Genomic DNA, 52,990 nt, shown 5'->3' with positions numbered 1-52,990 from the left:
GGTAAGGAAGGAGGAGGAGGAGGTAAAGAAAGGAGGAGGAGGAGGGAAAGGAGGAGGGTAAAGAAAGGAGGAGGAGGTAGAAGGAGGAGGAGGAGGGTAAAGAAAGGAGGAGGAGGAGGAGGAGGAGGGAAAGAAAGGGGAGGAGGAGGAGGAGGGGGGTAAAGAAAGGAGGAGGAGGAGGAGGAGGGTAAAGAAAGGAGGAGGAGGAGGGTAAAGAAAGGAGGAGGAGGAGGAGGGGGTAAAGAAAGAGGAGGGTAAAGAAAAGGAGGAGGAGGGTAAAGAAAGGAGGAGGAGGAGGGTAAAGAAAGGAGGAGGAGGAGGGTAAAGAAAGGAGGAGGAGGAGGGTAAAGAAAGGAGGGGGGAGGGTAAAGAAAGGAGGAGGAGGAGGGTAAAGAAAGGAGGGGAGGAGGGTAAAGAAAGGAGGGGGAGGGTAAAGAAAGGAGGGGAGGGTAAAGAAAGGAGGGGGAGGGTAAAGAAAGGAGGAGGAGGAGGAGGAGGGTAAAGAAAGGAGGAGGAGGAGGAGGAGGGTAAAGAAAGGAGGAGGAGGGTAAAGAAAGGAGGAGGGAGGAGGGTAAAGAAAGGAGGAGGAGGAGGGTAAAGAAGGAGGAGGAGGAGGGTAAAGAAAGGAGGAGGAGGTAAAGAAAGGAGGAGGAGGAGGAGGGTAAAGAAAGGAGGGAGGAGGAGGGAGGGTAAAGAAGGAGGAGGAGGAGGAGGAGGGAAAGAAAGGAGGGGGAGGGTAAAGAAAGGAGGAGGAGGAGGAGGGTTAAGAAAGGAGGAGGAGGAGGAGGGTAAAGAAAGGAGGAGGAGGAGGAGGGTAAAGAAAGGAGGAGGAGGGGAGGGGGTAAAGAAAAGGAGGAGGAGGAGGAGGGTAAAGAAAGGAGGAGGAGGAGGAGGGTAAAGAAAGGAGGAGGAGGAGGAGGGTAAAGAAAGGAGGAGGAGGAGGGAGGGTAAAGAAAGGAGGAGGAGGAGGAGGGTAAAGAAAGGAGGAGGAGGAGGAGGGTAAAGAAAGGAGGAGGAGGAGGGTAAAGAAAGGAGGAGGAGGAGGAGGGTAAAGAAAGGAGGAGGAGGAGGAGGGTAAAGAAAGGAGGAGGAGGAGGAGGGTAAAGAAAGGAGGAGGAGGAGGAGGGTAAAGAAAGGAGGAGGAGGAGGAGGGTAAAGAAAGGAGGAGGAGGAGGGTAAAGAAAGGAGGAGGAGGAGGGTAAAGAAAGGAGGAGGAGGAGGGTAAAGAAAGGAGGAGGAGGGTAAAGAAAGGAGGAGGAGGAGGGTAAGAAAGGAGGAGGAGGAGGGTAAAGAAAGGAGGAGGAGGAGGGTAAAGAAAGGAGGAGGGGAGGTAAAGAAAGGAGGAGGAGGAGGGTAAAGAAAGGAGGAGGAGGAGGGTAAAGAAAGGAGGAGGAGGAGGAGAGGAGGGTAAAGAAAGGAGGAGGAGGAGGGTAAAGAAAGGAGGAGGAGGAGGGTAAAGAAAGGAGGAGGAGGAGGGAAAGAAAGGAGGAGGAGGGAGGGTAAAGAAAGGAGGAGGAGGAGGGTAAAGAAAGGAGGAGGGAGGGAGGGTAAAGAAAGGAGGAGGGTAAAGAAAGGAGGAGGAGGGTAAAGAAAGGAGGAGGAGGGTAAAGAAAGGAGGAGGAGGGTAAAGAAAGGAGGAGGAGGGTAAAGAAAGGAGGAGGGTACAGCAACAGAAGAGGAAGATTCTTTACCTGAAACTCTGTGGATCCGCCGCTGATCTGATTGACATTTGGGAGGGAGCCTCCATAGTAAGACCCCCGCATGTGGCCAATCCTCAGCTTCTGAACCTGCAGCTGACAAACACATGACATGTGATCTATGCCACCCCCTCACACCAGTCAGTCCCACGGCTTACACCCGTCACATCCCCCCTCCCTAAGGCCCTGTGCCCACGATCAGGAGCCGCTGTGGATTTGACGCTGTGTGTTTATGCAGCGTCCAGATGTTACAGCAGTGGATGGATTTCTAGACATCCCAGGTCCACTATGTGTCTCTGTGCACCCGCAGACACAGACATCTTATCACACCCGCAGCATGTCAATGTCTCCTGTGGGTCCCCCTCTCGCCAGTCTGACGCCCGTCCATCCCTCTCTCTCCTCTCACCCGTCTGAGGCCAGTCCATCCCTCTCTCTCCTCTCGCCCGTCTGAGGCCCGTCCATCCCTCTCTCTCCTCTCGCCCGTCTGACGCCCGTCCCCCTCTCTCTCCTCTCGCCCGTCTGAGGCCCGTCCATCCCTCTCTCTCCTCTCGCCCGTCTGACGCCCGTCCCCCCTCTCTCTCCCTCTCGCCCGTCAGACGCCCGTCCCCCTCTCTCTCCTCTCGCCCGTCAGACGCCCGTCCCTCTCTCTCCTCTCGCCCGTCAGACGCCCGTCCCTCTCTCTCCTCTCGCCCGTCAGACGCCCGTCCCTCTCTCTCCTCTCGCCCGTCAGACGCCCGTCCCTCTCTCTCCTCTCGCCCGTCAGACGCCCGTCCCTCTCTCTCCTCTCGCCCGTCAGACGCCCGTCCCTCTCTCTCCTCTCGCCCGTCAGACGCCCGTCCCTCTCTCTCCTCTCGCCCGTCAGACGCCCGTCCCTCTCTCTCCTCTCGCCGTCAGACGCCCGTCCCTCTCTCTCCTCTCGCCCGTCAGACGCCCGTCCCTCTCTCTCCTCTCGCCCGTCAGACGCCCGTCCCTCTCTCTCCTCTCGCCCGTCAGACGCCCGTCCCTCTCTCTCCTCTCGCCCGTCAGACGCCCGTCCCTCTCTCTCCTCTCGCCCGTCAGACGCCCGTCCCTCTCTCTCCTCTCGCCCGTCAGACGCCCGTCCCTCTCTCTCCTCTCGCCCGTCAGACGCCCGTCCCTCTCTCTCCTCTCGCCCGTCAGACGCCCGTCCCTCTCTCTCCTCTCGCCCGTCAGACGCCCGTCCCTCTCTCTCCTCTCGCCCGTCAGACGCCCGTCCCTCTCTCTCCTCTCGCCCGTCAGACGCCCGTCCCTCTCTCTCCTCTCGCCCGTCAGACGCCCGTCCCTCTCTCTCCTCTCGCCCGTCAGACGCCCGTCCCTCTCTCTCCTCTCGCCCGTCAGACGCCCGTCCCTCTCTCTCCTCTCGCCCGTCAGACGCCCGTCCCTCTCTCTCCTCTCGCCCGTCAGACGCCCGTCCCTCTCTCTCCTCTCGCCCGTCAGACGCCCGTCCCTCTCTCTCCTCTCGCCCGTCAGACGCCCGTCCCTCTCTCTCCTCTCGCCCGTCAGACGCCCGTCCCTCTCTCTCCTCTCGCCCGTCAGACGCCCGTCCCTCTCTCTCCTCTCGCCCGTCAGACGCCCGTCCCTCTCTCTCCTCTCGCCCGTCAGACGCCCGTCCCTCTCTCTCCTCTCGCCCGTCAGACGCCCGTCCCTCTCTCTCCTCTCGCCCGTCAGACGCCCGTCCCTCTCTCTCCTCTCGCCCGTCAGACGCCCGTCCCTCTCTCTCCTCTCGCCCGTCAGACGCCCGTCCCTCTCTCTCCTCTCGCCCGTCAGACGCCCGTCCCTCTCTCTCCTCTCGCCCGTCAGACGCCCGTCCCTCTCTCTCCTCTCGCCCGTCAGACGCCCGTCCCTCTCTCTCCTCTCGCCCGTCAGACGCCCGTCCCTCTCTCTCCTCTCGCCCGTCAGACGCCCGTCCCTCTCTCTCCTCTCGCCCGTCAGACGCCCGTCCCTCTCTCTCCTCTCGCCCGTCAGACGCCCGTCCCTCTCTCTCCTCTCGCCCGTCAGACGCCCGTCCCTCTCTCTCCTCTCGCCCGTCAGACGCCCGTCCCTCTCTCTCCTGACGCCAGTCCCTCTCTCTCCTCTCGCCCGTCAGACGCCAGTCCCTCTCTCTCCTCTCGCCCGTCAGACGCCAGTCCCTCTCTCTCCTCTCGCCCGTCAGACGCCAGTCCCTCTCTCTCCTCTCGCCCGTCAGACGCCAGTCCCTCTCTCTCCTCTCGCCCGTCAGACGCCAGTCCCTCTCTCTCCTCTCGCCCGTCAGACGCCAGTCCCTCTCTCTCCTCTCGCCCGTCAGACGCCAGTCCCTCTCTCTCCTCTCGCCCGTCAGACGCCAGTCCCTCTCTCTCCTCTCGCCCGTCAGACGCCAGTCCCTCTCTCTCCTCTCGCCCGTCAGACGCCAGTCCCTCTCTCTCCTCTCGCCCGTCAGACGCCAGTCCCTCTCTCTCCTCTCGCCCGTCAGACGCCAGTCCCTCTCTCTCCTCTCGCCCGTCAGACGCCAGTCCCTCTCTCTCCTCTCGCCCGTCAGACGCCAGTCCCTCTCTCTCCTCTCGCCCGTCAGACGCCAGTCCCTCTCTCTCCTCTCGCCCGTCAGACGCCAGTCCCTCTCTCTCCTCTCGCCCGTCAGACGCCAGTCCCTCTCTCTCCTCTCGCCCGTCAGACGCCAGTCCCTCTCTCTCCTCTCGCCCGTCAGACGCCAGTCCCCTCTCTCTCCTCTCGCCCGTCAGACGCCAGTCCCTCTCTCTCCTCTCGCCCGTCAGACGCCAGTCCCTCTCTCTCCTCTCGCCCGTCAGACGCCAGTCCCTCTCTCTCCTCTCGCCCGTCAGACGCCAGTCCCTCTCTCTCCTCTCGCCCGTCAGACGCCAGTCCCTCTCTCTCCTCTCGCCCGTCAGACGCCAGTCCCTCTCTCTCCTCTCGCCCGTCTGAGGCCCGTCCATCCCTCTCTCTCCTCTCGCCCGTCAGACGCCAGTCCATCCCTCTCTCTCCTCTCGCCCGTCTGAGGCCCGTCCATTCCTCTCTCTCCTCTCGCCCGTCTGAGGCCCGTCCATCCCTCTCTCTCCTCTCGCCCGTCTGAGGCCCGTCCATCCCTCTCTCTCCTCTCGCCCGTCTGAGGCCCATCCATCCCTCTCTCTCCTCTCGCCCGTCTGAGGCCCATCCATCCCTCTCTCTCCTCTCGCCCGTCTGAGGCCCGTCCATCCCTCTCTCTCCTCTCGCCCGTCTGAGGCCCGTCCATCCCTCTCTCTCCTCTCGCCCGTCTGACGCCCGTCCCCCTCTCTCTCCTCTCGCCCGTCCCCCTCTCTCTCCTCTCGCCCGTCCCCCCCTCTCTCCTCTCGCCCGTCCCCCCCTCTCTCCTCTCGCCCGTCCCCCTCTCTCTCCTCTCGCCCGTCCCCCTCTCTCTCCTCTCGCCCGTCCCTCTCTCTCCTCTCGCCCGTCAGACGCCCGTCCCTCTCTCTCCTCTCGCCCGTCAGACGCCAGTCCCTCTCTCTCCTCTCGCCCGTCAGACGCCCCTCCCTCTCTCTCTCCTCTCGCCCGTCAGACGCCCCTCCCTCTCTCTCTCCTCTCGCCCGTCAGACGCCCCTCCCTCTCTCTCTCCTCTCGCCCGTCAGACGCCCCTCCCTCTCTCTCTCCTCTCGCCCGTCAGACGCCCCTCCCTCTCTCTCTCCTCTCGCCCGTCAGACGCCCCTCCCTCTCTCTCTCCTCTCGCCCGTCAGACGCCCCTCCCTCTCTCTCTCCTCTCGCCCGTCAGACGCCCCTCCCTCTCTCTCTCCTCTCGCCCGTCAGACGCCCCTCCCTCTCTCTCCTCTCGCCCGTCTGACGCCCGTCCCCCTCTCTCTCCTCTCGCCCGTCTGACGCCCGTCCCCCTCTCTCCTCTCGCCCGTCCCCCTCTCTCTCCTCTCGCCCGTCCCCCTCTCTCTCTTCTCGCCCGTCAGACGCCCGTCCCTCTCTCTCCTCTCGCCCGTCAGACGCCCGTCCCTCTCTCTCCTCTCGCCCGTCAGACGCCCGTCCCTCTCTCTCCTCTCGCCCGTCAGACGCCCGTCCCTCTCTCTCCTCTCGCCCGTCAGACGCCCGTCCCTCTCTCTCCTCTCGCCCGTCAGACGCCCGTCCCTCTCTCTCCTCTCGCCCGTCAGACGCCCGTCCCTCTCTCTCCTCTCGCCCGTCAGACGCCCGTCCCTCTCTCTCCTCTCGCCCGTCAGACGCCCGTCCCTCTCTCTCCTCTCGCCCGTCAGACGCCCGTCCCTCTCTCTCCTCTCGCCCGTCAGACGACCGTCCCTCTCTCTCCTCTCGCCCGTCAGACGCCCGTCCCTCTCTCTCCTCTCGCCCGTCAGACGCCCGTCCCTCTCTCTCCTCTCGCCCGTCCCTCTCTCTCCTCTCGCCCGTCAGACGCCCGTCCCTCTCTCTCCTCTCGACCGTCAGACGCCCGTCCCTCTCTCTCCTCTCGACCGTCAGACGCCAGTCCCTCTCTCTCCTCTCGCCCGTCAGACGCCAGTCCATCCCTCTCCTCTCGCCCGTCAGACGCCAGTCCATCCCTCTCTCTCCTCTCGCCCGTCAGACGCCAGTCCATCCCTCTCCTCTCGCCCGTCTGAGGCCCGTCCATCCCTCTCTCTCCTCTCGCCCGTCTGAGGCCCGTCCATCCCTCTCTCTCCTCTCGCCCGTCTGAGGCCCGTCCATCCCTCTCCTCTCGCCCGTCAGACGCCCCTCCCTCTCTCTCTCCTCTCGCCCGTCAGACGCCCCTCCCTCTCTCTCTCCTCTCGCCCGTCAGACGCCCCTCCCTCTCTCTCTCCTCTCGCCCGTCAGACGCCCCTCCCTCTCTCTCTCCTCTCGCCCGTCAGACGCCCCTCCCTCTCTCTCTCCTCTCGCCCGTCAGACGCCCCTCCCTCTCTCTCTCCTCTCGCCCGTCAGACGCCCCTCCCTCTCTCTCTCCTCTCGCCCGTCAGACGCCCCTCCCTCTCTCTCTCCTCTCGCCCGTCAGACGCCCCTCCCTCTCTCTCTCCTCTCGCCCGTCAGACGCCCCTCCCTCTCTCTCTCCTCTCGCCCGTCTGACGCCCGTCCCCCTCTCTCTCCTCTCGCCCGTCTGACGCCCGTCCCCCTCTCTCTCCTCTCGCCCGTCCCTCTCTCTCCTCTCGCCCGTCCCCCTCTCTCTCCTCTCGCCCGTCTGACGCCCGTCCCTCTCTCTCCTCTCGCCCGTCCCTCTCTCTCCTCTCGCCCGTCATACGCCAGTCCCTCTCTCTCCTCTCGCCCGTCAGACGCCAGTCCCTCTCTCTCCTCTCGCCCGTCAGACGCCAGTCCCTCTCTCTCCTCTCGCCCGTCAGACGCCAGTCCCTCTCTCTCCTCTCGCCCGTCAGACGCCAGTCCATCCCTCTCCTCTCGCCCGTCTGAGGCCCATCCATCCCTCTCTCTCTCCTCTCGCCCGTCTGAGGCCCGTCCCCCTCTCTCTCCTCTCGCCCGTCTGAGGCCCGTCCCCCTCTCTCTCCTCTCGCCCGTCAGACGCCAGTCCCTCTCTCTCCTCTCGCCCGTCTGACGCCAGTCCCTCTCTCTCCTCTCGCCCGTCTGACGCCAGTCCCTCTCTCTCCTCTCGCCCGTCTGACGCCAGTCCCTCTCTCTCCTCTCGCCCGTCTGACGCCAGTCCCTCTCTCTCCTCTCGCCCGTCTGACGCCAGTCCCTCTCTCTCCTCTCGCCCGTCTGACGCCAGTCTCTCTCTCCTCTCGCCCATCAGACGCCAGTCCCTCTCTCCTCTCGCCCATCAGACGCCAGTCTTTCTCTCTCCTCTCGCCCGTCTGAGGCCAGTCCCTCTCTCTCCTCTCGCCCGTCTGACGCCAGTCCCTCTCTCTCCTCTCGCCCGTCTGACGCCAGTCTCTCTCTCCTCTCGCCCATCAGACGCCAGTCCCTCTCTCCTCTCGCCCATCAGACGCCAGTCTTTCTCTCTCCTCTCACCCGTCTGAGGCCAGTCCCTCTCTCCCGTCCCTCTCTCTCCTCTCACCCATCAGACGCCAGTCTTTCTCTCTCCTCTCCTCTCACCCGTCTGAGGCCAGTCCCTCTCTCTCCTCTCGCCCGTCTCTGTCTCTCCTCTCTGACAGCAGTCAGTTATCGCGATATGTGGAGGGTCGTACCCGGGTGGAGCCGATGTCCATCATGACCTCCTCGAAGGCCGCCGTCTCCTCCGCTTGTCTCTGACGCTGCAGTGCGATCTTCTCGCTGAACTTGCGCGGGTTGGAGGCCGAGCCCGGCCCGCTGGACCCCGGAGCAGCCATTTTTCCAGCCCTTCCGTAGGCGCCGATGGGATATAGGGGGAGTGAAGCCGCGGTGCCGGGCACGCCGGGAACCGTAGTCCTGTTCCGCCCTAACTCCGCTCTACAGGCGGCATCGGAAGCGACGGCGGACTACAAACCCCGCTCACCACTACGGGGCGCGGGCGGCGCCGGACCGCTGCATGCCGGGAAATAAAGTTCAAGGCGGCGTCAATATAGTAATTGCAACCGTGTCCAAAACTACATCTCCCAGCCTCCTGTGCGCAGTCAATCCGCTGTAACCATTAAAGGGAACCTGTCACATCCTAGCGACTATCTACACTGCCCCCATAGCGTGTGCAGTGATGCCGTGTGCAGTGAGCGTCACTAACAAGCTGTTTTCATTAAAATTGTTGGTAGAATAAGGATTCTATAACCTTTGATAGGACAAAGTCTATCTGCTCCTATTCAGCCATAGGGGTGCAATCCTCACATTCAGCCATAGGGGTGCAATCCTCACATTCAGCCATAGGGGTGCAATCCTCACATTCAGCCATAGGGGTGCAATCCTCACATTCAGCCATAGGGGTGCAATCCTCACATTCAGCCGTGGGGGTGCGACCCCCTATGGCCGGATGCCGAGATCGCAGCCCTATGGCCGCATGCCGGGATCGCAGCCCTATGGCCGCATGCCGGGATCGCAGCCCTATGGCCGCATGCCGGGATCGCAGCCCTATGGCCGCATGCCGGGATCGCAGCCCTATGGCCGCATGCCGGGATCGCAGCCCTATGGCCGCATGCCGGGATCGCAGCCCTATGGCCGCATGCCGGGATCGCAGCCCTATGGCCGCATGCCGGGATCGCAGCCCTATGGCCGCATGCCGGGATCGCAGCCCTATGGCCGCATGCCGGGATCGCACCCCTATGGCTGAATGTCGGGATCGCACCCCTATGGCCGAATGTCGGGATCGCACCCCCACGGCTGAATGTGAGGATTGCACCCCTATGGCTGAATAGGAGCAGATAGACTTTGTCCTATCAAAGGTTATAGAATAATTATTCTACCAACAATTTTAATGAAAACAGCTTGTTAGTGACGCTCACTGCACACGGCAAAAACAGCTTGTTAGTGACGCTCACTGCACACGGCATCACTGCACACGCTATGGGGGCAGTGTAGATAGTCGCTAGGATGTGACAGGTTCCCTTTAACAGTCCGCTAAATCCTCAAGTTTTGTTATGACACAAAATAACGTGAGCAACTGTCTTAGCCCCGGCCCCACTATCAGTATCTGGTCAGTATTTCTCTCAGGAGTGGGTGATAAATACAGAATTGGTGACTTGTTTCTATTATACCTTTTCTCTGATTGTTCTTTACCTGGTTTTGGTTCCCACTCCTGAGAAAAAACACTGACCAAATACTGACCACCATGAAGTCCAGCATAAAGCGCAGTGGTCAGCAGGATTGTGCTCAGTAACTACATACACTGTCAGGAGGGTGACATTACACTGATTAATATGATACCTTGGTTGATGAAATCCATCCTGCGGTTCTTGTGTAATCTATACTCAGTTTGGAGATAATGATATGCTCGTGCTCCGGGGCGGCCTGTGGGGAGCGCTCTATCTGGTGCTCCGGGGCGGCCTGTGGGGAGCGCTCTATCTGGTGCTCCGGGGCGGCCTGTGGGGAGCGCTCTATCTGGTGCTCCGGGGCGGCCTGTGGGGAGCGCTCTATCTGGTGCTCCGGGGCGGCCTGTGGGGAGCGCTCTATCTGGTGCTCTGCTTACATATTCATCTGTATGCTCTTATGACAGCTCACTGATCAGTCACTGACCGGCCTCCTATTACGTCGCCCCGCACTGCTAGATGCATTATATAACATAGGAGGCCGATCAGTGAGCTGTCATAAGAGCATACAGATGAATATGTAAGCAGAGCACCAGATAGAGCGCCCCCCACAGGCCGCCCCGGAGCACAAGATAGAGCGCCCGTCCCAAAGCACGAGCATATCATTATCTCCAGACTGAAAGTAAAGATTACACAAGAACCACAGGACGGATTTCATCAACCAAGGTGTCATATTAATCAGTGTAATGTCACCCACAATCCTGCTATATAATCACCTCACACACGCTGCGACCTGATAATACCTCCCCGCTATATAATCACCTCACACACGCTGCGACCTGATAATACCTCCCTGCTATATAATCACCTCACACACGCTGCGACCTGATAATACCTCCCTGCTATATAATCACCTCACACACGCTGCAGCCTGATAATACCTCCCCGCTATATAATCACCTCACACACGCTGCGACCTGATAATACCTCCCCGCTATATAATCACCTCACACACGCTGCGACCTGATAATACCTCCCCGCTATATAATCACCTCACACACGCTGCAGCCTGATAATACCTCCCCGCTATATAATCACCTCACACACGCTGCGACCTGATAATACCTCCCCGCTATATAATCACCTCACACACGCTGCAGCCTGATAATACCTCCCCGCTATATAATCACCTCACACACGCTGCAGCCTGATAATACCTCCCCGCTATATAATCACCTCACACACGCTGCAGCCTGATAATACCTCCCCGCTATATAATCACCTCACACACGCTGCAGCCTGATAATACCTCCCCGCTATATAATCACCTCACACACGCTGCAGCCTGATAATACCTCCCCGCTATATAATCACCTCACACACGCTGCAGCCTGATAATACCTCCCCGCTATATAATCACCTCACACACGCTGCAGCCTGATAATACCTCCCCGCTATATAATCACCTCACACACGCTGCAGCCTGATAATACCTCCCCGCTATATAATCACCTCACACACGCTGCAGCCTGATAATACCTCCCCGCTATATAATCACCTCACACACGCTGCGACCTGATAATACCTCCCCGCTATATAATCACCTCACACACGCTGCAGCCTGATAATACCTCCCCGCTATATAATCACCTCACACACGCTGCAGCCTGATAATACCTCCCCGCTATATAATCACCTCACACACGCTGCAGCCTGATAATACCTCCCCGCTATATAATCACCTCACACACGCTGCAGCCTGATAATACCTCCCCGCTATATAATCACCTCACACACGGCGCGACCTGATAATACCTCCCCGCTATATAATCACCTCACACACGCTGCAGCCTGATAATACCTCCCCGCTATATAATCACCTCACACACGCTGCGACCTGATAATACCTCCCCGCTATATAATCACCTCACACACGCTGCAGCCTGATAATACCTCCCCGCTATATAATCACCTCACACACGCTGCGACCTGATAATACCTCCCCGCTATATAATCACCTCACACACGCTGCGACCTGATAATACCTCCCCGCTATATAATCACCTCACACACGCTGCAGCCTGATAATACCTCCCCGCTATATAATCACCTCACACACGCTGCGACCTGATAATACCTCCCCGCTATATAATCACCTCACACACGCTGCAGCCTGATAATACCTCCCCGCTATATAATCACCTCACACACGCTGCGACCTGATAATACCTCCCCGCTATATAATCACCTCACACACGCTGCAGCCTGATAATACCTCCCCGCTATATAATCACCTCACACACGCTGCAGCCTGATAATACCTCCCCGCTATATAATCACCTCACACACGCTGCGACCTGATAATACCTCCCTGCTATATAATCACCTCACACACGCTGCAGCCTGATAATACCTCCCCGCTATATAATCACCTCACACACGCTGCAGCCTGATAATACCTCCCCGCTATATAATCACCTCACACACGCTGCAGCCTGATAATACCTCCCCGCTATATAATCACCTCACACACGCTGCAGCCTGATAATACCTCCCCGCTATATAATCACCTCACACACGCTGCAGCCTGATAATACCTCCCCGCTATATAATCACCTCACACACGGTGCAGCCTGATAATACCTCCCCGCTATATAATCACCTCACACACGCTGCAGCCTGATAATACCTCCCCGCTATATAATCACCTCACACACGGTGCAGCCTGATAATACCTCCCCGCTATATAATCACCTCACACACGGCGCGACCTGATAATACCTCCCCGCTATATAATCACCTCACACACGCTGCAGCCTGATAATACCTCCCCGCTATATAATCACCTCACACACGCTGCAGCCTGATAATACCTCCCCGCTATATAATCACCTCACACACGCTGCAGCCTGATAATACCTCCCCGCTATATAATCACCTCACACACGGCGCGACCTGATAATACCTCCCCGCTATATAATCACCTCACACACGCTGCGACCTGATAATACCTCCCCGCTATATAATCACCTCACACACGCTGCAGCCTGATAATACCTCCCCGCTATATAATCACCTCACACACGCTGCGACCTGATAATACCTCCCCGCTATATAATCACCTCACACACGCTGCGACCTGATAATACCTCCCCGCTATATAATCACCTCACACACGCTGCAGCCTGATAATACCTCCCCGCTATATAATCACCTCACACACGCTGCGACCTGATAATACCTCCCCGCTATATAATCACCTCACACACGCTGCAGCCTGATAATACCTCCCCGCTATATAATCACCTCACACACGCTGCGACCTGATAATACCTCCCCGCTATATAATCACCTCACACACGCTGCGACCTGATAATACCTCCCCGCTATATAATCACCTCACACACGCTGCAGCCTGATAATACCTCCCCGCTATATAATCACCTCACACACGCTGCAGCCTGATAATACCTCCCCGCTATATAATCACCTCACACACGCTGCAGCCTGATAATACCTCCCCGCTATATAATCACCTCACACACGCTGCAGCCTGATAATACCTCCCCGCTATATAATCACCTCACACACGCTGCAGCCTGATAATACCTCCCCGCTATATAATCACCTCACACACGCTGCAGCCTGATAATACCTCCCCGCTATATAATCACCTCACACACGCTGCAGCCTGATAATACCTCCCCGCTATATAATCACCTCACACACGGCGCGACCTGATAATACCTCCCCGCTATATAATCACCTCACACACGCTGCGACCTGATAATACCTCCTCGCTATATAATCACCTCACACACGCTGCAGCCTGATAATACCTCCCCGCTATATAATCACCTCACACACGCTGCAGCCTGATAATACCTCCCCGCTATATAATCACCTCACACACGCTGCAGCCTGATAATACCTCCCCGCTATATAATCACCTCACACACGCTGCAGCCTGATAATACCTCCCCGCTATATAATCACCTCACACACGCTGCGACCTGATAATACCTCCCCGCTATATAATCACCTCACACACGCTGCGACCTGATAATACCTCCCCGCTATATAATCACCTCACACACGCTGCAGCCTGATAATACCTCCCCGCTATATAATCACCTCACACACGCTGCGACCTGATAATACCTCCCCGCTATATAATCACCTCACACACGCTGCAGCCTGATAATACCTCCCCGCTATATAATCACCTCACACACGCTGCGACCTGATAATACCTCCCCGCTATATAATCACCTCACACACGCTGCGACCTGATAATACCTCCCCGCTATATAATCACCTCACACACGCTGCAGCCTGATAATACCTCCCCGCTATATAATCACCTCACACACGCTGCGACCTGATAATACCTCCCCGCTATATAATCACCTCACACACGCTGCAGCCTGATAATACCTCCCCGCTATATAATCACCTCACACACGCTGCGACCTGATAATACCTCCCCGCTATATAATCACCTCACACACGCTGCAGCCTGATAATACCTCCCCGCTATATAATCACCTCACACACGCTGCGACCTGATAATACCTCCCCGCTATATAATCACCTCACACACGCTGCGACCTGATAATACCTCCCCGCTATATAATCACCTCACACACGCTGCAGCCTGATAATACCTCCCCGCTATATAATCACCTCACACACGCTGCAGCCTGATAATACCTCCCCGCTATATAATCACCTCACACACGCTGCAGCCTGATAATACCTCCCCGCTATATAATCACCTCACACACGCTGCGACCTGATAATACCTCCCCGCTATATAATCACCTCACACACGCTGCGACCTGATAATACCTCCCCGCTATATAATCACCTCACACACGCTGCGGCCTGATAATACCTCCCCGCTATATAATCACCTCACACACGCTGCGACCTGATAATACCTCCCCGCTATATAATCACCTCACACACGCTGCAGCCTGATAATACCTCCCCGCTATATAATCACCTCACACACGCTGCGACCTGATAATACCTCCCCGCTATATAATCACCTCACACACGCTGCAGCCTGATAATACCTCCCCGCTATATAATCACCTCACACACGCTGCGACCTGATAATACCTCCCCGCTATATAATCACCTCACACACGCTGCAGCCTGATAATACCTCCCCGCTATATAATCACCTCACACACGCTGCGACCTGATAATACCTCCCCGCTATATAATCACCTCACACACGCTGCAGCCTGATAATACCTCCCCGCTATATAATCACCTCACACACGCTGCAGCCTGATAATACCTCCCCGCTATATAATCACCTCACACACGCTGCAGCCTGATAATACCTCCCCGCTATATAATCACCTCACACACGCTGCAGCCTGATAATACCTCCCCGCTATATAATCACCTCACACACGCTGCAGCCTGATAATACCTCCCCGCTATATAATCACCTCACACACGCTGCGACCTGATAATACCTCCCCGCTATATAATCACCTCACACACGCTGCGACCTGATAATACCTCCCCGCTATATAATCACCTCACACACGCTGCAGCCTGATAATACCTCCCCGCTATATAATCACCTCACACACGCTGCGACCTGATAATACCTCCCCGCTATATAATCACCTCACACACGCTGCGACCTGATAATACCTCCCTGCTATATAATCACCTCACACACGCTGCAGCCTGATAATACCTCCCCGCTATATAATCACCTCACACACGCTGCGACCTGATAATACCTCCCCGCTATATAATCACCTCACACACGCTGCAGCCTGATAATACCTCCCCGCTATATAATCACCTCACACACGCTGCAGCCTGATAATACCTCCCCGCTATATAATCACCTCACACACGCTGCGACCTGATAATACCTCCCCGCTATATAATCACCTCACACACGCTGCAGCCTGATAATACCTCCCCGCTATATAATCACCTCACACACGCTGCAGCCTGATAATACCTCCCCGCTGTATAATCACCTCACACACGCTGCAGCCTGATAATACCTCCCCGCTATATAATCACCTCACACACGCTGCAGCCTGATAATACCTCCCCGCTATATAATCACCTCACACACGCTGCAGCCTGATAATACCTCCCCGCTATATAATCACCTCACACACGCTGCAGCCTGATAATACCTCCCCGCTATATAATCACCTCACACACGCTGCAGCCTGATAATACCTCCCCGCTATATAATCACCTCACACACGCTGCAGCCTGATAATACCTCCCCGCTATATAATCACCTCATACACGCTGCAGCCTGATAATACCTCCCCGCTATATAATCACCTCACACACGCTGCAGCCTGATAATACCTCCCCGCTATATAATCACCTCACACACGGTGCAGCCTGATAATACCTCCCCGCTATATAATCACCTCACACACGCTGCAGCCTGATAATACCTCCCCGCTATATAATCACCTCACACACGGTGCAGCCTGATAATACCTCCCCGCTATATAATCACCTCACACACGCTGCGACCTGATAATACCTCCCCGCTATATAATCACCTCACACACGCTGCAGCCTGATAATACCTCCCCGCTATATAATCACCTCACACACGCTGCAGCCTGATAATACCTCCCCGCTATATAATCACCTCACACACGGCGCGACCTGATAATACCTCCCCCTTAATAGTGTAAATTATATTTATTTGAAGCACACGCGGCCGAGTACAAAACATCCAGGCAATAAAAAACCCACAAATCTCCGGTATGAAACCGACGCCACCAAAACATGTAGAAAATAATCACTACTCCATTATTACCGGCCCAAAAATCCCACACCCTGCCGCACCGTCTGAGCACGCGAGGCCGGGACGCAAAATACCGCCATTAAGAGGCAGAAGGCGGGGCTTACATGCAAATAAGGTGGAGCTAATTAGTGGGTGCAGAAGGCGGGGCTACGAGTGCAGCGGAAGGCGGGGCTACGAGTGCAGCGGAAGGCGGGGCTACGAGTGCAGCGGAAGGCGGGGCTACGAGTGCAGCGGAAGGCGGGGCTACGAGTGCAGCGGAAGGCGGGGCTACGAGTGCAGCGGAAGGCGGGGCTTAGCAGTGTTCATGGCAGTCCACTGGCAAGTGACGCTGGGTGCGGAGAACAGACAGTTGCAGGCAGCTCAGTGCGGCTGCAGATACTTGGGGGCTTCTTCCCCTTTATCAGTTATTTTTAAAGCCAGTTTTGTGCAAAAATAGAATAAATCTTCACTATGAGCAGTTTTTCAGTATGAAAAGGCCACCAGGTGGCGACAGCGCAGGACACAAGAGTCACTTTGAAATACTCTAGTAATAGGAAGCAGGAGCCCTCAATACGTCCTCTATGGCCCCCGAATATCCGTGCTCATCATATCAAAGGGGGCGGTATAGTCACTGCTCTGTATATAGGGGGCGGTATAGTCACTGCTGGTACAGTCATGTTCTGTATATAGGGGCGGTATAGTCACTGCTGGTACTACAGTCATGCTCTGTATATAGGGGCAGTATAGTCACTGCTGGTACAGTCATGTTCTGTATATAGGGGGCGGTATAGCCACTGCTGGTACTACAGTCATGCTCAGTATATAGGGGCGGTATAGTCACTGCTGGTACAGTCACATTCTGTATATAGGGGCAGTATAGTCACTGCTAGTACAGTCACGTTCTGTATATAGGGGCGGTATGGCTACTGCTGATACAGTCATGTTCTGAATATAGGGGCGGTATAGTCACTGCTGGTACAGTCATGTTCTGTATATAGGGTCAGTATAGTAACTGCTGGTACAGTCATGTTCTGTATATAGGGGCAGTGTAGTAACTGCTGGTACAGTCATGTTCTGTATATAGGGGGCGGTATAGTCACTGCTGGTACTACAGTCATGCTCTGTATATAGGGGCGGTATAGTCACTGCTGGTAGTCATGTTCTGTATATAGGGGGCGGTATAGTCACTGCTGGTACTACAGTCATGCTCTGTATATAGGGGGCGGTATAGTCACTGCTGGCACTACAGTCATGCTCTGTATATAGGGGCAGTGTAGTAACTGCTGGTACAGTCACGTTCTGTATATAGGGGGCGGTATAGTCACTGCTGGTACAGTCACGTTCTGTATATAGGGGCGGTATAGTCACTGCTGGTTCAGTCACGTTCTGTATATAGGGGCGGTATAGCCACTGCTGGTACAGTCACGTTCTGTATATAGGGGCGGTATAGTCACTGCTGGTACAGTCACGTTCTGTATATAGGGGCGGTATAGTCACTGCTGGTACAGTCACGTTCTGTATATAGGAGCGGTATAGTCACTGCTTGTACAGTCACGTTCTGTATATAGGGGCGGTATAGTCACTGCTGGTACAGTCACGTTCTGTATATAGGGGCGGTATAGCCACTGCTGGTACAGTCACGTTCTGTATATAGGGGCGGTATAGTCACTGCTTGTACAGTCATGTTCTGTATATAGGGGCGGTATAGTCACTGCTGGTACAGTCACGTTCTGCATATAGGGGCGGTATAGCCACTGCTGGTACAGTCACGTTCTGTATATAGGGGCGGTATAGTCACTGCTTGTACAGTCATGTTCTGTATATAGGGGCGGTATAGTCACTGCTGGTACAGTCATGTTCTGTATATAGAGGGCGGTATAGTCACTGCTGGTACAGTCATGTTCTGTATATAGGGGGCGGTATAGTCACTGCTGGTACTACAGTCATGTTCTGTATATAGGGGCGGTATAGTCACTGCTGGTACTACAGTCATGTTCTGTATATAGGGGCGGTATAGTCACTGCTGGTACTACAGTCATGTTCTGTATATAGGGGCGGTATAGTCACTGCTGGTACTACAGTCATGTCCTGTATATAGGGGGTGGTATAGTCACCGCTGGTACAGTTATGTTCTGTATATAGGGGGCGGTATAATCACTGCTGGTACTACAGTCATGTTCTGAATATAGGGGCGGTATAGTCACTGCTGGTACTACAGGCATGTTCTGTATATAGGGGCGGTATAGTCACTGCTGGTACTACAGTCATGTTCTGTATATAGGGGCGGTATAGTCACTGCTGGTACAGTCATGTTCTGTATATAGGGGGCGGTGTAGTCACTGCTGGTACAGTCATGTTCTGTATATAGGGGGCGGTATAGTCACTGCTGGTACAGTCATGTTCTGTATATAGGGGCAGTATAGTCACTGCTGGTACTACAGTTATGTCCTGTATATAGGGGCAGTACAGTCACCGCTGGTACAGTCATGTTCTGCATATAGCGGGCGGTATTGTCACCGCTGGTACAGTCATGTTCTGCATATAGGGGGCGGTATAGTCACCGCCGGCGCCGTCACATAGGGGCCGTACTACAATAAGGCAGCACTGGCGGGATCATCTCTCTGCAGCAGGTCAAGGACCCCCGGGGTGGGGGTATTACCCATACGAGCCATTCTCAGAGCCCTCAGATCTTGATGAACAGGATGGCGGTGATAACGGAGAAGCCGCACAGGATGGCGATGACCCTGACGATGCGCTGGTCGCCGGCGGTCAGCTCGTGGGGCAGAATCTCCAGGAAGGTGATGTACAGGAAGGTCCCTGTGGCGATTCCCTCCAGGACGCTGCAGCTCAGCTGTTGTATGGGGTCTGCGCTCTCCGTCAGCACAATGCCAAGTCCGATGCCCAGAGGAGTCATGAAGGCGAAGAGGAGGAGGCAGGAGAGGACGAGCCGCGGGCGGAGACGGCCCTGCGCCAGCCTCAGCGTCAGGCTAGAGGAGATGAGGCACTTGTGTAGGAGCAGCGCCAGGCAGGTCTCCAGCACCTTCCCGCTCTCCGGCAGGAGCCCCACGGCCAGACCCTCCAACAGCGAGTGTAAGGAGAGAGACAGCACCAGAACCGCGGCCCGGACCGCCGAGTGGGCACTCACATCCACGTGGACATGTGGCTGGTCCGTGTGCAGGGTCCAGGCGTCAGCGCCCAGGAGGGAGCGCGTCTCCTCAGACCGGCCCGATGGCTCCTTGTAACTCAGCACAATCTGCTCCAATACCAGCACCAGGAAGAAGCCCATGGCCAGGACGAACTCCTGCAGGGGGAACTGGAGCTGGGCAAGCACAGGGAGCAAGAGGTTAAAGCAGGAAGGGTCATAGGACTAGTGTGGCTTGGCCCAGGGGCGGCATCTGCCATACTCACAGTTATATTCAGTCTCATGAGGGCATCGTTCATCCCGGACAGGTAGTCGGGCAGCAGATCTAACAGGCAGGTGGCCAGGAAGACTCCCCCTGAGAAACAGCTGATCAGAGCCAGCGCCCTGCGCCGATCGCCTGCAGCGGGGAGAAAGTGCGGACATTACAGCGACTTCAGCGCAGCCGACAGCGACTACAAGGTGGTCAGCAGAACTTACCCAATAGGTCGGGGGCTGCCTGCCGTCTGAAGAGGAAGAGGGGGGCAAGGCCACTGATGAGGGTCAGGAGGAGTAAAGTCACCAGAGATCCCAGCTTCATCTCCAAACCGGCCACCGAGAGCGAGGCGTCCTCCCGACCCAGGCTCCACACCGCACTGGCGGGGTTCACCTCCATGGTGGGAGGAAGGACGTACCGATCACTACAGGACAGCAGATGCCATGCTAGGGATTATTAACTGATCCAGGCAGAACACAGACCCAGAGGTCCGCACCGACCGCGGGGAGCACACCGGAGGGGAAAAAAGGCAGCACGCCGGAGGGGAAAAAAGGCAGCACGCCGGAGGGGAAAAAAGGCAGCACGCCGGAGGGGAAGCGGGCGCCGACTACGGAGGGCGATGGGGTAAAGGACGTCGACTACGGAGGGCGGTGGGGTAAGGGACGCCGACTGCGGAGGGCGGTGGGGTAAGGGACGCCGACTGCGGAGGACGGTGGGGTAAGGGACGCCGACTGCGGAGGACGGTGGGGTAAGGGACGCCGACTGCGGAGGACGGTGGGGTAAAGGGACGCCGACTGCGGAGGACGGTGGGGTAAAGGGACGCCGACTGCGGAGGACGGTGGGGTAAAGGGACGCCGACTGCGGAGGACGGTGGGGTAAAGGGACGCCGACTGCGGAGGACGGTGGGGTAAAGGGACGCCGACTGCGGAGGACGGTGGGGTAAAGGGACGCCGACTGCGGAGGGCGGTGGGGTAAAGGGACGCCGACTGCGGAGGGCGGTGGGGTAAAGGGACGCCGACTACGGAGGGCGGTGGGGTAAAGGGACGCCGACTACGGAGGGCGGTGGGGTAAAGGGACGCCGACTGCGGAGGGCGGTGGGGTAAAGGGACGCCGACTGCGGAGGACGGTGGGGTAAAGGGACGCCGACTGCGGAGGACGGTGGGGTAAAGGGACGCCGACTGCGGAGGGCGGTGGGGTAAAGGGACGCCGACTGCGGAGGGCGGTGGGGTAAAGGGACGCCGACTGCGGAGGGCGGTGGGGTAAAGGGACGCCGACTGCGGAGGGCGGTGGGGTAAAGGGACGCCGACTGCGGAGGGCGGTGGGGTAAAGGGACGCCGACTGCGGAGGGCGGTGGGGTAAAGGGACGCCGACTGCGGAGGGCGGTGGGGTAAAGGGACGCCGACTACGGAGGGCGGTGGGGTAAAGGGACGCCGACTACGGAGGGCGGTGGGGTAAAGGGACGCCGACTACGGAGGGCGGTGGGGTAAAGGGGCGCCGACTACGGAGGGCGGTGGGGTAAGGGGCGCCGACTACGGAGGGCGGTGGGGTAAGGGGCGCCGACTACGGAGGGCGGTGGGGTAAGGGGCGCCGACTACGGAGGGCGGTGGGGTAAGGGAAGCCGACTACGGAGGGCGGTGGGGTAAGGGAAGCCGACTACGGAGGGCGGTGGGGTAAGGGAAGCCGACTACGGAGGGCGGTGGGGTAAGGGACGTTGACTACGGAGGGCGGTGGGGTAAGGGACGTTGACTACGGAGGGCGGTGGGGTAAGGGACGTTGACTACGGAGGGCGGTGGGGTAAGGGGCGCCGACTACGGAGGGCGGTGGGGTAAGGGGCGCCGACTACGGAGGGCGGTGGGGTAAGGGGCGCCGACTACGGAGGGCGGTGGGGTAAGGGGCGCCGACTACGGAGGGCGGTGGGGTAAGGGGCGCCGACTACGGAGGGCGGTGGGGTAAGGGGCGCCGACTACGGAGGGCGGTGGGGTAAGGGGCGCCGACTACGGAGGGCGGTGGGGTAAGGGGCGCCGACTACGGAGGGCGGTGGGGTAAGGGGCGCCGACTACGGAGGGCGGTGGGGTAAGGGGCGCCGACTACGGAGGGCGGTGGGGTAAGGGGCGCCGACTACGGAGGGCGGTGGGGTAAGGGGCGCCGACTACGGAGGGCGGTGGGGTAAGGGAAGCCGACTACGGAGGGCGGTGGGGTAAGGGACGCCGACTACGGAGGGCGGTGGGGTAAGGGACGCCGACTGCGGAGGGCGGTGGGGTAAGGGACGTTGACTGCGGAGGGCGGTGGGGTAAGGGACGTTGACTACGGAGGGCGGTGGGGTAAGGGACGTTGACTACGGAGGGCGGTGGGGTAAGGGACGTTGACTACGGAGGGCGGTGGGGTAAGGGACGTTGACTACGGAGGGCGGTGGGGTAAGGGGCGCCGACTACGGAGGGCGGTGGGGTAAGGGGCGCCGACTACGGAGGGCGGTGGGGTAAGGGGCGCCGACTACGGAGGGCGGTGGGGTAAGGGAAGCCGACTACGGAGGGCGGTGGGGTAAGGGAAGCCGACTACGGAGGGAGGTGGGGTAAGGGAAGCCGACTACGGAGGGCGGTGGGGTAAGGGAAGCCGACTACGGAGGGCGGTGGGGTAAGGGAAGCCGACTACGGAGGGCGGTGGGGTAAGGGAAGCCGACTACGGAGGGCGGTGGGGTAAGGGACGTTGACTACGGAGGGCGGTGGGGTAAGGGACGTTGACTACGGAGGGCGGTGGGGTAAGGGACGTTGACTACGGAGGGCGGTGGGGTAAGGGACGTTGACTACGGAGGGCGGTGGGGTAAGGGACGCCGACTTCAAGGGGAAAAACCGATTGGGAAGAGAGAGAGAAATAGGCTGAGAGCGCTCCCTGGCAGTGGGGGAGGTGTGAGAGGAGCCGAATGTAAGTTCTTTCTCACCCTCACGTTCGGGGTCCTGTTCCGTCCCGTTTTCCCAGCACGCCACACAGCGCATGCTCTGACGCCATCTTGCTGCACCCGGAAGTCACCGCCCCCTCAGCACCGCTGGCTTCAGTAGCGCAGAGCACCGGCCGTGATGTCCGCAGCTCTGGAGGGTGAGTAGATAATACTGAAGTAGCGGCGCTGGCCGCCCCCCGGGAGCTGCTCGGTAGCGGGAGGGTACTGGCCGGCTGTCAGGAGTGGCTGTACACGTTTCTTCCGTTATTTTAGTTTCTGGGGCGAGTCGGGTATAGTGACGGTGCAGCGAGTGGATGATGGAGCGTTGGAGCGGCCTTACCACCGGGCAAAAGGTTGCCGTGACGATGGGAGTATCAGCCGGAGCGGTCCTTCTGTACACGTGCTACACCCGGTACCGGACAGGTGAGGAGCTGGAGACCTCGGCCCCCTGTCGCCTCCGGCCCCCTGTCGCCTCCGGCCCCCTGTCGCCTCCAGCCCTCTGCTCACTCGTCTATGTTGTCTCCAGCCCCTGAGCACACAGGACGAGCTGCAGGCCTCCAGCCCCTGAGCACACAGGATGAGCTGCAGGCCTCCAGCCCCCTGTCACCTCCGGCCCCCCACTCACTCATCTGTTGTCTCCAGCCACTGAGCACACACCGGAGGAGCTGCAGGTCTCTGTCACCTCCGGCCCCCTCTGCTCACTCGTCTGTGTTGTCTCCAGCCCCTGAGCACACAGGACGAGCTGCAGGCCTCCGGCCCCCTGTCGCCTCTGGCCCCCCACTCACTCGTCTGTTGTCTCCAGCCACTGAGCACACACCGGAGGAGCTGCAGGTCTCTGTCGCCTCCGGCCCCCCTCTGCTTACTCGTTTGTGTTGTCTCCAGCCCCTGAGCACACACCTGACGGGCTGCAGGCCTCCGGCCCCTGAGCACACAGGACGAGCTGCAGGCCTCCGGCCCCTGAGCACACAGGACGAGCTGCAGGCCACCGGCCCCCTGTCGCCTCCGGCCCCTGAGCACACAGGACGAGCTGCAGGCCTCCAGCCCCCTGTCGCCTCCGGCCCCCCACTCACTCGTCTGTTGTCTCCAGCCACTGAGCACACACCGGAGGAGCTGCAGGTCTCTGTCGCTTCCGGCCCCCTCTGCTCACTCTTTGTGTTGTCTCCAGCCCCTGAACACACAGGACGAGCTGCAGGCCTCCGGCCCCCTGTCGCCTCTGGCCCCCCACTCACTCGTCTGTTGTCTCCAGCCCCTGAGCAGACACCGGACGAGCTGCAGGTTACCGTTCCTCTGTTGGCCGCGGAGCTCGTCGTTGATCAGGATGGCGCTGTCTCTGACAAGGTGAGTCCCAGCTGTCGGATCTGCCCATTTGCCAGGTGACGCCATGTTTTCCCATATAATGGTTCCTCTTCTCAGGTGATGAGACACAGGCTCGCTCAGGTTGAAGCGTCTGCGGTGCCGGACAGTGGAAAACACGGGCTGACTGTTATGGGCAGCCCCGCACAGCTGAACGAGATCCTGCAGGACGCTGCTGCGCTGAAGGTTGAGCTGCATTTCCCGGCCAGGTCTATGGGCCGCATCATAGGTAACACGAGGAGCCGATAATGGCGGCCATGTGTAACACAGGGCTTCGGTCAGGCCTGATTTGAGAATTCAGAGGCTTGGGGGCGCTGGGCATGCAGCTCCCTGCAGTCGGTCTTCTGTCGTCTGCAGGACAAGGTGGTGAGCGGATCCGGGAAATAACCAGAATTTCTGGTGCCAAAATCTACTGTGAGCGGCGGACAGAGAACAGCCAGGCTGCCCCGGGTACCCAACGGATCACCCTCACCGGAACTAGGGAGCAAGTGGAGGCAGCCAAGGTGCGATGGCTGAGAGGAGGAGTGAAGTAAGTCTGTGTCACCCCATCATAACCCTCTGCCCCTCCTGTCAGACCCTCCTCCAGAAAGCATCAGAGGAGGACGCCGCTGTCCAGCGCAGAGCCGCAGAGTCTTCCACCTTCCGCTCACGCCGGAAAGAGATCATCGCTGTGAAGAAGAAAGACAGGCAGCACCCCCAAGAGGAAGAGAAGGATGGGCAGCCGTCTCCCAGGGAAGGTCCCCAGACCATGGGCTCTGTAGAGGACCAATCACCGGCCCCAGAAAATATGGCCGACTTCCCCTCCAACATCTGCAAGTTTGAGGGTATCTGCATCTTACTGTAGCATCACATGACCCCTGCTAGCACTCCTGATTGGTTGTGGGAGGGGCGGTGATATCTACAAATTCTCCTTCTATGGAAGTTGTGTGTGATGTCGTGTGTGCCCCGGAGATCGCTCTTCATTTTGTGTTCTTCCAGTCCCGAGCCCGGACTTCAGTTTCCGTGCGGATGAGTATGTGGACGTCTACGTGTCAGCCACGGAGAAACCCGAACACTTCTGGATCCAAATCCTGGGATCCCGCTCCTCACAGCTGGACAAACTGACCACAGAGATGAGTGACCACTACCGGGGGAGGAAGAGGGTGTGTCCTGACAACTCTAGCCACTCCCCCCTCCCCGCCGCCCAGATTTCTATTGGCTGCAGTTCCTGTATGGGGGGGTTCTATTTGATGCACTGATTAGTCACCCTTCCATTATGATGTCACCACCTTGATTAGTTGCTCCTCCCCCTTATGATGTCACTGCTTTGTCAGGGGGCAGTGCCGGAGATCCAGGTGGGTGACATTGTGGCTGCTCCCTTCCACGTTGATGAGTTCTGGTACCGGGCGGAGGTGCTGGGCTTCCTGAAAAACGGAAACGTGGATTTATACTACGTGGACTACGGCGACAACTGGGACACGGCGAGAGAGGAGCTGCATCCGCTGCGGTGAGTGACTGCTCCCCGCCTTCCCGGTGTGATGACCAGGTCCAGCCGCCGTCCTGTGTAACCGTGAACTTGTCCTCTTCCAGGAGTGACTTTCTGAGTCTCCCGTTCCAGGCCGTTGAATGCCGCCTCTCTGGTGTCGCTCCCCGCGGTGAGTTGTCCTGCAGATCAGTGACAACCAAGATGGCCGCCATTACATCTAAAGAAAGCAGATGTGCTGAACCGTGCCTACCCGAATGTCTGCAGTACTCCGAGCCAGTGACCACTTCTAGGAGCTGTGGCCATGTTGGTTGTCCGTGCAGTACACACTTGTCTTCTGGGGGCCGCTTCCTTATTGCGATCTCTTGTCCCGACAGGGGGGACGTGGTCGGATCAGGCGCTAGACGCTTTTGACGCCTTGTCGCACTGCGCTGAATGGAAGCCGCTGCTCGCCAAAATTTCCAGTTTTCCATCTCCCGGGGTGTCTTGCTGCTTCCAGATAAAACTGTATGACCCTTCCAGTGACCCCGTGAGTCCAGACATTCGCTCCAGCCACATCCAAAGCAGCGTGCATAGTCCTCTCAGGATGTAAAGCAGTCGTTAACATCCTGGAAGATGAAATCTCCCACATGGCAGCTTCGGCTGTGAGTGGAGTGTGATGTGTGACTGACTGCATTACAGCACATCACAACCAGTTATACATCTGCTGTTATATCAGATCTGTACTTCACTCACAGCCAGAGCTGCAGTTACAATTTAAGCTATTACATCAGACATGACTGCAGCTCTGGCTGTGAGTGAAGGATAGAAGGGATGTAATGCAGGATGGGTAGCGTGACCCTCTAGTCCTTGTCCATTTTCTTGCAGATGCTGGACATCGGTCTGGAGCTGATCCGCCAGGGCCATGCCATTGAGTGCCAGGTGAGCCCCACCAAGGGCGATGAAGAGGACTCTCTGGTGGCTCGACTCCTGGTGGGTAACATCCTGACCGCTGGAGATAGTGGTCAATATTCTCTGCTCACTGTGTGCTGCCCCCTACAGGAAGAAGTCACTGGTCTGTCTGCGGGCTCCGACACTGGCAGTTTCTCTAGCCGTCCGGAAGAGGGTTGCCTGGCATCTGGTAAGTGTTGTCTTGTCGGATGATGTTTGGGTTCAGTTTATAGAGGGTCTGTCTGAGCCGTTGTCACTTCCTTTTTGTGGTGGTGCACCCCTCCACCTCTTGATGACAACCTATTAGCAATAGATCAGTGGCTGCTGTGGTGATAAATGTGGCCACCATCTTGGTTAACGCTCAGATACCTACATCCCAGATGGATCTATTGAGGTTATCCGAGCAGATGTGTTTCACAGCCCCGAGCGCCAGCAGAGCAGCGTTTCCACCCCCACGTTCTGCCCGGAGTCTGTGGATGAAGTGGACAGCATGGAGCAGACCATCGCAAAAATGCACATAGATGACAGTGACCACCCTGTGACTTCCAGCCCGTCCACCGCCTCTTCAGACAAATCTTCAGATTCCTCAGGGGAGGCGACTGGCTCTTCCTCCACCTGCACATCCTCAGAGGGGCTGAGCTTTGTGTCCTCCTCCGCGGAGGACAGCAGCATCAACTCCCCGCGTGGCTGTTTCTATTACCTGACTGATGAGCGGTCCACCAGCTCCATGATCACCAGCTCCTCCGGAGAAATAATAACTATCAGCTCCGACAGTGAGGACGACACTGTCCAGACGGGTGTGAAACAGGCGACGAGGGATTCCGGTAAAATCCACTGAGTGATGGTGGTGGGAAAACGAAGACAAACACTTGGCCTGGGGGATGCGCCGCTGCTACATAGTTTATGGTGTAATTCACACTTCACCCCTTTTATATTATTTTGGGCTCACTCCATCTTGCACTCTGGGTCTTGATCTCACTCACTCCCTTCCTTCTTTTTTATCACTCTGTGTCCCGCTCTCTTTTTTAATTTATTGTACTGAGTCCTGATCGCTTTCTCATTTACTCCCTTCTTTTTTGCATTCTGCGCCCAAATCTCTGCACTTGGACCCTCTTGCTCACTCCCTATTTTACTCAGGCCTGGCCACTCCCAACATACTTCTTTTGACGCTTTGGCCCCCTCTTGCTCGCCCCCTCCGACTTTCTGGCCTGTTGGCTCTGTCAGGATTATCACAGCCTGGGAAGGTCACGCAGGACCACCCGCTGTGATCTCTTGAGCAAACAGCTCTCTGCTGCCCCCTATCATTCAGACAATTACACAATTGGCCGACGATTAACGTAAGAGGTTGCAGGCTGTTTGCATTAACAGGCCAGTTATTGGAAAACTAATAGTGAGCTTATGGTACATAGACTAAAAAAAGATAATTAGCTCATATCACCTGATACTCACAGGAATCCCAGGCTCACGGATTAGTGTCCAGCATACACTTGCAAGGGTATATAAAGAAGGTAAAATCCAGTGCCACATGCGATAAATCCTTTTATTCCAAAATTAAAAATCACAACATGTCCCTAGGAGGGGAACAACTGGACGCGTTTCGAGGACACAGCCCCTTATTCGTCAGTATACAAATGAATTAAAAAACAACACATTTATAATAAAAACTGTGACCACCCCTAAACATGTGTGATAGATTAGTATACAAATTAGGATATTAACTCCTACTTAGACAAGATTTGCGTGCAACGAATTCTCATAGAATATTCAGATATAAACTTAGGAGAAAAAAAAAAATTTGGTCCGGATTTTAGACACAGCTAACTGTGAACAACCAACATCTTTTGCAACATTGAGTGATGATTTACCTTCTTTTAGGAGTTTGATAATCCTCTCCTTTGTTTCAATTGACATCTCTCCTGTTGGAGCCATGATTCATGTCAGTCCACTTGGTGCAACAGCTCTCCAAGGTGTGATCACTCCTTTTTAGATGCAGGCTAACGAGCAGATCTAATTTGATGCAATTGTAAGTTTTGGAAATGAAAATTTACAGGGTGGTTCCATAATTTTTTTTCCCTCTGCTTGGTCTGAAAAAAAATTACCCTTACTGAGTACCACATTTTTAATCTTGATTTCTTTTAGTGTTTCTTAAAGCCCTAAAGTTGCCATTTGAAATGACTTTAGTTTTGTGCCATGTCTGTGATCTGCTTTTTTTCAACAACAATGAACATCCTCCGAGCCCGGTGGTTCCATAATTTTTGCCAGGGGTTGTATTAGGTCCGTATTCAATTGACACGATTCTACTCATCGCTCAGCAACTTGAAACTATGCTTTGCATTCGTCACGTCATCATGTTTCCGAAAATATGATTTTCCTATATATTGGATTGGCGCATTTCATGCAAACCTCCCTTTTTACTATTCTACTAAGCCCACAAAAGAGAATCCTAGATCTTTATGTTCCTATAATGCTTATCTCGGTCATAAATCTGATCCACATTCCTAAAGCACACACATCACATCTGTTTAGCCATTGGAGTATCTATGGTTGCCTAATTCCAAAAGGAGGGAGGCAGCTGCACAGAGGAGAGTGCAAGTTCTTCTCTCTCATCTCTGTAAGCATTTTACTTTACTCCATGACAGGCTCCCTCTCGCTCGCTCCTTCCGTCCTTCTTCTGGTGCTTTGGCGCTCTCTCTCACTCTCCTTCCATCCTGCTCTCGCTTGCTGCTTCCTTCTGATGCTTTGGTTCCCTCACTCTCGCTCACTCCGCTGGTCCTGATGCTTTGGCTCCCTCTCGCTCACTCACTTTGTCCCCCTTCTGACGCTTTGGCTCTCGCGCGCGCTCCATCCATCATTCTTCTAATGCTTTGGCTCCCTCTCGCTTTGCTCCCTTCGTCCTTCTTCTGACTCTTTAGCTCTCGCGCGCTCCATCCATCATTCTTCTGATGCTTTGGCTCCCTCTCGCTTGCTCCCTTTGTCCTTCTTCTAATGCTTTGGCTCCCTCTCGCTTGCTCCCTTTGTCCTTCTTCTAATGCTTTGGCTCCCTCTCGCTTGCTCCCTTTGTCCTTCTGATGCTTTGGCTCCCTCTCACTCCTTCCATTCTTCTGACGCTTTTGGCTCCCTCTCGCTCACTCACTAAGTCCCCCTTCTGACGCTTTGGCTCTCGCGCTCTCCATCCATCATTCTTCTAATGCTTTGGCTCCCTCTCGCTTTGCTCCCTTCGTCCTTCTTCTGACTCTTTAGCTCTCGCGCGCTCCATCCATCATTCTTCTAATGCTTTGGCTCCCTCTCGCTTGCTCCCTTTGTCCTTCTTCTAATGCTTTGGCTCCCTCTCGCTTGCTCCCTTTGTCCTTCTTCTAATGCTTTGGCTCCCTCTCGCTTGCTCTCTTCGTCCTTCTTCTGATGCTTTGGCTCCCTTTCGCTCTATCCCTCCATTCTTCTCGTGTTTTGTCTTCTTACTTGCTCCCTTTTAATCTCTGGGCACCAATCAGTCCCTCTCATTTACTCTTGCCCTTTTTCCGTAGACACGCTCCTGAGCTCCAGCAATGATGTAATAGTGATCGAGGACGAGTCCTGAGCAGCGCCCCCTCTGGCTGCAGTTTGCATTGTTGCACGTTCCGGTTCGCCATGTTTACAAGTTGTGTAATATATATTGTTTCTGTTAATAAAGGTTTTGTTAATTTATCGCCTGATTCCTCCCTCTGTGACATCTATTCAGCTCTACATTACTGCTTTTCTTTATTGGGGGCTTTTATCCCCTGGTTTACGGCCGCTCTGTCCAGTGTGTAGACCAGGAAAACGATATCTGTGCAGGTTGGGAACCACCGATGCTGATAGGGTCATGCAATGTCCAACACTACGTAGCTGAGACAAGAAGACTGCGACACTAGTCGCATGCAGCAGCTAACTCCTCTGCGGTGTACTCCTCCGACCAGCCCACTTACCGCTTTCCTTCGGTTCATGGTTGACCCCCACCAAAACCCAAAAATGCATGCATCTCCACAAACTCCAATAAGGCTACCAGGCTGCAATTGAGAAGAAAAATCTGCAGAATTGGGGGAAGAATTTTGATTGCTAATGTCAAGGATCACAGCCTGGGATGTCATGCAGATCTTTTTGTCACAAACAGGTCTCCACTTCCCCCTATTGTCCAGAAAATTACGCGATTGACTGATGATTAATGGAGGAGGCTGCAGCTTGTTTCCACTAATAGGCCGGTTATTGGGGAAACGTAACAGTGAGCGTGTGGTATATACAACTCCCGATTCCAACGCATGGATTATACAGTATATACACTGCTCAAAAAAATAAAAGGAACGCTAAAATATCATTTCCTAGATATCACTGAATGAAATATTCCATTGCAAATCTATATTCATTATATAATGCATTGAGAACAATAAAACCATAAATATGATCAATGTAAATCAATATCCCATGGAGGTCTGGATTTGGAATGATACTCAAAATCAAAGTGTAAAATCAAATTACAGGCTTATCCATGTCAGTGGAAATACCTCAAGACGAGGAAATGATGCTCAGTATTGTGTGTGGCCTCCATGTGCCTTTTATGACCTCCCTACAATGCCCGAGCATGCTCCTGATGAGGCGGCGGGTGATCTCCCAGACCTGGACTAAAACATCAATTAACTCCTGGACAGTCTGTGCTGCAACGTGGCGTTGGTGGATGGGACAAGAAATTATTTCCCAGATGTGCTCAATCGGATTCAGGTCTGGGGAACGGACGGGCCAGTCCATAGCTTCAATGTCTTCATCTTGCAGGAACTGCTGACACACTCCAGCCACATGAGGTCTGGCATTGTCCTGCATTAGGAGGAGCCCACGGCCAACCCCACCAGCATATGGTCTCACAAGGGGTCTGAGGATCTCACCTCGGTACCTAATGGCAGTCAGGCTACCTCTGGCGAGCACATGGAGGGCTGTGCGGCCCTCCAAAGAAATGCCTCCCCACACCATTACTGACCCACTGTCAAACCGGTCATGCTGGAAGATGGTCCAGGCAGCAGAACGTTCTCCACAGTGTCTTCAGACTCTGTCACGTGCTCAGTGTGAACATGTTCTCATCAGTGAAGAGCACAGGGCACCAATGTCAAATCTGCCAATCGCCATGCATGGTGTTGGGCTGTAAACACAACACCCACTTGTGGAGGTCGGGCCCTCATTCCACCCTCTTGGAGTCAGTTTCTGACAGAGCAGACACATGGATGTTAGTGGACTGCTGGAGGTCACTGTGCAGGGCTCTGGCACTGTTCCTCCTTGCACAAAGGAGCAGTCCTGCTGCTGGGTTGTTGCCCTCCTACGGCCCCCTCCATGTCTCCTGGTATCTGCTCCATGCTCTGTACACTGTGCTGACAGACACAGCTACCCTTCTTGCAACAGCTCGCATTGATGTGCCATCCTGGATGAGCTGCACTACCTGAGCAACTTCTGTGGGTTGTACTGTAGACACCGCCTCATGCTACTGTACCTCTAGGGGTGAGAGCAATGACAAAATGAAAAAGTGACCAAAACAGCCACCAAAAAGGATGAGAACAGAGAAATTTTCTGTGGTCATCACCTACAGAACCGCTCCTTTATTTCCGATTATTTCTACCTGTTCCACTTGTACAACAGCAGGAGAAATTGATTCACGGTCAGTGTTGCTTCATAACTGGACAGTTTGATTTCACAGAAGTGTGATCGACTTAGTTACATTGTGTTGTTTAAGTGTTCCCTTTATTTTTTCGAGCAGTGTATATACCCCGGTACAGTCACTGCTGTTACGGATCCTGGTGGTGGAACCTCTGTGCTGTGATACATGGAGGGACGTAACTAAGTGCCTACCCGGACCGACCCTGGCCACAAGGCGGCTTAGTCGACTCCGTGAACCAGGTGCCACTCTGGGACCAACCTTGTGTGAGAGCAGCCGACTGATGGCCGAAGCCGACAGGTAGTTGATGCGGATAGGCTGGCAGGGCTTATAGGCTGGCGGGCACACAAACAACAACCTTGCACAGACACCTCCATTTTGGAGGAGGTGCCTTATATAAGGGCAGTCCTCCGGCCATTGGCCGGGGACTCTTTAGGACGGTGTACAGTGAACAGGGAACTGCGCGTGGTGCGCGCACCCCGGGCAGATGCAGCAGGGGAGCCGGAGGATGCCGGACTGAGACCACGGCGGTGAGGGGATCGGCGTCTCTGCCTCCTGCCGGGACCCTACAGTACCCCCCCCCCCCTTTATGCTCCATCTTTAGGCCCGCAAGAAATTTCTCTAGAAGACGAGGAGCATGAATGTTCTCCCTGTGCTCCCAAGACCTCACCTCAGGACCAAACCCCTTCCAATCCACAAGAAAGAAAGTCTTTCCTCCTACCTTCTTGATGGCCAAAATATTCTCTACCTCAAAGACTTCCTCAGCGGAGACTGGAGCTGGAGTGGTACCTGGATCGTCAGAGAAAGGATTAAGGATAACAGGCTTGAGGAGAGACACATGAAAGGAATTGGAAATCTGTAAGGAGGCCGGGAGTTTCAGCCTGTACGCCACTGGATTCATTTGGTTCATAATCTTGAAAGGACCGATGAACCGCAGGCCCAACTTGTATGATGGTATCTTGAGACGGACATATTTGGACAAAAGCCAGACCTTGTCTCCTGGACTAAATAGAGGCAGAACCAGACGTCTTATCCACATGCTTCTTCATCCGCTCGGAGGACTGAAGAAGCGCAGATCTAGTGTCTTCCCAAATCACCGAAAAGTTACTGACGAGAGACTCCGCGGCAGGATTGTCCACTGAAGAAGAGACGGGAAACGGAATTTGGGGTGTCGACCGTAAGCTACAAAAAAACGGAGACTTAGCAGAGGACTCACTCACATGGTTGTTATAAGAAAACTCGGCCCAAGGAAGAAGTTCTACCCAATCGCTATGGTGAGCGTTGCCAAAGTGCCGAAGAAAACTTGTAAGGATCTGATTAATACGTTCCACCTGACCATTGGACTGAGGATGATAGGCTGAAAAAAAGTCCAAAGTGACATCCAGCAGCTTGCACGTGGCTCTCCAGAAGCGAGAAGTAAACTGAACTCCTCTGTCTGAGACAATGTGGAGGGGTAAGCCGTGGAGACGGAAGATGTGATGGATGAAGTCCTTAGCCAGCACAGGTGCGGACGGTAGACCAGGCAAAGGAATGAAGTGAGCCATCTTGGAGAAGCGGTCAGCGACCACCCATATGACGGTAGAACCGGCAGATACCGGGAGGTCAGTGATGAAATCCATAGCAATGTGTTGCCAAGGAGCAGAAGGCACGGGGAGAGGAAGAAGATGACCAGCTGGGAGGTGCCTAGGTATCTTGTTACGGGCACAGGAGGAACAAGCCGCGACAAAATCCGCAACATCCTTGCGCAGGGTGGGCCACCAATAATGTCGGGCAATGAGCAGAAGCGTCTTCCTCTGGCCGACATGACCAGCCAGTTTGGACGAATGACCCCAGAGTAAGACCCTCTTCCGATCCATAGCCTCTACAAAGGTCTTACCAGGAGGTAGATGAGACAGGTCAAGCGGGCAACAGTCATTATTCTGGAGGGGTCAATGATGTGTAGAGGCTCCTCCTCTTGGTTGGTAGACAGAAAAGAGCGGGATAGAGCGTCAGCTTTAATATTTTTGTCTGCCGGGCGGTAATAGAGAGTGAAGCTGAAACAAGCAAAGAACAAAGACCATCTGGCCTGATGCGGATTTAGTCTTTGGGCGGGCTGCAAGTAAGCAAGGTTTTTATGGTCAGTGTAGATGACCACTGAGTGGAGAGCACCCTCAAGCAAGTAGCGCCACTCCTCCAGCGCTAATTTGATGGCCAGCAGTTCTCGATCTCCTATGGAGTAATTGCGCTTGGATGGAGAAAAGAGTTTGGAGAAGAAGCCGCAGGTCACCATTCATCCGGACGAGGATTTCTGGGTGAGCACTGCTCCGGCCCCAGAGGAAGAGGCATCAACCTCCAGGAAGAACTGTTTATTGCAATCTGGACGATGTAGCACTGGAGCGGAGGAGAAGGCTTGTTTAAGAGAGACAAAGGCACTTTCCGCCTCAGAAGTCCATTCCCTGGGATTTGCTCCTTAACGGGTGAGAGCAGAGATGGGAGCAGTCCGGGAGGAGAAATGAGGAATGAAGAGGCGGTAATAGTTAGCTAATCCCATAAATTGCTGAATAGCCTTCAACCCCTCCGGTCGGGGCCACTTTAAGACGGCAGACACCTTCTCGGGATTCATCCGCAGTCCGGTCTCAGAGATGATATACCCCAAAAATGGTAGGGAGGTCTGCTCAAAGAGGCATTTCTCGTACTTGGCATACAGGCGATTCCTCTGAAGCCTCAGCAGTACCTGACAAACATCCCTCCGGTGAGAGGGCAGATCAGGGGAGAACACCAAGATGTCGTCCAGGTACACCACCACGCAGGAATACAGGAGATCTCGGAAGATGTCATTCACTAACTCCTGGAAGACGGCTGGAGCATTACAGAGATCAAAGGGCATCACGTGGTACTCGTAGTGACCATCCCAAGTGTTGAATGCCGTCTTCCACTCATCTCCCTGGTGAATCCGGACCAGATTGTATGCCCCACGAAGATCGAGCTTAGTGAAGATCTTCGCGCCTTTTAGGCAGTCAAACAGCTCCGAGATGAGAGGCAGGGGGTACTTATTTTAGATGGTGATCTGGTTTAGGCCCCTATAGTGATACATTGACGAAGAGAGCCATCTTTCTTTTTGACGAAGAAGAATCCTGCTACAGCCGGAGAGGTGGATTTCTGTATAAATTCCCTAGCAAGATTCTCTTCTATGTACTCAGAGATAGCACGGTTCTCGGCCAGCGACAAGGGGTAGATTCGCCCTCGAGGAGGTGAGGCACCAGGTATTAGGTTGATGGGGCAATCATACGGCCTATGAGGTGGTAGTGTCTCTGCCTCCTGTTTATCAAAGACGTCCACATATGACCAGTAGGGTGCCGGCAGGCCAGGTAGGTTAGCTGGAGTAGACAGAGGTCGAGCAGGACGAACCGGAACCAGACAGAACTTATGACATTCCTGACCCCAACGGAGCACCTCACCCGAGCTCCAATTCAGGACGGGCTCATGTCTCTGTAACCAAAGCAGGCCAAGCAAAAGGGGATGAGAGAGACCGGACAGTACGTAAAAGGAGATCTTCTCCGAGTGCAGCATTCCCACCTGAAGAGTTACAGGCTCAGTGACAAACAAGATGGTCTCAGAGAAAAGCTTTCCATCCACAGAGGAAACCGCTAAAGGATCAGCCGGACATATGGTAGGAATCTGATATCGCTCCACAACGGCCTGCTGAATGAGGTTCCCAGCGGCTCCGGAATCCAGATCTCGAAGAAGCGGGTCTCACCACAGGTAACCGAAACGGACAGAGTCAAGGGCGTAGAGGAGGAACTTTTGCCTAGGAGGAACTCTCCGAGCAGTCCTAGACACTGGAGTTTCCCGGTCTCACCAGACTGGAGCGGATAAGATGCTCTGTGCTGCCACAGTAGAAGCAACTCCCCTCGGCGCGGCGGACCTCCTGGCGAGACTTGACCATCTTAACTTGGTCTATTTGCATAGACTCTGGAGAAGACACCGGAGGAGATGTTGTTTGCGAGGCTGGTTTTTGAAAGGTTGGTGCAAGTCGCAGGGGTCTTCTCTCACGGGTTGCCTCCTTAGAACCCTCCTGAAAACGGATGTCGATCCGTGTAGCTAATGACACCAGATCGTCCAGAGAGGGAGGTATGTCACGACCAGCTAACTCATACTTGATCCGACCGGAAAGGCCCTCCCAAAAGGTGGACACCAGAGACTCATTGTTCCAGGCAAGTTCAGATGCGAGGGTGCGGAAACGCACAGCATACTGTCCCACAGAGAGACTCCCTTGGCGGAGTAGGAGAAGAGAGGAGGCAGTTGAAGATTTTCGTCCAGGCTCATCGAACACCTTCCAGAAAGCCGCGAGGAATGCCTGGAGGTCAGACACCAGAGGATCCCCTGTCTCCCACAGAGGGTTAACCCACGCCAACGCCTCTCCGGTGAGGTGAGACATGATGAATGCCACCTTGGCCCGGGCGGAGGTGAACTAGTGTGCCAAGAGCTCAGAGTGCAGCGTGCACGGATTTATGAAGCCCCGACATAAAGAATGGTCGCCACCAAAACATGGAGGCACAGAAAGCCGGGGTCCTAAGCCAGATGCCATAGCGCCACTGGGTTGGGGTGCCGCTTGGTTAGAGGCGGACACAGTCGGGGTGGACAGCGCGTCCCGGCGGGAGTTGACTGTCCGCAGATAGGACAGGATAGTATCCTGTTGGGATCTCTGGCGAGAGCCCTCTTGGTACAGGTCTGAGAGTAAAGGAGCCTGGTAGCCAACAGATTCCATGGCCTGTGCAAACTGTTACGGATCCGGGTGGTGGATACAAGGAGGGACCAGCGAGGCGTAACTAAGTGCCTTCACGGACCGACCCTGGCCACACCGTGGCTTAGTCGACTCCATGAACCAAGGAGGGACCAGGAAGGTGAACCAGGTGCCACTCTGGGACCGATCTTGTGTGAGAGCAGGCGACTCCCGCGGGACTGATGGCCGAGGCCGACAGGCACAGCAGATGAGCATGGCTGGTAGACAGGCAGGTGATGTGGGTAGACAAGCTTGCGGGCACGGCCGATAAGCAGGAAGGTGGGCACGGCAGATAGACAGGCAGGCACGGCTGATAGGCAGGTGGGCATGGCAGATAGGCTAGCTGGAACGGCTGATAGTCAGGCTGGCGGGCATGGCTGAAAGACAGGCTGGCGGGCATTGGAACCTGCGGACTGAGGAGCGTGTTAGCACACAAACAACAATCTTGCACAGGCACCTCCATTTTTGAGGAGGTGCCTTATATAAGGGCAGTCCTCCAGCCATTGGCCGTGGACTCTTTAGGACGGCGCACGCGGCCCCTTTACGAGGGAGGAAGCGCACGAGCGAGTGCCCTAAGTACGGTGCCCGGGAAACTGCGCGCGGTGCGCGCACCCCGGGAGGTCACAGCAGGGGAGCCAGAGGACGCCGGACCAGGACCGCGGCGGTGAGGGGATCAGCGTCTCTGCCCGACAGGAGGCAGAGACGCCGACGGTACATCGCTTATCGGCCTTTTGGCTGAGATCAAGTGTAGTAACTTTTCTTATCAGTTTAATACCTGATACGTCCACTATACGTCCACCTATTTTCACACATTCTCCTCTCCCAGCTAATGTCCCACGCGCCTCACGACCGGGAAGGGTGGTGGGTAAAGAGGGTAACTAATTATTGAACAAACAAGCATCAGTCCCCTTGCTTCCCAGTCTGTAGGCTCCCTACAGACTGAAGCTGGCTGCTGCAGCACAGCTAGATAAAAGCCTGGAGCCCATTATGACACGTGCAAAGTCTGTTCCATTCTTGCATTATTCCATTGTCCCATTGTTAGGGGGCAATGGAACAATGGGAGAATGGAATAATGCAAGAATGGAACAGACATTGCACATGTCATAATGGGCTCCTGGCCTTTATCTGGCAGTGCTGCAGCAGCCAGCTTCAGTCTGTAGGGAGCCTACAAACAGGGAAGCAGGGGGGACCACTGCTCGTTTGTTAATTAGTTATCCTCTCTACCCTTCCCTTCCCCTCTTTTGAGGCGCATGGAACATTAAGGAGAAGGAAGAATGTGTGAAAATATGTGGACTTATGCAGATTAAAAATGTGTGGGGTGCATCTGCAACAAGCAGTATAGTTGTGGGTTTTAAGGTGTCTATTGATGAACAACATGTCTTCCTAATGGAAGTCTTTGTCCATATCCCTACAATGGGTGCCTTCTTGGGGCCAAGGTTCAGCCATAGGCCAAAACCAATTCAGGTAATCACTTCTCGGCCTTTTGGCTAAGATCAAGTGTACTATCTTTTCTTATTAGTTGAATACCTGATACTTCCCTTATACGTCTACCTATTGTAGCATCGGCGTCTCTGCCCTCTGCCACGCAGAGACGCCGTCCCTCTCACCACCGCGCTCCCTGCTCGGCGTCCTCCTGCGCTCCTCTTCCTGATTCTGCTGCCGGGCACTGTGCTTAGGGCGCCCACTCCCTTCCTCTTAAAGGGGCCGCACGCGCCGCCCTAAGGAGTCCCTGGCCAATTGCTGGAGGTCCTCCCATATTTAAGGCACCTCCTCCAAAATGGAGGTGCCCGAGCAATGGTTGATGCACAGTGTACTTACCTCTGCTTCAGCCCTCAGATTCCTCTGCTAGCCTGACTTCTAGTCCTGCCCGCCAGCCTGACTATCAGTCCAGTCCGCCAGCCTGACTACTCTCCAGCCCGACAGTCTGTCTTCCATTCAATTCCGCCAGTCTGTCTATGGGCTTCGCCCGCCTGCTTACCTGGGAGCACCTGCCTGTTACCTGTCAGCCTACCTGGAGCCTCCTGCCTGTCACTTGCCGTGGCCACCTGTCTGCCTACCGGAGGCTCCTGCCCGTCATTTGCTGTGACCACCTGACAGCCTACCTAGAGGCTCCCGCCTATCACTTGCTGTGACCACCTGTCTGCCTACCCGGAGGCTCCTGCCCGTCACTTGCCGTGACCACCTGACAGCCTACCTAGAGGCTCCCGCCTGTCACTTGCCGTGACCACCTGTCTGCCTACCCGGAGGCTCCTGCCCGTCACTTGCCGTGACCACCTGACAGCCTACCTAGAGGCTCCCGCCTTTCGCCTGCTGTCTCTGCCAGTTCATCTACCCAGATCTCTCGTCAGCCTGCCTGCTGTGCCCATTTGCAGTATCTGTCAGTCTCAGCCTTCTGACTCCGCCATCAAATTGGCGCTGGAGGAGTGGCGTTACCTGCTTGAAGGGGCTCTATACCCAGTGATCATCTATACTGATCACAAAAATCTTGCATATCTCCAGAATGCCCAAAGACTCAATCCGCATCAGGCCCGGTGGTCTTTGTTCTTCGCTCGCTTCGACTTTATCCTACATTTCCGCCCGGCGGACAAGAATGTTAAAGCTGACGCATTGTCCCGATCCTTCCTGTGCTCCGATCTAGAGGAGGAGCCTACGCACATCATCGACCCCTCCAAAGTAATGAGTATGTCCCCCTTAGATCTGACTCGTCTCCCACCCGGTAAGACGTTTGTTGCAGTTCCAGATCGGGAGAAGATTCTTCACTGGGGTCATTCATCTAAATTAGCCGGCCATGCCGGTCAGAAGAAGACTTTCCTGCTCATTACCCGGCATTACTGGTGGCCCACCCTGCGCAAGGATGTAGTAGACTTCGTCTCGGCCTGTTCGTCTTGTGCCCGCAACAAAGTTCCCAGACATCTTCCAGCCAGTTACCTCCTGCCTCTTCCCGTACCGGCTGCCCCTTGGCAACACATTGCTTTGGAGTTTATTACAGATCTCCCTGTTTCTGCCGGCTGTACAGTCATTTGGGTGGTCGCCGACCGCTTTTCTAAAATGGCCCACTTCATCCCTCTGCCTGGTCTCCCGTCTGCATCAGAGCTGGCTAAGGACTTCTTCCTTCACATTTTCCGTCTCCATGGGCTACCCCTCCACATTGTGTCGGATCGAGGGGTTCAGTTCACCTCACGCTTCTGGAGAGCTACCTATAAGCTGCTGGATGTCACCCTGGATTTCTCCTCCGCTTACCATCCACAATCCAATGGCCAAGTGGAGCGTATCAACCAGATCCTTACCAGCTACCTCCGGCACTTTGTTAATGCTCACCATACCGATTGGGTGGACCTCCTACCATGGGCCGAATTCTCCTACAACAACCATGAGAGCGAATCGACTTCCAAGTCTCCGTTCTTTGTAGTCTATGGTCAACATCCCCGGATTCCTTTTCCCGTCTCCGCTTCTGTGGACAACCCTGCCGCGGAGTCTCTGTTCAGTGAATTTTCCATTTTTTGGGAATTTGGGAGAATAATAGGTCCGTACTTCTTCAGTCCTCCGAGCGGATGAAGAGATATACTGACAAGAGACGTCTGAATCCGCCTCAATTCTGTCCGGGAGACAAGGTTTGGCCCTCCTCCAAACATGTTCGGCTCAAAATACCCTCCTACAAGTTGGGTCCTCGGTTCATCGGTCCATTTGAAGTCCTCAAACAAATCAACCCAGTGGCCTACAAGTTAAAACTCCTGGCCACCTTACGGATTCCCAACTCCTTCCACGTATCTCTCCTCAAACCAGTTGTGTTTAATTCTTTTTCCAACAATCCAGGTACTCCCCCTGCTCCGGTTTCCGCTGAGGACGTTTTTGAGGTAGAGAACATTCTGGCCACCAAGAGGGTAAGAGGATAAACCCTTTTACTGGTGGATTGGAAGGGGTTTGGCCCAGAGGAGAGAACTTGGGAACCCAGGGAGAACATTCATTCCCCGCTTCTTCTTGAAAAATTTCTTTCTGGCCTAGAAAAGAGGGGGCGTAAGGGTGGGGGGTACTGTAGCATCGGCGTCTCTGCCCTCTGCCAGGCAGAGAAGCCGTCCCCCTCACCGCCGCGCTCCCTGCCCAGCGTCCTCCTGTGCTCCTCTTCCTGCTTCTGCTGCCGGCGCGTGTTGCTTCCCGGGCACTGTGCTTAGGGCGCGCGCGCGCTCCCTTCCTCTTAAAGGTGCCGCGCGCGCCGCCCTAAGGAGTCCCCGGCCAATTGCCGGAGGTCCTCCCATATTTAAGGCACCTCCTCCAAAATGGAGGTGCCCGAGCAATAGTTGATGCACAGTGTACTTACCTCTGCTTCAACGCTCAGATTCCGCTGCTTGCCTGACTTCTAGTCCTGCCCGCCAGCCTGACTATCAGTCCAGTCCGCCAGCCTGACTACTCTCCAGCCCGACAGTCGGTCCTCCGTTCAATTCCGCCAGTCTGTCTATGGGCTTTGCCCGCCTGCTTACCTGGGAGCACCTGCCTGTTACCTGTCAGCCTACCTGGAGGCTCCCGCCTGTCACTTGCCGTGACCACCTGTCTGCCTACCGGAGGCTTCTGCCTGTCATTTGCCGTGACCACCTGACAGCCTACCTAGAGGCTCCCGCCTTTCGCCTGCTGTCTCTGCCAGTTCATCTACCTGGATCTCTCGTCAGCCTGCCTGCTGTGCCCATCTGCAGTATCGGTCAGTCTCAGCCATCTGACCCGTGGGAGTCACCTGCTCTCTTACAAGGTCATTCCCAGAGTAGCACCTGGTCCCTCTGCTCGGTCCCTCCCTGGTCACGGAGTCGTTAGCCGCCGTACGACCTAGGTCGGTCCGAGTGGATACTTAGCTATGCCCCTCTGGGTCCCTCCTTGCACCGCAGCACAGAGGTTCCACCACCCGGATCCGTAACACCTATTATCACACATTCTCCTCTCCCCCCTAATGTCTCATGCGTCTCAAGACCGGGAAGGGTGGGGGTTAGAGAGGGTGACTAATTATTGAACAAACAAGCAGCGGTCCCCCCTGCTTCCCAGTATGTAGGCTCCCTACAGACTGAAGCTGGCTGCTGCAGCACAGCTAGATAAAAGCCAGAAGCCCATTATGACACGTGCAATGTTTGTTCCATTCTTTCATTCTTGCATTTTTCCATTGTCCCATTGTTAGAGGGCAATGGAACACTGGGACAATGGAATAATGCAAGAATGAAAGAATGGCACAGACATTGTACATGTCATAATGGGCTCCTGGCTTTTATCTGGCAGTGCTGCAGCAGCCAGCTTTAGTCTGTAGGGAGCCTTAAGACTGGGAAGCAGGGGGGACTGCTGCTCGTTTGCTCATTAATTAGTTATCCTCTCCCTCCCCCCCCCGGTCTTGAAGTGCGCGGGAAATGGAGGGGAGGGAATGTGTGAAAATAGGTGGACTAATGAAGATTAAAAACACGTGGGGTGCATCTGCAACAAGCAGTATAGTTGTGGGTTTTAAGGTGTCTATTGATGAACAAGATGTCTTCCTAAGGGGAGTCTTTGTCCCTATCCCTACATTGGGTGCCTTCTTGGGGCCAGGGTGCAGCCATAGGCCAAAACCAATTCAGGTAATCGCTTCTCGGGCTTTTGGCTAAAATCAAATGTATTATCTTTTCTTATCAGTTTAATACCTGATACGTCCCCTATTCGTCCCCCTATTTTCACACATTCTCCTCTCCCCCTAATGTCCCACGCACCTCAAGACCGGGAAGAGTGGGGGGTATAGAGGGTAACTAATTATTGAACAAATGAGCAGCGGTCCCCCCTGATTCCCAGTCTGTAGGCTCCCTACAGACTGAAGCTGGCTGCTGCAGCACAGATAGATAAAAGCCAGGAGCCCATTATGACACGTGCAACGTCTGTTCCATTCTTGCAGTATTCCATTGTCCCATTGTTAGGGGGCAATGCAACAATGAGACAATGGAATAATGCAAGAATGGAACAGACATTGCATGTGTCATAATGGGCTCCTGGCTTTTATCTGGCAGTGCTGCAGCAGCCAACTTCAGTCTGTAGGGAGCCTACAGACTAGGAAGCAGGGGGGACGGCTGCTCGTTTGTTCATTAATTAGTTATCCTCCCTAACCCCCTCCCCCCGACTACAGGCGCGTGGGAGATTGGGGGGGGAATGTGTGAAAATAAGTGGACTTATGCAGATTAAAAACATGTGGGGGTGCATCTGCAACAAGCAGTATAGTTGTGGGTTTTAAGGTGTCTATTGATGAATAACAAGTCTTCCTAAGAGGAGTCTTTGTCCCTATCCCTACAATGGGTGCCTTCTTGGGGCCAGGGTGCAGCCATAGGCCAAAACCAATTCAGGTAAACATTCTCGGCATTTTGGCTAAGATTAAGTGTAGTATCTTTTCTTAACAGTTTAATACCTGATACGTCCCCTATACGTCCACCAATTTTCACACATTCTCCTCTCCCCCCTAATGTCCCACTCACCTCAAGACATGGAAGGGTGGGGGGTAGAGATGGTAACTAATTAATGAAAAAATGAGCAGCGGTCCCCCCTGCTTCCCAGTCTGTAGGCTCCCTACAGACTGAAGGTGGCTGCTGCAGCACAGCTAGATAAAAGCCAGGAGCCCATTATGACACGTGCAATGTCTGTTCCATTCTTGCATTATTCCATTGTCCCATTGTTAGGGGTCAATGGGACAATGGAATAATGCAAGAATGGAAGAATGGAACAGACATTGCACGTGTCATAATGGGCTCCTGGCTTTTATCTAGCTGTGCTGCGGCAGCCAGCTTCAGTCTTTAGGGAGCCTACAGACTGGGAAGCATGGGGGACCGCTGCTCATTTGTTCATTAATTAGTTATCCTCTCAACCCCCCTCCCGGTCTTGAGGCGCGTGGGACATTGGGGAGGGGGATGTGTGAAAATAGATGGACTTATGCAGATTAAAAATGTGTTTTATGCATCTGCAACAAGCAGTATAGTTGTGGGTTTTAAGGTTTCTATTGATGAACAACATGTCTTCCTAAGGGGAGTCTTTGTCCCTATCCCTACAATGGGTTCATTCAGGGGTGGATTAAGAGTAGCAAGGACCCTAGGCAGTTTAGAAGGCCGCCCCCCCCCCCCCCTCCACACAGACCTGATGTATTACATGTCACATGATCCCCTGTGATAGATCATGCGATAGTTTACGTGAAATTAATTTGACACAATTTTAATATATTAATTCTAATAATTTTTTTAGCCTGTGTGCCCACTATGCATTTTTTAAGTTTTTCCGCAGCGGCAATTTCGCTTCAGAAACGCTTAAAAAATGCTTGGTAGAAGGTCTGCCATGTTCCCCAATGATAATCCGCATGTGCTGTGCACATGCTGCGGAAATTTCCGCTGCGGATTATCATTGCGGAAAAATCTGCAGCATTACCAATTATTTTGCGGAAGTGCGGCGTTTTCGCCGCCATTTACTTGCATTGGAACGCATGGATTACGCATCACTGCATCTGTACATGCGGATTCCATGCGTTTCAATGTGCGGATGGTACCAGGGTGTGGAGGACAGGAGACTCTCCTCCGGACCCGGGTACCATTGAACCTGTAAGAAAAAGAATAAAATAAAAAATAAATATTATACTTACCTTCTGATGGCTCCCGGTGTCTTTATCCGATGCGTCCTGGCTTGCCGGCAGCTCGTGGTACACTAAAGGACCTGTGGTGACGTAATTTAGTCATGTGACGTGTCACGCGACCGCTGACGTCAGGAGGCCATCAGAAGGTAAGTATATATATATTTTTTTACCATTCTTTTACAGTCACACTATATAAATCCATGTCGTTTGCATGGATTTATATAGTGTGACCAAGTTGTCCAGCACTTTCCAAGTGATGCTAAAATCGCTTGTCAACCCGTATGCGGAAATGCATGTGAAGAACGCTTGACATCCGCAAGTCCCTGGCAGGAAAAACGCATGTACAATCCGCATGTACAATCCGCATGTACAATCCGCATGCGTTTTTTCTGCCAGGGAGATGCAGAAATTCTCAAAAAAAATCCGGAGCATTACTGCATCGTAAGCACATAGGCTTACACTAATTGTATGGCTTAATATTGAGCACACGTAGCCATCTATACACAGCAGAAGGCCACACGTAGCCATCTATACACAGCAAGAGGCCGCACGTAGCCATCTATAAACAGCAGGAGGCCGCAAGGCGCCATCTATACACAGCAGGAGGCCGCACGTAGCCATCTATACACAGCAGGAGGTCGCACACAGTCTTCTATACACAGCGGGAGGCCGCACGGTGCCATCAATACACAGCAGGAGGCCACACGTAGTCTTCTATACACAGCGGGAGGCCGCACGTAGCCATCTATACACAGCAGGAGGCCACACGGTGCCATCAATACACAGCAGCAGGCCACACGTAGTCTTCTATACACAGCGGGAGGCCGCACGTAGCCATCTATACACAGCAGGAGGCTGCACGGTGCCATCAATACACAGCAGGAGGCCGCAAGTAGCCATCTATACACAGCAGGAGGCCGCACGGTGCCATCAATACACAGCAGCAGGCCACACGTAGTCTTCTATACACAGGGGGAGGCCGCACGTAGCCATCTATACACAGCAGGAGGCCGCATGTAGCCATCTATACACAGCAGGAGGCCGCACGTAGCCACCTATACACAGCAGGAGGGCGCACGTAGCCATCTATACACAGCAGGAGGCCACACTTAGCCACCTGTACACAGCAGGAAGCTGCACGTAGCCATCTATACACAGCCGGAGGCCACACGTAGCCATCTATACACAGCAGGAGGCCGCACGTAGCCATCTATATACAGCGGGAGGCCGCACGTAGCCATCTATACACCGCAGAAGGCCGCACTTAGCCATCTATACACAGCAGGAGACTGCACGTAGCCATCTATACACAGTGGGAGGCCACACAAAGCCATCTATACACAGCAGGAGGCCACACGGCGCCATCTATACACAGCAGGAGGCCGCATGAAGCCATCTATATACAGTGGGAGGCTGCACGTAGCCATCTATAAACAGCGGGAGGCCGCACGTAGCCATCTATATACAGCGGGAGGCCGTAAGTAGCCATATATACACAGCGGGAGACTACACGGCGCCATCTATACACAGCGGGAGGCTGCACGGCGCCATCTATATACAGCGGGAGGCCACACGTAGCCATCTATATACAGCGGGAGGCCGCACATAGCCATCTGTACACAGCAGGAGGCCCCACGAAGGCATCTATATACAGCGGGAGGCTGCACGTAGCCATCTATACACAGCGGGAGGCCGCACGTAGCCATCTATACACAGCGGGAGGCCGCACGTAGCCATCTATACACAGCGGGAGGCCGCACGTAGCCATCTATACACAGCGGGAGGCCGCACGTAGCCATCTATACATAGCAGGAGGCCGCACGTAGCCATCTATACACAGCAGGAGGCCACACGTAGCCATCTATACACAGCGGGAGGCTGGACGGTGCCATCTATACACAGGGGGAGGCCGCACGTAGCCATCTATACACAGCGGGAGGCCGCACGTAGCCATCTATACACAGCAGAAGGCCGCACGTAGCCCTCTATACACTGCAGGAGGCCGCACGTAGCCTTCTATACACAGCGGGAGGCCGCACGTAGCCTTCTATACACAGCGGGAGGCCGCACGTAGCCATATATACACAGCGGGAGGCCGCACGTAGCCATATATACACAGCGGGAGGCTGCACGGCGCCATCTATACACAGCGGGAGGCCGAATGTAGCCATCTATATACAGCGGGAGGCCGCACGTAGCCATCTATACACAGCGGGAGACCGCACGGCGCCATCTATACACAGCGGGAGGTCGCACATAGCCATCTACACACAGCGGGAGGCCACACGCAGTCACGCACACACACAAATATATACAGATATATACATACACGCATAAACACATTTGAAACACAAAAATACATATAAACAGACATCACACAATGATATCTGCCTGCACACACACACCTACTCACTCAATCACTCAAATCACACACACTCACTCACACACACACACACTCACCCGGTTCGGCTCCAGTCCTCCAGCTCCTCTCCGGTGGTAAGTAGCAGTGCAGGGCACGCACTGCGTGACGTCACACTAGCAGAAACGGCCGCGCACTGCGTGACGTCACACTAGCAGACACAGCCGCGCACAGGGCCGTGTCTCCTAGCAGAAGAAATAGCGGCAGTGCGCCACTGCTGGAGGAGCGGTCCGGGGCCCCCTCACCTCTGACTGCCGGTATGTGCCACGGCGCCGCACATATTATAATGAGGGCAATCTGGCCATGAACCCCCCGGAGCTCCGAGCCCCGGGCGGTAGCCCAGATTGCCCTCATTATAATCCGCCTATGGGTTCCTTCTTGGGGCCAGGGTGCAGCCATAGACAAAAAACAATTCAGGTAATCGCTTCTCGGCCTTTTGGCTAAGATCAACTGTAGTATCTTTTCTTATCAGTTTAATAGCTAATATGTCCCTTTTACCTCCACCTATTTTCACACATTTTCCTCTCCTCTCCCTCCTAATGTGCCACACGCCTCAAGACCGGGAAGGGTGGGGGGGTAGAGAGGGTAACTATTTATTGAACAATTGAGCAGCGGTCCCTCCTGCTTCCCAGTCTGTAGGCTCCCTTCAGACTGAAGCTGGCTGCTGCAGCACAGCTAGGTAAAAGCCAGGAGCCCATTATGACACGTGCAATGTCTGTTCCATTCTTCCAGTTTTGCATTATTCCATTGTCTCATTGTTAGGGGGCAATGTAACAATGGGACATTGGAATAATGCAAGAATGGAAGCATAGAAAAACATTGCATGTGTCATAATGGGCTCCTGGCTTTTATCCGGCAGTGCTGCAGCAGCCATCTTCAGTCTGTAAGGAGCCTACAAACAGGGAACCAGGGGGGACCGCTGCTCATTTGTTCAATAATTAGTTATCCTCTCTACCCCCTCCCCCTGTCTTGAGGCATGTGGTACATTGGGGGGGGGGGGGTGGAGAATGTGTGAAAATAGGTGGACTTATGCAGATTAAAAATGTGTGGGGTGCATCTGCAATAAGCAGTATAGTTGTGGGTTTTAAAGGAAAAGCTGATGAAACTTTCCCAGACTTGCTTTATTTGGACATGGTTTTCTCTTCTATGGGAGAGCGTGAGAATTTAATACTCAACAGGACTCGATGGACAGCACAGCAAGCAAAGCCATCAGTTTATTACGTGGTTATCAAACAAATCAACATCACAGATTTGATTTGTAATGGTAATAGGAAAGAAATGGCATAAACTCAAGGGTTAAAAATCCACTTAATCAGCATTCACGAATTCATTCTAATAAATAGGTAATAAATATCTTGTCTAATAAAAAGGTAATCGCTTCTTGGCCTTTCGGCTAAGACCATGGGTCTTGTCTGGGGTCCTTGAGTGTTTTTTCTTGGCCTTTCGGCATCGCCATCTTGATGGCTTAAACCGGTTGCTGCTTTAGGGGGAGAACGAGGAGGAACGAGAGAGGGATCATAATGGGCGTGAAGATACACTATGCTGGTTCGCAATGCATTCCGCATTGAAGTTGATGCTGCTGTCAGAGAGCGTTTCAATCTGTCTTATATGGTGCATGAGGTGATCTTCAATATCCTGGAAGTGACAAGAGAAAACATTGTCTGCCTGCAGGAATCTCGGAAGGAAGGACGGTATGTCTTGGTGCTGCAATCTATGGCGGCTTGCCGGAAGCTGTACAAGAAGTTGAAGGAAGCCCAACTTAGAAGTCTAACAGGTGTCATAAAAGTAATTATGTAAATGGTAAGCATATAAAGAGAACCTCAGACACATCGGAGATATGTAGAATATACTATCATTTGATTAGATACAAAATATTTTTATATAAAAAACATCAGATAGTAAGTATTGGGAGAGGAGCAGCTAAAACAATAAAGGGATACAGAGTTCAAAATCCCAACAAGTGACAATAGGGACTGCGCTAACAATCCCAGGTCACTGCAAATACTCCATAGACTATAATATAAACATATCTAATACAGCTGATACAGTAGAAATCCAGCGAATGCATGTGATGATAAAAATCAATAAATATCAATAGATAAATATCACATAGCAGCTATAAGTAGAGAAGATTAATAAATGTCACATGATAATTAAGCTCAATCCGACAGATGTCAACTAAATGCCGGGGAATGTTTGAGCTAATACAGTACATGTGAAATGATAACCAGCAGACCATATGGTCATCTAGTGGTGATAACACGGCATGCTAAGCAATGGAGTAAATGTCAGCTAGATATAAATACCTTGAGTCATGGTGGGGAACCTGGGACTTGTCAGAGCAGTTAACTGAACGCCTCAACGCGCGTTTCGCCTCGGTTTCGTCAGGAGGCGTGGTTATAGTAAGAGGTGGGTCCTATTTATATGAATCAGATGTACAAGTCACCAATCGGCGCTCAGGGGCGCCGCAGTGCACGAGCAAAAGCGCGTCCTTGTGTAACAGATGAAAGGTTGCAGGCAAGAAATGCCCCATTTTCTAAATGGCATCATTGCAGACGGGGGGTGGCCAGTCCTCCGCCATCAACGAGGATGGGTCAGAATAGAGTGATGGGTAAGTATAAAGTAATAGTAGATCGCGTCCCTTACTGGTGTCTAATATAGGTGGTAATAATATGTGAATAGCTGCTCGCCATATCTAATTTGTACTAGTTACCATCCAAGGGAATACCTATGGGGGGGGAGGGGAAAAGAGGAGGAAGAAAGAGGAAGAGTGGGGGGAAAAAGGAAAGAGGAGAAAAGAGGGAAAGTATAGCGCAATCCTGTATAAATATAAGTCTATATAGAGCAATTATACTCTATCCCCAAATAGTATTCATATATAAACCGCATTATTAGCAGTAAGCCGATTAGAAGAGCAAAAAGGGATAATCATCATATATAATACAATAAATACGCCAATGACAACTACAGAGAAGATCACGATATAACAAGTACAATAATATAAGGATAAGTGCAGATCATCGAATACGGATCTTGATAGAGGAAATCATGCCGGTATTATCCCTTCAAATGATGCACGACACGTTTTCTAAGACTTGATAAGACGTCAAATCTCCATATAGAAATGAGTAGTCAGAACAATAAGACAGCAGCCAAGAAATGACAGAGTGCTAAAGATATCAAAGAGCACATCATTAGTAACAGTATCAGTTCAGCAGTGCAAAAAGAAAAAAAAATGAAAATAAAAACACTCCTATAGGATCCCATCATTAAAACAGCGCTGATATTCAAAAGGTTAGAAAAAAGACTTGAAGCTAAGACTCATTCAGCCCAGAGGGCACAACCGTATCCAACACAGTGATCCAGCGCCTCTCCTTTTTGTAGGAGTTTTTGTTTGGTGTTACCTCCCCTTATACCCATATACACTCTATCGATGCCACAAACTGAAAGACCCTTAGGGCTACAGCTGTGGACATGGAAGAAGTGTCTAGGGATAGTTTTAAGTTGTTGGGGATAGCGGCATTTTTTGATGTCCCTAATATGCTCTTGAATGCGGACTTTTAAAAGTCTTGTGGTCATGCCTATGTAGACAAGACCACAGGGACATCTGATGTGATAAATGACCGCTTCTGTGTCACAGGTGATATGATGCAAAATTTTAACATTTTTGTCTTTGCCAGAATTTGAAAACTCACCTGTTTTAGTGATATATTTGCATATTGAGCATCTACCACAGGGGAAACAGCCCCATGGTGGGCGCCTACTGCCAAAAAGAAATTGATTTTTCTGGAGATTATGTCTCCTAAAGTCTTGGCTCTACGCCACGTTACCAATGGTTGTTTGGTGAGTTGATATCGTAGGTCATGGTCCGTGAGCAGAATAGGCCAATGTTTAGAAAAACTCTTTCTGATTTTTAATCCAATTGGCATTAAATGTTGTAATAAATCTTGGTTTTGTGTCAGTGGTTCTCGGTTTTGTTTTTAGGGTCAGATAATAGATGTTGTCTATTTTGGCTCTCAAAAAGCCATATTTAATGTCCTGATTTGGATAACCCCTGTCTTGAAACCTGCGGGATAGGTCATATGCTTGTTTATGAAACGTATCGTCATTAGAACAAATACGTCATGCTCGTAAGAATTGGCCTACAGGGATAGAGGTTTTAAGTTTAGGTGGGTGTGAGGATGAATAGTGTAACAGAGCATTAGTAGAAGTTTCTTTCCAAAAGATAACTGTCTCGATCCTATTGTCTCTAGATTTGGTAATCAATAAGTCTAGAAAGTCAACTGATGTCTGACTGTACTTCCATGTAAGGTGAATGTTTAGGGCGTTGTTGTTCAGACTATTAAGGAATGCATCCAGTCGCGACATGGAGCCCTGCCAGATAAATAATACGTCGTCAATATATCTCGACCAGGACATAACGGCTTCATGTCCTGGTGTGCCAAGGACCGTATCCCTCGTCCAAAGCCCCAGGAAAAGGTTGGCATATGAGAGCACACAAGACGCCCCCATTGCGGTACCCTGGAGCTGTAGGAAGGGGCGGTCCTTAAACACAAAATAATTATGTCTAAGGATAAAGTCCAAAAGAGAAAGAATAAACGATACTATTACTTTATACTTATCCATCACTCTATTCTGACCCGTCCTCATTGATGGCGGAGGACTGGCCACCCCCCGTCCGCAATGATGCCATTTAGAAAATGGGGCATTTCTTGCCTGCAGCCTTTCATCTCTTACACAAGGACACGATTTCGCTCATGTAATGCGGCGCCCCGGTGGCATCGCGGTCCGTGTGTCGTTGCTCGGGTGATGGGGGGATGACGTAGTTCCACCGGGCCACATCATCATGGGGGGGGCGGCATCGCGACTGACTGAGCACCAATTGGTGACTTGCACACCTGATTCATATAAATAGGACCCACCTCTTACTATAACCACGCCTCCTGACGAAGCAGGGGCGAAACGCGCGTTGAGGCGTTTGGTTAACTGCTCTGACAAGTCCCAGGTTTCCCACCATGACTCAAGGTATTTATATCTAGCTGACATTTACTCCATTGCTTAGCATGCCGTGTTATCACCACTAGATGACCATATGGTCTGCTGGTTATCATTTCACATGTACTGTATTAGCGCAAACATCCCCCTGCATTTAGCTGACATCTGTCGGATTGAGCTTAATTATCATGAGACATTTATTAATCTTCTCTACTTATAGCTGCTATGTGATATTTATCTATTGATATTTATTGATTTTTATCATCACATACATCCGGATTCGCTGGATTTCTACTGTATCAGCTGTATTAGATATGTTTATATTATAGTCTATGGAGTATTTGCAGTGACCTGGGATTGTTAGCGCAGTCCCTATTGTCACTTGTTGGGATTTTGAACTCTGTATCCCTTTATTGTTTTAGCTGCTCCTCTCCCAATACTTACTATCTGATGTTTTTTATATAAAAATATTTTGTATCTAATAAAATGATAGTATATTCTACATATCTCCGATGTGTCTGAGGTTCTCTTTATATGCTTACCATTTACATAATTACTTTTATGACACCTGTTAGACCTCTAAGTTAGGCTTTTTTCGTTATTTGGAGATCGCATCTCACCAATTGGTGATTTGCTTTTTAGGCTAAGAAGTTAAAGGAGCAGGAGAAGAATCCAACCTTGGATGGTTTGACCTTTACTGTGTAGTACTCCAAAGGTGATGTTCCCCTGGTCATATTTATGTATAATCCCTGTGTGCATGAACATGACATTACGGCTTTTCTTAGGAGGCATTGTGACTTTATGAGCAACAGTCACAAAATCATGAACGAGGAGAACTTATGGACTGGCAAATACAGATATTTTCTCAGATTTGGGGAAAGTTCTTCGGAGCCTGGAGGTGTTCATTACCCTCCCCAAAGTTTCTCCAATCGGGAGAGATAGGGGTATTCTCTTTTTTCCTGAGTCCCCAGTTTTTTGCACGAAATGTAAGAAGTACGGCCACTTACAAGAGGTTTGTACTGCTGTACCTGTTTCCTCCAAGTGCAACCAAAGTGGGCATGTTGCTAAGGACTGTATCAATCCGATTGTTTGCAATGCTTGTGGTATGGAGGGGCATGCCTTTAAGGATTGTACTCGTCGTGCGAACGAGGGCAAGGCAAGGGCATACTCTGAGGTGGTCACGAACTCTCCGAGGCCTAGGAGTGTGGCACCTGAGGCCGCAGTCTCTTCCAGGGTGAAGGTAGTGGAACAGCGTGTGGAGACTGCTCCAGTGGGGGCGTCTGCTGACCTACTGATGGAGCCCGGGAGAGTGGAAGAGGTTCTAGCGGCTGAGATGGACGTTTCTTCCTATCAGGGGGGTTTCATCAACTCCTTTTGTGAAGAACGTGAGGTAGCCTTGGAAACTCCAGGAGACCCGGC

At 53.7% G+C, this 52,990-nt stretch overlaps 3 protein-coding genes and 5 pseudogenes across 5 annotated transcripts in view; 6 read left to right on the top strand and 2 right to left on the bottom strand.

Moving 5' to 3' along the window:
• The window catches only part of CRTC2 (CREB regulated transcription coactivator 2), an 18,820-nt gene extending 10,582 nt beyond the window's left edge, over nucleotides 1–8,238 (bottom strand). The window contains 2 exon segments of the mRNA XM_073637360.1: nucleotides 1,692–1,793; nucleotides 7,811–8,238. Of these exon segments, the coding sequence (XP_073493461.1) occupies nucleotides 1,692–1,793; nucleotides 7,811–7,951 (243 nt within the window). The 5' untranslated portion in view covers nucleotides 7,952–8,238.
• Nucleotides 8,239–15,976: 7,738 nt separating this feature from the next.
• On the bottom strand, nucleotides 15,977–22,504 carry SLC39A1 (solute carrier family 39 member 1). The gene is made up of 4 exons (XM_073637359.1): nucleotides 22,407–22,504; nucleotides 19,696–19,895; nucleotides 19,485–19,615; nucleotides 15,977–19,395 (listed from the first exon to the last, which is right to left on the bottom strand). Exons 2-4 carry the CDS (start codon nucleotides 19,868–19,870, stop codon nucleotides 18,760–18,762), a joined length of 942 nt encoding a protein of 313 aa, XP_073493460.1. The 5' UTR covers nucleotides 19,871–19,895; nucleotides 22,407–22,504; the 3' UTR covers nucleotides 15,977–18,759.
• On the top strand, nucleotides 22,432–29,830 carry TDRKH (tudor and KH domain containing). Of its 3 annotated transcripts, none has more exons than XM_073637356.1 (14): nucleotides 22,432–22,561; nucleotides 22,677–22,826; nucleotides 23,650–23,741; nucleotides 23,817–23,985; nucleotides 24,114–24,259; nucleotides 24,331–24,580; nucleotides 24,735–24,898; nucleotides 25,070–25,242; nucleotides 25,326–25,390; nucleotides 25,596–25,747; nucleotides 26,086–26,190; nucleotides 26,260–26,338; nucleotides 26,529–26,972; nucleotides 29,670–29,830. In XM_073637356.1, the coding sequence occupies exons 2-14, from the start codon at nucleotides 22,718–22,720 to the stop codon at nucleotides 29,720–29,722; spliced, it is 2,001 nt and encodes a 666-aa protein (XP_073493457.1). In that variant the 5' UTR covers nucleotides 22,432–22,561; nucleotides 22,677–22,717; the 3' UTR covers nucleotides 29,723–29,830. The 3 variants fall into 3 exon arrangements, with proteins under 3 accessions (XP_073493457.1, XP_073493456.1, XP_073493458.1); XM_073637355.1 differs by having other exon boundaries at nucleotides 23,569–23,741; XM_073637357.1 differs by lacking the exon at nucleotides 26,529–26,972 and having other exon boundaries at nucleotides 23,569–23,741.
• Nucleotides 29,831–37,272: 7,442 nt separating this feature from the next.
• LOC141152778 (U2 spliceosomal RNA) lies at nucleotides 37,273–37,388 on the top strand (annotated as a pseudogene).
• Nucleotides 37,389–38,024: 636 nt separating this feature from the next.
• On the top strand, nucleotides 38,025–38,161 carry LOC141152786 (U2 spliceosomal RNA; annotated as a pseudogene).
• A 3,981-nt stretch (nucleotides 38,162–42,142) lies between these two features.
• On the top strand, nucleotides 42,143–42,321 carry LOC141152798 (U2 spliceosomal RNA; annotated as a pseudogene).
• A 570-nt stretch (nucleotides 42,322–42,891) lies between these two features.
• On the top strand, nucleotides 42,892–42,992 carry LOC141152795 (U2 spliceosomal RNA; annotated as a pseudogene).
• Nucleotides 42,993–46,996: 4,004 nt separating this feature from the next.
• Nucleotides 46,997–47,203, top strand: LOC141152768 (U2 spliceosomal RNA; annotated as a pseudogene).
• The last annotated feature ends 5,787 nt before the right edge of the window (nucleotides 47,204–52,990 follow it).

This window comes from Phyllobates terribilis, unplaced genomic scaffold (genome assembly GCF_046119375.1).
Source record: "Phyllobates terribilis strain yellow unplaced genomic scaffold, ASM4611937v1 Scaffold_6__1_contigs__length_29720123, whole genome shotgun sequence".
In the NCBI taxonomy this organism is placed as follows: domain Eukaryota; kingdom Metazoa; phylum Chordata; class Amphibia; order Anura; family Dendrobatidae; genus Phyllobates; species Phyllobates terribilis.
Note: the sequence above shows the minus strand (reverse complement) of the source record. Positions and strands in the feature narration are given on the sequence as shown.

Bases quoted from the DNA above. Each gene is read 5' to 3' on its own strand.
- SLC39A1 (XM_073637359.1), bottom strand. From the start codon at position 19,870: ATGGAGGTGAACCCCGCCAGTGCGGTGTGGAGCCTGGGTCGGGAGGAC. The intron at 19,616-19,695 runs GTAAGTTCTGCT...TCCCCGCTGCAG, and splicing joins GGCAGCCCCCGACCTATTGG to GCGATCGGCGCAGGGCGCTG. The intron at 19,396-19,484 runs GTGAGTATGGCA...GTGCTTGCCCAG, and splicing joins TCATGAGACTGAATATAACT to CTCCAGTTCCCCCTGCAGGA.
- TDRKH (XM_073637355.1), top strand. From the start codon at position 22,718: ATGATGGAGCGTTGGAGCGGCCTTACCACCGGGCAAAAGGTTGCCGTG. The intron at 25,243-25,325 runs GTGAGTGACTGC...GTCCTCTTCCAG, and splicing joins GAGGAGCTGCATCCGCTGCG to GAGTGACTTTCTGAGTCTCC. The intron at 25,748-26,085 runs GTGAGTCCAGAC...ATTTTCTTGCAG, and splicing joins ATGACCCTTCCAGTGACCCC to ATGCTGGACATCGGTCTGGA.